Source organism: Diabrotica undecimpunctata, chromosome 5, assembly GCF_040954645.1.
Source record: "Diabrotica undecimpunctata isolate CICGRU chromosome 5, icDiaUnde3, whole genome shotgun sequence".
Lineage (NCBI taxonomy): Eukaryota > Metazoa > Arthropoda > Insecta > Coleoptera > Chrysomelidae > Diabrotica > Diabrotica undecimpunctata.
Window position 1 is genome coordinate 82,493,808 of NC_092807.1, and position 72,089 is coordinate 82,565,896.

The window sequence follows — 72,089 nt, forward strand, 5'->3', positions numbered from 1 at the left end:
CTTCCACTGTTCCTAAATACTTTATATACTATTTTTTAAATCATTTAAACTTTTCGCCTTATTGTTTCCCAATTTCCAAATTTAAACCTTTTAGTTGCTTTCACCTTTATTAACCTTGTTTTTCGTATTCAACGCACATTCGGACAACAAAATAAATTATTTTTTAGATTATAATAGTGGTCTTAACTTCCTAAATCCCACAATTTCATATATTATTGCAAAATAGGTAAACATAAGAAAACTAAATACAGAAAAATAGTTGAAAATTTAATTTTAAAGATACATATTTTAAACATTTAATTTAAGGTTCTCAAATATGTCCCAACTATGTAATAATTTCACCAATATTTTCCATTACAGTGCTTCATCACATATGTTTCTTCTTATTGATGAGATTACTTTGGAAATAGTATTTGTAATAATAGCTTCGCATGTTGATGGACGAGAACTGTTTACACAAGAATCAAATGCTCCCAGTTGTCTAAAAAATATATATATGTTACGTGTATATAAATTACATAAATATATAAATGAAAAGCATTTTAAAAAAAATATATAAAACACGTCGATTTTTAAGTTTAATGTTCTACACTCTCTCTATATTTTATGACATTTTTAGATCGATAAAAATGAGTTGAAAATTATTTATTATCAGTTGCAAAAAAGTAGCCTACTACTAGTTCTTAGTGAAATGTAATTATTTTTATTAACGTTCAATAACAATTAAGTAGTACAATAATTGTATTAATTCGTGAATGTTATGTATTAACGCTTAGAATTAATTTAAAGTAGAAATTAATTTTAGTGTAACGTAAATAATTGAAATACTCATGATGATTAGCTATGGAGACAAATCGCGAACTCAGATGGAAGTGTGTAATTTATTTAATCATAAATATTCAGAAAGACTCATATTGTAGTCAACAGTAAATAAGATTGAAAAGAAATTTCGAGCAACTGGTACGGTTGAAAATACACGCAAATCAGTTCCCTCTGTAAATGATACAACATTAGATGTTCCACTTGCTTTTGAAGAAGATTTACTTTTAAGATTTAATAAACTGCTGTAATTTATTTTGTAGAGGTAGGCAAATTATACAGTCTGTCTTTTAATAAAAGTTAACAAAAATCTTTTGTTAAGGTACCTGATGTACATATCTCATATTTCTGTATCTTTCTCTGCTTAGTTGTTTCCAGTAGTCGTTTGGTTTTGTTGTATCTGCCATAGTTTCTGCATTTCATAGCATACAAGAGTTTTTAGCTGTCTTGTAATTTTTAGCATTTGCTTAGATTTGCGCTTTGTTTTGGCATACTTTCTAGCTTAAAAATCTGTTTTCTTTTGTGAAGCATAAATCATAAAATATTGGACCCTTTTATTAAAATAATAGATCAATCGCTACAGATTGTATTAATTTTTAATGTAAATGTTAAATATTTTATTAGTCGCTTGCAAGCTTCTTTTGTATATTTTATTATTATAATAATAACAGTGCGATAAACTTGTACTCATTTAATTTAAATCTGTTAGTTGTTTTCCTTTGTAATATATTTTCCTCACATGCCTGTAAAGAAAAGCATTTGATTAATGCGTCCCTCTAGTATTGACATATGGAGCAGAAACACTTTAACAATATCTTAGAGTGCCAAATTAAACCTCATACGGAAAAGAGTGGAGTGATCCATGTTAAGAATAACTCTGCGAGACAAAATGAAAAACGAAGAGGTCACGAGAAGAACCAAAGTGACTGACGTCATCGAAAGGATAGCCAGACTAAAATGGAGATGGGCAGCACACATAGTTAGAACGACGGATGAGCGATGGACAAAGAGGTTATTGGAATGGAGACAGGGAAGACAAAAGGAGGACAAGGGAAGACAAGAGAAACGTCGATCGTGTACCTACACAATGAGATGACGATTTATAATGACAAAAAAAAACTCGATGGCCACCATTACCCTACACGTGTTTCTGTTTTTTAACTCTCATCGGGAACACTTGTAGCTGTTCAAACTAAAATTAAATGCAATCTATTTTTACAGTTTTAATAAAATAACGCGGCTGAGTACGCTAGCAGCGACCCCGATAGCGAAATAGGTGAACTACAAATCCAACACTTTCTAAAAGCTATTGAACTATGGTAATAATACATTTTGAGTTAGACAATACATTATACAATTCACCGTTAAAGCACTATTTACATGGACGATATGAAATAAAAATTTAAATTTAATTTTAACGTCTTTTGTCTGCGCAAAGAGTGCAAACGATAGAGTTTTCAACCGTCAACTGTAGATGTATTGTCGAAAGAACAGTGTATTTCTAGCATCGTCCAATAGCTTTTAGTAAATTTTGAATAGGAAAAAAAGAAGAAAAAATACTCTGTTTATATATAAAACATATATAAATATTCATAGCCTAAAATGAAGATAGTCTGTAGAGACTGGTTCACATATTTAGCATAAAGCAAAAGAATTTAATATAATAATTTAATTTTGGAAAAGTAAAATAATACTAATTAGTAAAGAATCAACCAGTTGTAAAATGGAAGTTGATAACATCAGTACTAAACAAGTAATGTAAATAAAATACCAAAATACCTTGGAATTACACTGTCCAGCTATAGAGACCTGGACAAAAAAGTGAGAGATCAATAGTACAAGAAGCAAATAGACTGGCAAGATGTCTAAATAACAACATATGGCGAAATGCCCATTAACACTAAGACGAAGTCAAGAATTTATAAAGCCAGTGTAAGACTTCTCTGTATCTGTATCTGTAGAGTAGGGAGGGCGAGTTAAGTTCCATAGCACTTAGGCCACAATTGACCCATTGTGCATCCTTCCAGGGAGCTGTCACCCTTAGCTCATTGTCCATCCTGCCAATTCTAGGAAGGTGGACAAGTCACCAGGAGACATCTCTCTTATGTGGGCAGGTGTGAGCCAGGACTCGCCGAACGCGTACTCTCGTATTAACGATAACTCTGGGCATTCACATAGGACATGCTCTACAGTTTCGTCTTCGACACTTCCTACATAGAGGTGTGTCTGATAGCCCCAGTGTATGGAGGTGTTTGCTTAGTTGACAATGACCAGTTAAAAAACCAACTGCCAAACGTAGGTTTTTCCTAGTCATTCCCAAGTACTTCTTAGATGTTGACTCTTCAAGGTTACTTAGTGTTACCCTGGCAAGTTTACATCCTTTCCCTTCTTCCCATCTTTTTACGGTTTGCGCATGGGAGTGACATTTGACAATTTCCGCGATTGTTGTAGTTGACCAACCAAAAAGATCCCCAGGTCCTAAGAATCTTAGGCCTGCCGCCTTCCTAGCTAATTGGTCAGCAATGCGGTTGCCTTTATTCCTGTTGTGTCCTTTAACCCACCTCAGGATGATGGTATTACCATCCGAAGCTTGGGTTAGTGACTTGTGACACTCCATTACTAAACCTGATGTGACACGTGGTCCATTCAAGGTTAGTAGCGCTTGTCTGCTATCTGTGCAGATGATTATAGTTTTACCTGCTATACCTTTTTGGGTTTTCTGTTTTGCGGCTATGGAGATACCAGTCAGTTCTGTCTGAACTACGCTGGCATTTTTGCCCATACCCCACTTTATTCTCAGGTTCAGTGATCTGGAGTATACCCCGCAGCCTGAGCCTTCTTTAATTTTGGAGCCATCGGTGTATATGTAATAGGCATTTGCCACGTTTGTCTCCATATACTGTTCTGTTTCAATTTTGTAGGGTTTGTTAAAGACAAACTTTGGTTCAATCGAGTCGCAGCCTGCCTGTAGAAGTGGTAACGCATCCAACGTTTCTCGCCATAAACGAGTTCTCAATTGTCCCATTCCTACATCAAGGTTTTCACCAGCTAAGCGCAGTCGCATCATTGTCACTAGCGCCACCTCTTTGACATATATATCTAGAGGCGTGATGCCAATGATCAACTCCATTGCAGCAGTTGGTGTTGTTTTCATGGCACCTGTTATATTTATGCAAGTCATCCGCTGAATATGGTTTAGTTTGTTAATCGCTGTTGCCTGTAGCACTTTTGGTACCCAAGCAATAGCTCCGTAAGTTAGCATTGGCCTAATGACAGCGGTGTAGACCCAGGCGATCACCCTGGGCGTGAGGCCCCAGGTGCGTCCGACCGTTCGTCGACACTGCTCATGGGCAATGCTCTTTTAGGTCTACCATCTAAGTGTGAGTTCCACCAGTTCTACCAGTGTAAGACTTATAATGGCATATGCCTCAGAAACAAGACCCGACACAACCAAAACACAAAGGCTACTAGAAATGGCAGAGATTAGAGTACTGAGAAGAATTGCAGGAAATACACTGCAAGATCAAAAGAAAAGTAAATATATTAGAAGGAAATGTAATATAAAGTGTTTAAAAGAATGGACACTACATAGAAGAAAAAATGGATTAACTACATAGGCAGGATGGGGGACACCCGTGTCGCCAAAATAGCAAGAGATAAGTCACCAATTGATAGAAGAAGTATTGGACGATCGTGCAAAAGATGGAGTGAGCACCTTCCATAGAGGTATTATTCCACCAATCAACAGGAGAATTGCTTATTAAGAGGAAGAAGAAGACGAAAAAGAAGTTTTGGATTTGCTGTGTTAGACTCACGTACTTCGCTCTCGAAGAGAAGTCTTCTCACTTCTTTTTGCGTAATATGTGTATATATTTTATTTATATATTATTATTTATATACGAGTATATTATATATTTATATATATATATATATATATATATATATATATATATATATATATATATATATATATTGTTACGATTCATTTTATCCGCCAAAGATAAAATTAAAATACTAAATAGACCATCTAAATAAATTTTCAAGATATCCTGGAGAGTTGTTATGCTATGTAAAAATACAAAATAATATTGGTTTGCTCTTAATATTTCAAAGTATAAAATATTATAAGTCAAATAATTCACCTAATAAACTATAAAAGATATTTCGAAGAAATGAAAGTCCATTATCTTTGGATTACCTGGAGTAAACAAAATTTAAAGATATGCATAAATTATTTTCTTTGTAAAATATATTCGAGTGACGGAGCTTAAGTGAAATGAACAATACGACCGGGTTTTCCAAATGGACTTGTACAGTAAATACGACAATAGGGTAGAATTTAGAAATTATATTTCTCCGTTAGTTCTTAAGAATTTGTAGAAACGATTAGCATGTCAATAGTTTTTAGGAAAGTTATAATTGTGGTTAAGGTTGTTGTTTATTATCTAAATGGTAGATGGGGATAAATATGACGAACTTTGATTGACAAAGAGTGGAAAAAGTGGGAGATTTATGTAGGAAGGAGAGTTTAGCTAGATTTTAGACGAAAAAGAGATAATGGGTGGTTTTCCAAGGGTGCAAGGCGAACAGTCGTTGTTCTTTGGCGGTTCCCAAGTGATAGTAAGCATTAGAAGTGAATGTTTGTGAGTTTTCGTGGACTAAGTGTATCCTGACGGAAGCTGATCCAGTAAAATATTGTAAGTCATACTTTTCTACTTATATATTCCAAGAGTCACTGTTCAGGCCGGAACGAGAGATTCAGTTTATCGAGAGGAGAAGAGGCTAGCATCTTTTGAACGATACGTGCATCTGAAGGAGATCATTGAAGACGAGAGGCTCGCAATAATTTGTTGTAAGATTGCTGATTAACTAGGGAACTGCTAAGAATAGATAGTGTAGGCTACAAGGAACAAGGATTTGGACAACTCATCATCAGAGAGATAGTTTTTTTTTACCATTCGTTAGTTTTTCCTTTATCAACAAAGTTTGTTTTTAATTGCTTCAGAAAAGATAGAAATATTTATCAGGAGATATAGAACAACAATTTTGATTTGAAATTTTAATTTATATAGTAACTATATAACATTAATTTTTGAAGGTTCACGTACGTAGAACAAAATTTTGATAATCCATATATGAGATATTTTTTGTTTAAGATATTTGAGTGTGAATTTTATTTCAATATATAATTTGTATAATATATGTTTATTATTCCGGTATCCCTTAGACCTTACCTATCATATGTAAAGCATAGATATTGAAGCACGAATATAACCCTGAGATAAGAGAATTAAATAGTGTGATAAAATCATAATTGCAACATTTAAATAAGTTTAATTAATTAATTAATTAGCTAATTAATTGCTTGGCGCACCTCTGACTTTTAATATCACATTAACTAGCTTCCAAACCGTGGGGCTTGAAAATATCGCAGCTTTACGTATGATGGTAGGAAAAGAGATTCAGAATAAGTAAAGGTGATCCAGAGATAAAAAAAATATATAACATTGAGGGAATTTGAATTTGAAAGTATTTTGACAATTTTTTTCCAATGGATAAAAATTTTATTTATTGATTGATCGTAGTTAGTTGATATTTACTGCTATTGAATTGTTTGATTTTTATCTTCTTTACCAATCGTACATTTGAAAGTTATTTTGAATTATTTGAATTTTACTGATTGCGTATTTGATGGAGATATTTGGGGAGAAATATTTGTCGTGTTCCGCAACATATAGAGTGTTGTAAAATTTTACCTTTGGCGGGGACAAAAACAGTAACGTAAAGAAACAATATGTCGACAACAAGGAGTCAAAGCAAAATGCAAGAAAGGAAGGAGGATAATGGAGAAGAGGAAACAATTGTTGAAGAAGGATCTGATAATAAAGGAAATGCTACAATAATGGAGGAAAGAAAAGAAACAGGGCTGTTAGAAAAATTATTAGCAATGATGCAAATACAGACACAAAAAATAGATGAAACAAAACAATCAATAGAACTAAACAACAGGAATTTAGAGCAGCGTCTGGAAAACTATGAACAAAAATTAGAAGGAAATGATAGGAAAATGGAAAAGCGTTTGGACAAATATGAAAATGATGTAAAAGCCTGTTAAAAAAAGTCAGACAAGAAACAGAGAGGAAACTAGAGATGCAGAGAGAAGAAATAGAAACTAAAATGAAAGATATTAAGACTGTACAGAAAAAGGAATTAGAACAGTAAGAAGAAAAATTTGAAATGGCGCTACAAGAAGACAGGAAAGAAGTAGAAAGGAGATTAAAGTAAAATGAAAAAACATATTGCAGAAATAAAACAACAAACAGGAGGAGAGAGAAAAGAAATTATCGTCCAATTGCAACATGTTAGATATTTTGACGATTGCAAAGAAACAATTAGAAACCACCTGAAAGAAGAAACAGCGTTATGGTATGAATGCAAAGAAGATGAGTTTGAAAATTGGACAGATTTCGAAAATAAATTTGTCAATTATTTCTGGGTTAAAAATAAACAGAGGGAAATCAACCAAGAGCTACAGAATGGAAAATATCACGAGAAAATGGGAATATCTGAAGAAAGATATGCTTTGCATATATAACAATTTAAAATATCTAGATTACAAATACTCTACCGAACAACTGGTTGAAATGATAAGCAGACATTTCGAAGAAACATTGGAGAATCACGTGATTTTGAGAAACTATCAAGATATTGATAGTTTGTGCCAATTCCTTTAATTAAAAGAAGCGAAAAGAAGAGAAATGAGAAAAAGAAGACAACATGACCAATATAATGGACCGGAAAGAAGGTATCAATCAAATTATGACCAGAGAAACCGACATCCCCGATCTACAAATGAATATAGGCCAAGAGAATACCACAATTACACTAGACAACAAAATTATGATAATAGGAATGACACACAAAATAGAACATATGAAAATCACAACAGAAACAGAGCTGCACAAAATCCTCCAAATAGGAATACGAACGAACAAAGGGATGGTAGAAATAATCAGAGAAAAAATAGAAGGGAGATAAATCATGTAGCAATAGAAAACGAGGGAGAAGATGTATGAAACGAATCCAGACAGGATCCACTAAACAAAAGTAAAAAACTCTCTGGTATATTTTGTCACCCTAGAGAGTTTATACAGTTGGCGGGAAACGCAAGACAAAATTCTAATTCCAATCTAATATTTTTAGATGCATTTATAAAACATACAGCGATTAAAATTTTGATTGATTCTGGATCGAAGATATCGTTAATCAATAAAAAACTAGTAAAAGAATTAAATTTGGAGAGATTTGTGTATAAGATTCCTAGGGCTGCTTTAGTGGGTGCAAACAATAAAAAATTGGCGACAGTAAACGAAGGTTTGGGAGTACGGATTAGAGTGGGAGACCAATTCCATATTATGCAATGTGTGGTGATCAAAGATTTAAATCATGATATGTTTGCGGGAATTGATGAATTAAGTGAAGAACATATCACCAATAATTTTTCGGAAAATAAACTGGAAATCAGAGCAGAACCAGACAACACAGAAGAAGAAAAGGGAACAGATAGGAAAAAAAATTTTGAAAGAATAAACGAACAGGAAAAACATAAAGAAATCAATATGACCGTAGAGGATAAACCGAAAGGACAAGAAAAAAATCAGTCAGAAGAGAAAAAGAAAAGGAAAAAAAAGAAGAGTTTAAAAAGAAGGCAGAAAAACAAGGTGGAGACGAGAGAAAAACAGGAAATAGAAGGTACAGAAGAATTGGTGGCAAAAGACGATAAAACAGAAAGGAGGCAGAAAGAAAAGGAAGTACCATTACCAAATGGAAATTGAAGATAGAGAAAAACCAGAAGAAGAAATAAAGGACGAGGACAAAGAAGAAATGGCAATTATGGACGAGAGTCCAGAATTTTGTGAAGAAATATTATGGACAGTGAACACATGTGAACAAAATGAGGATGAAAGAAAAATAAAATGTAAAGAAAACACGGAAAAGGACAAGCAACATGAGAATCGGACAACTGATGATTTAAACAAAGAACAAACGGTAGAAATGAATTTGACAACGATGCAAGGACTGAGAAAGAAGAAAAAACAGAAATCAAAATTAAAAAATGCAATAGAGAATTCCGCAAAAGAAGAGATGAGCTCAGCCGAAGAAGAAAAAGAAAAATCAGGTTTGATAAAAGAAAAGGGAAAAGATATAATTGAAACGGGAGTGTTTAAAGAAGAAGTATGCGAGATGGAGAAAACGGAATTAATTTACGAGTTGGAAGCTGTAAAATTTGAAAAGAAAAATTTGCAGAAGTTGCTGGAAATGAAAACTAATGACAAAAAAGGACTTATGGATCGCCTGAATAAATTTACATTTATAGAAGAAAGTTTAAACATGACAATTGACAGATTGTTAAGACTTTTAGGAGAACAAAAACAAAAAATTGTGATCAAGCTTTGATGTAGAAAACTTGCAGAAACAAGGATCTGATTCATCTGCGCATACCAAAAAAAAATATCGGTTACAAAAACTCACAAAAAACATACAGGAAAGCTTTTTCAGGATCAGCTAAACTGGATTCGATAGCGAATGAAATTAAAGAGATCTTAAATCAGATCAGTTTGCAGTACGATCCTAAAATCGGGTCAAAGTATCAAAGCGAATTTGGCAGTAGTATTAAAGGGGTGAGGAAGCTGCTCGAGAAAGATATGGCTTTAAGACAAGAACAGGCTTCCCAGAAAATTGAATCTTTACAAAAAATAAATGAAGTTGGTAAGGATAAAATGATAACAAGAGAAATTTTTTTGTTTGAGAGAAAATATTTTTTCACTTATAAAAAAAAAAATATTTGTATCTCAAACAAGGCGGGGATGTTATGATTCATTTTATCCGCCAAAGATAAAATTAAAATTACTAAATAGACCATCTAAATAAATTTTCAAGATATCCTGGAGAGTTGTTATGCTATGTAAAAATACAAAATAATATTGGTTTGCTCTTAATATTTCAAAGTATAAAATAGTCAAATAGTCAAATAATTCACCGTCGCCATCGACGGTATAAATCAATTGTCCTCTGTTCCCAGTAGCAGTAATACATTGGTTATTGGTTAGTGATCTGTGTAGTAGTGTCTAAGGGCTTGGGAGACTGAGACCTGGGAAGCCCTAAAGAAAACATCAAAGAGGATGTCGAAAGCTCGACGCAATAACAATCGACGCGGTTCAACGCGGAAGACTGTTGAGTTTAATATTAATTCTTGTAATAGTATTAATCTTAGCTCTAGGTTTAATCGTATTAACCGAAGAAATCTTTCGGAAAACTTTATATATATAAACCAAGGTGTATTGGATATTCTTATTTATATTTTAAACTTACTTGCAGTAACTCCTAAGTTTTGGAATATCGAAGATATCAAAAGAAGTTGCATCGATATTGCCAGTTTTTTTACCACATGTGGTAAATGCCTCGCTTAAATTTTTTTCACATTCAGTTACACCTTTGGTTTGGTTGGCTATATCTGAAAAAAAAACAAAGTTAGGTATTTATAATATTTTAATTAAAACATTAAATTAAAATCTTTATGATCTGTCTATATAACTAAAACCTATGATATTATAGCAGCAAGTAGAAAACTGCAACAATAAAATGAGCTGTTCGAGCTTTATACATTATAGATATATGGACACAAAAATATAGAAACATTCTAACTTACACAAAAGCTTTTTATTGATTATCCTTAGTCAATAAGTATTCCATAATCCGACATATTTTAAGAAAAGAAAAGAAGATATTTTTGGTTATCCCTGCTCCTTAATAAAATAACTACCGTTAATACCCCACAAAATACACTTGAGATAATTAACCATCCTTAAGCAACATACACATTGGCGGGACATATGCCGGCAATAAAGCTCTCAACCAGAGTAACCGCAGTAATATATTCAATGTTCTTATAATTACCAATTCCCCAATTCGATTAATACCATTAACCAACTTGACAAAGTACATAAATTATCTCTCAATTAAAAAAAACAGTCAACATACACCACAGCAATCATACTGTACAATTTATATGGGTTCCTTAACATATTCGCCTTTACAAGAATGAAGCAACGGATAACATATCCTAACAAGCAAGAACCAGTGAAATCGTACGGGAACTGAGAAATGTACTGCTAAATAATTTAAAATCATTTATTAAAGTAAAGGTCAAAAATCAAAATTTCAAAACTTCGTGGAAACATCTTTAAAACTTTAAAAATGTCAAATTTCCAAAAGTTGTTGCCACCCAACTTCATCGAGGACATACTTGATTTACCCACAGGCACACAATTGGTTACATTAATTTCCCTCTATATGAAAACTGTAATGTTCTACTCCGTGTTAGGCATGCTCTTGAAAAGTTTTCAAGATACCAGTTAGAAAAATAGACCAACCACATCAAGAACTAAAATCTTGGAAAAAAGTTTAAAGTTTGGTAAAGTTCCTTATTAATATATTAAATAAAATTAAACAATTATAAGTAAATTATCTTATGTACACTTATTCTACAAAAATGAAACAAGGAAATACTACAACCACGATTAAAGATTTGTAAAAACACTAACGTGAAATTCTACATGATAAAAACTCAGTTCTTAACAGATGAGCACAAGATTTCAGCGAACATCTAAATATAAACGATATTAAAGGATATTACAATATAGAAAATCAACAAAACCTACAAAGATAACTACACAGTGAAGACCCGACAAGAGAAGAAGTGTCAAATGCCATCTTAAATGATCTTAAGTGATAATGAAATTTTTGCAGCAATCCATAAACTAATAGTACTTATATGGCAGATTAAATTGGTACCAGAATAGTGGCTAAAGGGAAAACTATGTCTCTTGTATAAAAAGGGTAATTAACTGAAGTGTAAGAACTATAAAGGCATTACTCTGTTAGCACCTGCATATAAAATATTTGGCAATATATTGTTTGAAAGAATTAAACATTTTACGAAGGATATTGTTGGTCAATATCAATGCAAATTCTATTCTAGAAAATGCAGATTCTAGAAAAGTCACTAGAATATACCTAGATACACACCATCTCTTCCTCGACTTTAAAGCAGCCTATGACAGCGTGGAAAGAACTGCATTATATAATTTAATAACAGAATTTAGAAACCCACCTAAGTTAGTTAGGTTGAGTCAACTAACAATGTAAAACGTAAGCTCAAGCGTTAGAATTGAAGGAGAAAACTTTACGTTCTTTAAGATTAATAATGGTCTAAGATATGGGGACGCACTGGCGTGTCTCATCTGTAATATTGCCATGGAAAAGGCAATCAGACAATTCAATATTAGAATGAATAGAACTATGTCGAATAGATCGACGCAAATTCTCGCATACACGAAGAGATTACCATTTTCAAAACTAGAGGGCACAAGAAGCAGAGGACGACAACGAAGGAGATAGATTGATGATGTGGAAGAAGAACTACAGATTCTAAGGGTCAGAAGATAAAGGGAAGTTGAACAGGCCAAGATCCACAATGGATTGTCGAGCCACTTATGATGATGATCTTATGTACACTGATATGTATATATGTCGCTAATGACCTCAAAGGTTAAGTGTTGGTAAATTCTTACTGCTAATTTGTTCATCCACTATTATTAACCAGATCCTGCTACATTTATATTAATGTGTTTGCAAACCAATTTTGCTTTATTTAGTCAGATAAAGGTTTTTTCTTAGATATTACTCTTTTTTCTGTCAGTATCTTACATGATTATTGATTTATCTTCTTTAGTAGACTCTGTGCCTATTATTCCAGGCACCTTTAAATATCTGGGATCTGTCGAATTTTCTTTTTTTTATACATTATTCATGCTTATTTACACTAAAACTAAGTTGTCCTGAAGTTTCTTTCAAGTAAAATTTGTTGCATGCACGAGGTATTTTATAAATAAAAGAGATGGAAAGACTCAATGTGCATATTGTAGGAATATTAAATATAATATAAATAAATATATTAAGAATATAATTTCCCACTGTTATACAATGATTCTAATTCAATTAGTTGAAAGTCCTATAAAAAAAAATATAAATCAAATGCAGGCGCCTACCGCAAATTTACAGAAAAAGAATTAAATATCATTAAGCAAATAGCAGTAAACAATGGATACAACGAACAAAAAATTAATAAAATTTTAGAAAGAGGCAAAAAACATCAGTTTAATTAGTAACAGAATTATAATGGGCCCTCAAGAATTGCCGCACTGGGATAACTACATACAAGTCCCATTTTGAATGATAATCGTCCAATAGAAAAAAAGTGACAGTACAAGCACAATTTTTAAAGATTCACCCATACTTGAATCAGAAACGGAATATACCAGTATATATCTTAAAAATGACAAAACACCTGGCCTCGGCAACACACAGGTTGTTTGGTAACAAATGGGCCATAGCTTAATCTTAGATTCCTGGAATTAAAATAGATTGATTTAAGCTAACTCACCGTAGTACGAAAGTTGATAATAACCAAAATATAGAATGTAAATGTTAAACTTTATTTATTTTTAAATATTTCCTGATAGGCATGGCATAGCAACACAAAATTTGATAAGTGGGGTTTTTTGGGACGAAAAACCTAAATTCCTAACCAAAAATTATATATTAGCGCTCCTAACGCTCATTTAATACGTTTAATTTTTTATCCCCCACTCTACGTACCTTTTTGAATTAAAAATTTTATTCTTTTAATATTTTTATTTAAAAAAGATCACCTTGTAATAAATTAATTTGCCTACCAGATTGGGTATCACTTATAGGAGGTTGAAAGTGGGGACTGAACAATTCTTGGGCTGGAGATAGGGTAAGCACACAAACCTAAACATTTGCAAACGGCCACTCTTGTTTTGGTTGGAGAGCTGGTAGTAAGTAAGTGAATACAGGAGGGACTGGAAGGGGTAACCATAAAGAAAGAAATAAAAAAAATACTTACATAGATTTCCTGGGCAAACAAACACAAGAAGGTTCCTAAACTATTTGAATTTGGACGCCGGTTAAAAGAACCCTCTTGCTGGATAGAAAGAAAAGCTTTTCTTCTCTAAAAAATATTAAAGGGTGAAAATCTTTTTAAAGGAAATAATTCTACAACCCCTGGTTTAGAAAGAAACATTACATATTTATTATTACTCCACATCAACAGTTATTACAAATAATATTAACAAAATTTATTAACAAACCTTACAGGTTGGACGACAGTTGTAACGATTTTACAACTAGCTGTAACTATTAAATTAATTATTATAGTCGGTTCGCTATTTCCAGTCCGAACTGTTTAGTGAATTATTTAGTAATTATTTTTTTGTTAAGTTAGTTACTTTTTAACATAATAGACGTGGCTGGATTTTACTATACAACCAAGAATACGTACTCATAGCTAATATTTTTAGTAAACAAATTTAAATAAAATAGAACTTTACAAATTACCGACAATCAATATTTATTTATTTGACCATATAATGTATTGATAACAAATAATACACTTATTCAGTGTACAAAATAAAAATATTTGGAGGAAATAAATTCCACAAAATTAAGCAGTCTCCAGTCAATCATAAAAGGTCTTACGGCATACTTACATTGTTGTTGACGTTTTACTATATTGTAATCAACATAAACTTTGGTTTTATTATCTCACAAAATAAGTATACTTCCCTACGCAAAGAGAATTTAGCAAAGCAAATACATGATAGTATGACAAACAAAGCAAATATAAGTAATTTTCAATAATTGATTAAGTTATACTACGTATTCATGTCCTGCAGAACAATAGAACAGAACTTTTTATTAAAATAAACAGCGTGATTAATACAAATATTTACTAGAATATGTTAAATTAAAACTGAAATATATATTTTTAAATATATACTACCCAAAATTTTATGGGTTTATGGGGAATATTTATATAGAACCACTGTCAATCACTAGAACAGGAGAATTTTACTGTCATCATTGCATGTGGCTGTCTTTTTAAAGATACATCACATGCTATGATTTTTCTAACGGATATTCTCAATTTAAACTTGATTTCATTTAATCAAATGAACTATATTACAATAAATTTGTCCAAAGAACGCAACTCTGCAAAATTGGCAATATCATTTTAAAGTCGTCTACTTTAAAATATATAATATATGTCTGAATTGTCAATATGAATGAGTCAGATAAAATCAAATTATTAGAAGAATATTTCACCAGATAAGTAAGATTATTTTGTATTTTGGGAATGCTATTATAATCGACGTAAAATGCCTCAACTCAGCAGATGTAGGTAGCGACCATAACCTGGTATTATGTAAAATAAGAATAATCCTGAAATACTTCCCACCCAAGAGAGCGGCACCAACACAAACAAAAATTAAAGTCGAAGGACTAAACACAGTATCCACGGAATATTTATACAGAAAAATAATATTAGAGAAGATCGCTGGGAATGAAATATTAGAAAACGATAACATCGAGGAAAGCAGGGAAAAACTCAAAAATAACACAATCAACGCAGCAACAGTATCACTTGGAGAGAGGAAAGTAACGAACACTAACATATCAAAAAAGAAAACACCATAGTTTAAAGAGGAAATGAAGACAAAATGTGAAGAAAAGAAGAAACCTTTCTCAATAGAGAACACAACAAACACAACAGGCATACAACCACTATAAATAAATCAGAAATGAAACGAATACTTTGGTGAGACAAATAAAAAAGGAACATTGGTAGAGTTTCTCAAAATAGATGGAACACGACTTCTACGAAACACAAAATAAAATATGGAGAATGATCAGAGGATAAAGAAAAGAGATAAACGAACTAATAAAAACGAAACACATTTAGAAGGAAACATGGGTAGACTAATTTCGATCCCTATTTGCTAAAGGTAACGCTAATGAACCACCAACACCAGCAGTAGATGTTGGAAGGAAGGAAGTAAGGAAGTCCACAAAGAAAGAAATAAGGATTGAGAAGGAAGAGGTAAAGGAAGCAATAAGGAATTTAAAAAATAGAAAATCACCAGCAAAAGACAGAATACCGAACGAACTCCTAAAGTACGGAGGACCAGATCTGACCAAACAACTATTAAAACTAATCCAGAAAATAATAGAACAAAACAGAATTCCTCAAGAATGGAGATCAAGCATCTTAATACCTCTCTTCAAAAAGGGACACAAATCGGACCCGGAAAATTACAGAGGAATTAATTTATTAAACAGAACACTAAAATTAACAACCAAAGTGATAACAAATAAATTGAATGAAAATATAACACTATCAGAAGAAAAATAAGGTTTTAGGTCGGGAAGATCATTCACCAACGCTATATTTATAATAAGGCAAGTTCAAGAGAATTCATTGGAATACAAAAAACCGGCATATCTATGTTTCGTGGAACTTACAAAGTCATTTGACCGGGTCAAATTAAAAGACGTTGTCCACTTATGCTATGCAGACGACTCTCTTAAAGTGGAGATGATTTACAACGTATGCTGCAACAATTTAATGTAACCGCCAGAAAATTTAACATGTTAATTTCAGTAATAGAACAAGTGATTTTAGTTTAAATATCTAGGCATTTAGTTTAAACATCTAGGAGTTTAAATATCTAGGCATTACATTACCTAGCTACGGAAAGATCGGAACCGAAGTTGAAAATCAAGTGAATAGAGCAAACAAAGCCGCAGGCTGCCTGAATAAAACAATATGGAGAAATAAAAATATCGGGAAAGAAACGGAAGGCAGAATTTACAAAAACGTCATCAGACCAATAATGACGTACGCGGCAGAAACAAGACCTGAGACAGAGAGGACAAAAAGGATGTTAGAAACAGCAGAGATGAAAACACTTAGAAAAATTGAGGGTAAGACACTACGGGACAGAGCTGGAAGTACAGACAAGCGACATTGATGCAAGGTGGAGAACATCAAGAACTGGGTAACAAATAGAAGAGTAGAATGAAACGATCATATAAGCCGAATGAAAACAAATAGAGTAGCAAAGACGGCAAGAGACGGTTCCCCAATAGGAAGACGATCGGTCGAACACCACCAAAAACATTGAAAAACAGACATAGTCATGTCTATATAAAAAGAAGTAGAGGAAGAAGAAGAAGAAGAAGGATTTTTAAAGTAGAAATTAAAACGTCAATAAACTTATTTTAAACTAAAATTGTGGCTTATTCCCATTAAAATAGTAATTAAATCAATTTATGATCATCAGAAGGCAGAAACGCGAGCAAGCACACCTTCTGATAGACGATCAAAAAATTGAAAAAGTTTCGAAAGTTAAGTATCACTTCACTAACCCACTAAGTATCAAGAAAGTAAGATTGTGACGAGGAAATTAAAATAAGAGTAAATATGGCTAAGGTAGCTTTTGTTAAATTCAATAAATAACGAATTCGGTAAGAGGTGCCTCTAAATCTTAGACTTTGTTCAGTTAAGTGTTCCGTGTGGCCAATAATATTGTATGGTGCAGGGACATGATCAACAAAAGTTAAATCAATAAATAGAATTGTAGCATGAAAAACGTGGATTTTAAAAAGACTACTTAAAATATCGTTGATGACGGAGTTAATGGGGAGGTGTTGCGACGGGCTGAAATAGGCCGAAAACGGCGAAGTGTGCAAACAGCGCAAGGTTTCTTATTTGAGACAGGTTTTCCATGGATCAAAGTACTTCCTCTTAAAACTTATTTTCATAGGCCAGACTGAGGGTAGAAGAGGCTGAAAAGAAAATAATATTCCTGGCTTACAAAAAAACGAAACTGAAGATTCTAAAATCATATTCTGGCTAGTTGAGAAGGGAAGCCTTCGAAAAGTTTATTTAATAAATTTGAAAATATTTAAAAAAACAGCAACTAAAACCGTTGCTAAGTGTATTACACAACACGTAGAAAAATGTTGTTTTGGGATTGGTCCACATACCTATGGAAGATTTTTAATGGGCCATTTGACCCAGCATGAATCACATATAAAAAATACTACAATATTATAAAGTATGTCGCCAATTCTTATCGATACAGGTGAGTCACAGGTGAGATTAACTTACTCCTTAAGGGGAGAGAGACTTTGTGGCCAAACATATTTGTACGGCATTTCTAACTTAGGTAGGTAATATAAAAACATTGGTAATAGGAGCAATGAAAATTTTTTATTTTCCGAAAACTTTTTCCACATTTTCGGTAATTTGACACGACATTCATACAGAAAGTTTTGGATCAGTATGTAGATTAATTTTTTTTGTTACAATAAACGCTGTATATTTTGGCTGAAACAGGGGTGAGAAATCTAAGGCGCAACCCTTAATTTAAACCGTTATGTTTTGAGCATCGATATGAATTAGAAGCATAGCTTCTAAAGTGGTTATTACATATTGTAGTATTGAAATATATATGATTCATGTTGGATAAAATGACTCCCGAAAAATGTCCCAGAGGCTTGTAGTCCAGATGGTTTTCTGTTTGGTTTTTATTCGTTTTTGAAAGTAGTAGTTTTCTTTTTCAATATTGATATGATTGATTCTTCTTTTCTACGTATATTTATTAGGTTATTTTACACAGAATTTTCTTAAATTCTTTTATAAATACATCTGCCAATGATGGAGATAATAAAGAGCCGTTGGCTAATTCAAAGTGTTGTTTATGACAATTTGTGTCTAAAAAAAATATTGTCAATACATAATACTAATAGTTTTATTATAGCTGATACATTCGATTACGTTTTAGGTGCCAATGTATCGTCTTTGTCTAGTTTGATTTTTATTAATTTTAGGTTAAGTTTGATTTGGTTTTTCCAGGAGCACATTAGTGAATGGGTTACTGATGTCAAAACTTACTAGCATTTTGTTAGAATGGTAATCTATTTCTGCTAGTTTTTGGTAAAGGCGTTTTGAGTTTTTTTCAAACGTATTTGTATTGTGTGCCAATGGTTGTATTATATCTAGTACAATCCTGGACAGGTTGCTACAATATGAACTTCGTCTTCTTTTTTATGTGCCATCTTCTCTAAGAAGGTTGGCAACCATCATGGCAATTCGCACTTTCGATGCCGCTGCTCTAAAGAGGTCAGCAGAAGTGCAGTTAAACCAAGCTCTCAAATTGTTTAACCAGGAGATGCGTCTTTTTCCGCGACTCCTTTTACCCTGTATTCTTCCTTGTATTATTAATTGCAGCAAGTTATAACTCTCGCCCCTCATGACATGTCGCAGATATTGCAGATCTTTTCTCATTATTTTTAACACCTCGACATTCGTGACTCTATCTACGCAACTTATTCTTTCTGTAGGCTCATAACTCAAAGGCTTCTAATCTGTCCGAAATATCTTTCTTTAATGTCCAAGCCTCCAACCCATAAAATAATACGGAGAACACGTAGCATGTCAGAAGTCTTTCAGATTTTTAAAGAAATTGAAATGTCCCTGCTGCAGAGTACTTTTTTCAGTTTGTTGAAAGAATTTCTTGCCTATCCTATTCTTGCCTTAATCTTTTCTGTGTACTCATTATTTTCGATAATTATTGTACCCAGATATTTATATTTTTTAACATTTTTAATTTGTTCTCCATGTATTGATATGTTTTCTTGGCGCTGTTGGGCTTTTTTAATTACCATAAATTGTGTCTTTTTTGCATTTAGGGAGAGTCCGTTTTCTTCACTGACTTCTACCACTCTGTCAACCATTTGTTGTAAATCCTCAAGACATTCCGCTAATAAAATAGTGTCGTTGGCAAACCGTATATTATTGATTGGTCGGCCATTTACTTTTATTCCCATATTTAGTTCTTCTAGTGCTTCCTGGAATATTTCCTCTGAATAAAAATTGAACAAAGTAGGAGACAGGACACAGCCCTGCCTGACGCCCCTCTCAATCTGTATTTCATTTGAAAAGACGTTGTTCTCTTTTACCACAGTGATCTGATTGTAATAGATAGCGCTAATGATCCTAATGTTTCTCATATCTAAGTTTTTCTTTTCAAGTAATTCGATATTACGGTTATGTCTGACCTTATTGAAGGCTTTGTTGTAATCAAAGAAACACATATATACTGGCGGATTAACATCCATGCACCTTTACTTAATATGAAATGCTGCTGCAAATTACTCTTAGGGTTACGTTGGGTTTATGGATTTTTGGGACATCGTATAGATACAGTGTACTGCTGTAATGGGGGTTAATATCTTTCTTTGGTAGTCTTTCCGATATTTCTTAAATTTAGATGTTTCTTATGTTTTGTTTTGCAAGAGTTTAAATGTGACCTATTCCATTTTTGTGTATAATTCAATTATGACTTATTATTGAGATTTCTCCTGGTATTGAATTTTGTTTATGATTGCGGTTACATTGTCCTTACTATTGTCTGCTGATAAAATTATTATGGACTTTTCTTTTTTTAAAGATTCTCTTTACTTACATTTTCTATTGGTTTTGTCTAGTTCTCTTTTAAATACATATAACTTCTTATTCTTCTTTTTCATATATTGAAAGTTGCTAAAAGAATTTTTAAACAGCGCTAATTGTATCCAATTTTGGTAATGATAGGCAAGTTACAGTAAAATTAACACCTATTTGCACTTAGACAACGATTTTTAAACAAGAGTTTGCATTGAATAAAACATAGTGTAAAAATAAAAAAAAATACACAAAAAATGATCCAGATATATAGATATTGTGTTCTTCTTTGGCCTTATGGACAACAAGCAGTGAATACATTTTTATTGAACATTAAGTGTTAATAAAAATCAATCAAATTCCAAAATAATGGAAAAGAAAACCAATAACCCACTATAATTTATGGATCTCTTAATTGCAAAGGAGAATATGGACTATATAACTAAATCTACCAAAAACCAACCCACTCCAATCGATATTTAAATTATCACTTAAACATTACATATATTAAAAAGGTAATCATTAAATCACTATATGATAGCCCAAAACCTGCTTCAACATATAGGCATTATAGTAATAAAATGACCTACTAACAACGATTTTAACAAAAACTAGTTATCCATTGTCTTTCTAAAATAATAAATACCACAATGTTAAAAAAAAAGGAAACAACAAAACTCCAAAAACGATCCGGAAATGCACACAAGTAGGGATTAAAAAAACAATACCGTAAATAAAATACTTCAGAAAAATTAAAAATGATAGGGAATGAATAATACAACACGCTGCAACAAATACAATGAGATTTATTTAATTGCAGAAATTTTAAGATCAGGAAACATAAAACTTTAAGAACACTAAGTGTTGGGATAAATAAACATGAATCATATATAAAACACAAACACGTTGACAGATTACAGATATTTAAAAATTCCTGAAACCGTAAACTGAGGAAAATGACAGCAGCAATCAGCATCTTACTAAATAAAGAAAAATGTGTAACAACCACATCTAAAGAATGTTGCAAGGAACCAATACTAAAAGAAGTAGTTCATAAAGATCTGGTTGATAAGCACAGAAAAAAAGATATTATGAATACGGGAATACATGCTTGGCGGAGAAAGGTGATGGATAGGGAATAAAAGTAGAAGAATAAACAACAAGAACACAATTTAATAATAACACTTGGTTACAACGATACCTTTCACATTTACACTCAAAATATGACTAATGTCAATAAGATCAAGGTCAAATAAGTCATTTATCAAATTAATATTACCAGCCACAGCCAATTATGAACAATTACAGGTTAAAATCGTTCATAATTTTGTTTTAGAATTTTTTAAAACGATTTTCGGACTGGAAATGGAAGTGTCAAATTATCTTACAATTATTTCTGGCCTATTTTAATGTACATTATATTTTATTTAAACATACCACCAGAAAAGAGTTCTGGAAGCTTTTCAAGATATTTCAAATTATATACGGGGGTGGCCACTTAAAAGTGTCCACCCTTATATTTAATAATATTCATTAGATTTTAAGTGAATGTAGACTCTTTTGAGTGGCCAACTCTATTATAATATTTTCATATGATAATTAATGTTTCTTAAACTATTTATTTATACTTACATTCAATAAGACCAGGCTGGCACATTTGTTTAGAAATTTCTTTATCAATTTGCTTCCATACCTTCAATCCTTCCCATTGGGTGGAATTTAAACATTCTTTAATATCATTATTGCCCACATCGATGCAATCATCAAAGTGAGGTTTTGCTGAGCAACGCAACCTTAATAACTCTCCTGGCGGCATCAATGGGAAAATTAAAATTTGGTTTAATTCATAGGCATGTATTGATTTATTTAAGCATCTTTCATAAACCTCATTATTGTTATTCTAAAAAGTTAATCGATTAAATTACTGGATTAATAATTTTTAATATATTATAAAAGGTGCAAACAGAAATTTAAGCATAATTATACGACATGAAAGTTAACTTTTGTTTGATACTCTACAAGTTCATGAGAGATTTTAAATCAGTCGTTCGACTTAGGTATGGTTCTAAAGATATTTTCTTATGGCGTTTTAAAGTAATTACTATTTTAATGGGCATAAGCCACAATTAAAGTTTAAAATAAGTTTATTGACGTTTCAATTTTCAGTACGTAAATCTTTCTCAATTTTCTACGGCATTTATAACTTAGGTAGCTAATATAAAAATAATGACCTGCGACATAATACCGTACAAAAATATTGGACCAAGAGCAGGGAAATTTTTTTTTATTTTCGGAAAACTTGTTCCCCATTTTCTGTAATTTGACAGAGTACAGAATTCATACACAAAGTTTTCAATCGGTACAGAGATTAATTTTTTCCAACGCCGTACATTTTGGCTGGACAAGGGTGAGAAATCTAACTCGCAACCCTTAATTTGAACTCTCATGTTTTGTGTACCGATAAGATCTGGCGGCATAGTATCTAAAGTTGTTATTATCTATTGTAGTATTAATTTATATGACATTTATTATGGGTCAAATGACCCATTAAAAATGTCTCATGGGCTTGTAGTCTATGACTCCTGTGCAAATCACGATAGTTGGGTAGTTAGTGTATATATATATATATATATATATATATATATATATATATATATATATATATATATATATGTATATATATATATATATACATATATATACATATATATATATATATATATATATATATATATAAATATATATATATATATATATATATATGTATATATATATAAATATATATATATATATATATATATATATATATATATATACATAATGAATCAGAAGTATTTGCTGGCAGCGTAAGGAAGTAAACGTTAAATATTGGGTTTGCAGCAATAAAAAATGAAACGTGTACTCTTTTAAATCTTTATTCCAAGCTTTCGGACATTGTTTATGTCCTTCATCAGGGAGCTACAAATGTGATAAATAAATTGTTGGCGTTGGTATAATTAATTAAAAATTCACTACTTACAAACTTAATGAGGTTGTATCAACGAAGATGTATTATAATGTTGATCAAATTTATCACAGTCTCTCATCTTTTTTTAATATACAAAACCTATTTTTATGTTTAAAAATTTAAAAAATTACTGTACATCCAAAAACACTTAATTATTCTAAATGCATAAATGACATTATAGATAAAAACCAAATGATAGAACATATAGTGAAATCTAAATATCTTAGAATAGCTGTATCGAGCGAGGATGAGGTTGTTGATGAGGAAAAAAAAGACCTATCGCTGGAGAAGTGAGAAAGCAATTTTATTGACAAAAGCAAAGAGCACTTTAATTACATTAAATGAAATATGCATTACAACTTATCATTTTGTCAGAATAATTTGACATTACAATCATATTTTGTTTTTGAAACCATACGGTTGATTTATTGCTAATTCATTTTACAAATTGATGATTAAAATAATTTGAATAAGAAATTTTAATACTTCATAGTAATTAATTCTTTTGCAAAATTGCTAAAAATATAGGTTACTGTAATTGTAAGGTAAGATCAATGACGTATACTATATATTTATTATATGTCATTGGGTAAGATAAACATGCACTTACTATAAAAATAAAATGTCGTTTAACAAATGTTAACGCTTTACCAAAATTAAATAAAATTAAATCCTAATGAGAATAAATAAAATTAAATAAATATAAGTAGAATTAAATAAAATATGATTAAATATGATAAAATATGATTTATAGAATTAAATTAAATTAAATAACAATTAAATAAAATTAAGTAAAATTAAATAAAATTAAGTAAAACTAAATAAAATTAAGTAAAATTAAATAAAATTAAATAAAATTAAGTAAAAGCTAAACTTATAAAAAGGCTATACCGTTTCTACTTAATTTCTCATGTAAAATCCCATAAGAAAATGCTAAGGTTCATTCCGAATTTTCTTAGCGTTTTGTGGTGGAGGTAGAATAGTTCGCTGGATCGTGACGTATATGATATACATCATTGGAAAACGGAGCGGTAGCGAATATTTTGAGATAGAAAAACAAACATTGCGACATTGATAAGAGGGCATTGCATCATATCTTCATTGTTATTGGTCCGATTGGACCGTGTGATACGTTAAATGAAATTAAAGAAATCAGGAATATATTAAGATAGAAAAACAAATAAGGCGACTACCAACAGAGCACTTGGCTTATGCAGACACTATCCAGTATCTTTATAATTTATGAACAAACCGTTACATACGAGATGGCATAGGGCACTTTGGATAAAAAATTAAATTTAAAAAATTAACTAAAAGAAAAATTTTAATCTATTAATTTAAAGAAGGCCAAGTGTAAAATAAACAACTGAACGAATCCCAACATGCGACATAGCAAATAAAAGGGGAGGAAATAACGAATATATTAAGTAAGAAAAAACAAACAAGGCGACTACAAAAAGGGTACTACATAGTACATTGCAATAGTGCAGGTTATGATGCATCCAAGGACTGGGCAGTATTGGCGGAGTATACCGGCACGGAGCACCAACTCATCTGCTTTTCGATTGGCAAGACGGGGGACGTTGGGGGTAGACCCAAACTTTGCCTGTCGAGATGCCGGAGATATCAGGTGGATTGGGGTGTATATGATGAGAGTATTAGATGGGAGGTACATGGGGCTCGACGTCTTACAACTTCGGTGGAAGGCCTCTAGCAGGTTATGAAAGACGCGATGCATATGAGTAAAATTGGGACTCAGCGTATGGGTAGAATGCCTTATTGGTAGTGTGTCGAGATAGAGCAACTGAGAAGAGAGTGCGTGGCCCTTCACCGGCACTTGACAAGGGCGAGAATACGTCGGAGCGCGGAATAGGTGGAACGTGTAGATACGTCTTACCGTGCGAGGAAGAAGGAGTTGAATAGGAGGCTCCGAGCAGAGAAGAAAATGCACTGGAGGGTACTGTATGACAAGCTGGACCAGGACATCTGGGGTGAAGCGTATAAGATCGCAATGAAGCATTTCGACGCCTGTGCTCCGTATGACATGCCATTGGACCAGAAGCTGGAGATAGTCACCGAACTGCTTCCACAAGGACGGTGGCATGGTGTGCGGAGAGACGTCGAGGCTGAGTGTGGGATTCCCTTTACTTTGGATAAACTAGCTGTGGCGGTGAGTTCCCTTAAATCTGGTAGGGCTCCCGGTCTAGATGGTGTCCCGCTTGAGGCAACTATACGTCTGGGCCATTTGGAGCCCACGTGGCTGCTGGAGCACATGAATGCTCTTCTTGCCGCGCAGTCTTTTCCAGATCCCTGGAAAATCTTGAGGCTCGTGCTCCTGCCTAAATTCAAGGCAGGAAAAAATCGTCATATTTTCCTTCTTCCTTGTATCAAAAAGCTGTATGAGAGAATGCTACGTTCGCGTATCGAGGAGGTGATTGTGATGTCTCGAGGCCTGTCTCCGAAACAATATAGTTTCTGCCAGGGTAAAAGTACAGTGGATGCGGTGACCGATGTGCTCCGGGCGGCACGGGGAATTGGGGCTGATCATCGATGGGTCGTCCTGATTCTCTTTGACGTCCGAAATGCTTTTAATACATTGCAGTGGGGTCACGTAATGGTTTCTTTGGAAGCAAGGAACTGTCCTGGGTATCTGAGGAATGTGTTCGCTGATTATCTTTCCGAGAGGAAGATTGTGGTGGAAAATGGTGTGATGGTGGATGTAACGGCTGGGGTCCCGCAGGGCTCCGTCCTTGGTCCGACGTTGTAGAACCTAGCATACGACGGGATCTTAAACTGCGAATATGAGGAGGGTGTGACCCCCTTCGCATTCGGGGACGATCTTGCTATGCTGGTGGCGGCACGGGAGAGGGAGAAACTCTGGCTTCGGATTACGCGTGCGTGTGTCCTAGTTGAGGATTGGATGAGTGAGCATGATCTTTCTCTCGCGGAGGATAAGACGAAGGCTGTAGTACTCAGAGGCTACAGAAAGAGAGATAGAGTGGAATTTGAGTGCGCGGGAGCGAGAGTGGTGCCCAAAAAGTACGTTAAGTATCTGGGAGTTACTCTCCACCAGGGTGTGAGTTGGGGGGAACATTTGTGCAGTCTGTCGTCCTCTACGCGGCCCCAGTCTGGAGTAAGGAGGTAGAAATACCAACTTACAAGAGGCTCATGGTACGCGTGGACAGAACTAGTCTGCTGCGGGTAGCATGTGCCTACAGAACTGTGTCAGCTGCCGCTCTGTGGGTTATCACCGGCTGTGTTCCTTTACATGTGCTGGTAGGTGAAAGGGCAAGGATTCGCAGTCGTAGGGGGCGAAACATTGGAAAGCGAGAAATGAATGAGATAAGACTGGCCGAGAGATTAGTCTCAATTGGTCAGTGGCAACAGGAGTGGGAGGCAACACGTAATGTGGCTGAGTGGACAAAGTCACTAATCCCGAACCTTCGAAGCTGGGTGGACTGTGGGCATAGGCAGCTGGATTATTATCTAACGCAAATGCTCACAGGCCATGGCTGCTTCCGCAGCTACCTTTTCAGGTTTAGGAGGGCTCAGTCCGATCAGTGCCTTTACTGTGGTTTTTCGGATGCTGTGACACACACGATATTGGAGTGTGAACGTTGGGCGGATAAAAGAGAGAAGTTTTTAAGAGAGTGTAACTGGATAATGTTTGATTCCGTGAGAGAAATGGTGGAGAAAATGATGACGGATGAGTGGTGGTGGACACGGATCCACAAATTTATCAGGGAGCTGCTCTCTTCAAAAGAACGAGAGGAGAGGGAACTCGCAACAGAATTCTAAAACAAGCGAGTAGCACCTTGGTGGGGTTCGGACTGTCGCAGGCCGAAATAAGAGCAAATGAGAGACAGACGACGCGAGAGAGATGGCAGCCTCGCTAAGGCAGGGGTTGAAAGTCCTTGGTGGTTCATGTGGGTGTAGTTTCCTTGATGAATGTGTCGGAGAAATAATGGGAATCGGGCGATAGCAGGGCATCAGGAGAGATGTTTGCCTTAACCGGCCCTTCCATCCCGATGTCTGGTGTGACAGAGGAGAGGTTTTTAGTTGGACGCCGACCGTTTCGGAGTGGTGACGGGACGAGATGTCAAAGGTCGAAATTCCTTGGGCATCTCGCCCTGGCACAGCTTCGCTAGGGTATTAGGAACCCAACACTACCTGTGTGAGTCACAGGTGTCTGTATGCAGATTTTCCTTCTTCTCTTTAAAGATGTAAAAAACGAAAAAGGAAAAAAAGGTATAATGCATCACACTGTTAACCTTTTAAATAGAATTCTATGGACTGATAAAGCTCGTTTCTATAAAAACCAGGATCGTAAATCACCATAACTACCATTATTCGTCAGTGGAAACTCCATACTGGTTAAAAAAACCCGCTTTCAAAGTAGATGGGGAATTAATGTTTCTTATAAGGTATTTAATGGGTATTTTATAGGGCTGTATTTTTTGAAAGAATATTTAAATATACAGAAGTATCATAATTTTCTGGACAATACTCTAGCTTTGTTACTGAAGAATATTTTGTTACTCAAAATAGGAGTTATGGTATGACAACAAGATGTTACACCATCACATAACAGCGGTATTGTAATAAATTACCTTAATATCATATTGTCGATGGTCTTCAAGGTTAACGATGTTCGATGTGTTGTTAACGGTAGATTTTTTGTGTAAAGTAATTTAGAAGAACATGTTTATATTTAAGAACCTACAAATGTAAAGTAAATCATTAAAAAAATGAAATTAGACAAAAATCTACTCAGATTACGTCAGAGACTGTTACGTTACGTTAGACTGTTCCACGGTGTTGTTGAAGCAGAAGCAGGTTAGGTTGAACCCCCTCTTTAAAATTATTTCACATTTTAAATGTTATTGGGTATTATACTGCTCATTGTTATACATCATTGAATTTGGGTTAAAATCCTTTCAATTGAGGTAACTCTAACTACCCTGATCCATTTAATTTTTACTTTGATATCGTTACAATGCCTTTGATACCGTTACATGTTTTAGGTATAGACATATATTGTTTAACACTATATAGAACCATTCAATACTCATTTTATTTTATACTCATTTCATAAAATTAAAAAAGAGTGTCTACGTATATAAACATAAATAGCACTTACCGGAAATTTTTTTTAATGCATTCGTCCTCCCAAGCTTCATAGCTTAGAAAATAGTAGTGAACAATACCTACAAAATATTAGTTTTATTTTAAAATTTCGTTGATCTTAAATGCAATAATACTGACAAAACATCATAAACAGCTTCTTGTAAAAATTCATTTGACATTAGATATTGAATCTATTGACCAAACCACAGAAAACAGCTAAAGTGAAACATGCTATTTTGTTGTGGCAAATATCATTTTTCACTCTAACTAAATATAATATACATTAGTTTAAGTGAAATGCATTGGTTCCTTAAAACGCTTCAATGCAGGGATCTCAAAAAATATTACAATATTGTAAATTAACCACAATATTAGGCTGTTCAAAAGTTGCAATCATTGCAATATGTCAATTCATTCTTTTTTTCAAACCATTTAGTATCGACGTGTCGCAGTATTTTTTTACAGTGGAAAAAATCAAGTATCGTGATACAGATACAGATTCAGAGAGTGAATTTTTATTTTTGAAAGATTTAAAAGCAAATGGCATTTATGAGCGAATGTTAAAAGTCTCATCTCCCTTCAATTAGTACAAAAACAAAATGAGTTGCTGAATTTAAACGTAGTCGTACAAGCCTTGAACACGAACCACGTCAAAGACGTCCAAAAACAGCAACAACATCAATAAATCATAGAAAAAATACAGGATATCGTATTGGAAAATCATAGAGTGACTGAAAGGGATTAAGGAGACGCCCTAGGTATTTCATTTGGCAGTGTTAGCAATATTTTAACTAAAGTATTTGGTTTCAGGAAGTTCTCTTCATAATCTCGTTGGAATAAGTCTATTTATGTTCAGGGAGACTATACTGAGGTGGAGGAAAAAGAACTTCATACCTAAAAGATTTGATAATGTAATATAACATATCAGTAATCAAGAGAATTTATTTGATTATATGACAAATAAAAAAACTGTAATTTAATCGATACATTAAAAAGATGATACAAATATATGCTACAACTATATAGGAAAAAGGAGACTTAAATTAATTTGTGAATCATATAAATGGAGGAGGTTTCACAAAAAGTAGATCAATATTTCATTAATTATTCCATAATGTACCTAACAATAACTGTATAATAGTTATGAGCAAAATCTTGAAATGCCCAAGTGAAAAAGGTTTAATGATTTAAAAGGGTTGTTATCATCGAAACGATTTTTGTAATAAACTATTCCTGGCTTCCTAGTGTAACGAAGTCATGTAACATATCTCCAGGAAAAACAATTGCCTTAAACATCCTTTTTTCGAAGTTATAATAGGTCGTTAGGACGTTGCTCAAATTGAAAAAAAATTATTTAATTCAACAACTTCAAAATAGTTTTTTTGCCAATTGAATACCCCAATTGTTACCAATGATAGGGATGTCATATGGAGATTTGCGTTCGATTGTTATCCAATAATTCCGTAATCTATATCACATTTAAAATGTGTGTATCCACTGTTCAAAATCTTCTCTATAGTCATCAAGTTTAAATTTTCTTACATGGCTACCAGAAATATGGCAGCCACATATCAATTTCTGTTCTGCCCTTCATGTTTATTCGAGTTTAATGTTAATTATGATAGTTGAGTTTTGACATTTTACAAGACCTCTACTACACTCATAACGAGTAAGGTTGGTCCATATTTGTCTTTTGTAAAAGCAACTAAAGATAACATAGAATTTGGTAGATATTTCTGAAAGTCAAACATATAGCATCGCTTACTTTCATTGACTAATCAAAATTTTCATCTTTTTATAAATTTTATTTTATAAAATATCCTGAAAGCCATTATATTGCTGACGATAAAGATCATATGTATATTATACTTGGGGTCAAATATAAAGGTAGTTACTTTAAGTATTTTCTTCGAGTTTTATGCGTCTGGTATAAGGGAAAGTGATAAAATATAATATTTAAAAAAATGTATTTAAAAATTCCTTTATAAAAGGTATATATTAAAACACCCTATCGGGCTACATCACAGAATCTTTTCGGAATTAATATTCCATCATCAGTGCTATCTGGATGTACATGTTTTGAGCCACTAAATAATTCAAATAATTTTGTAAAAACCCGTTAAACGTTGTTAAATTGAATTTTATTCACATTATTTGATCTTATATACTAGGATGTTAAAGTTATAATAGAAATTGATAACATGGCAACGTAAGACTCCACTGCAGGTTGCCAGTCCCGAGACAGTCTCTCCGGTGATGTAGCTCGATAGGGTGTTTTAATATATACCTTTTATAAAGTAATCTTTGAATAAATTTTTTGTTATACATGTCATACAGACAGCTACAGGAACTTAGTTTTCTTGTTGATTATAATCTTTTAAGTTAATGAAGATTATTAATGAACTATGTTAAGAAGCTGCTGCGGCTGCCTACTACAATCATTAGTTATTATGGACGTACTAGTATTCTAAATGCAGAGAACCTTGGTAACAAACATTTAAGTTAAGCCAAGACGGCTTCATAACATAAGCGCGATAAATGCGGACCCTTCATCCATTAATGACAAAGTTGAAGATATGAGTCTTCAAAGAAATTAGTTTGTCAGAATATGTGGTTCGTTATCTTGACGCCAATGGCTGCACAGTGTCTACCCATCTAACGACAACTGCTGGATGTTCCTAGGATTTGAAGCTTCTATTTCCATCCCCAAGCGACCAATATTCCTAAAAATTCAAGTCCAAGTCTCTTAGGTTAAGTTTCTCTTAGACAAAAACCTAAACAAAATCAGCTATTTAATTTCTGTTCCCTTACCTATTATAATACTTTTTCTTGTAATATTCTCATTTTTTTCTCTTTTAGAATTCAGCCTTTTTTAGATGAGCTATTCTTTTAACTTTAATATATATCTGATATTATGTCCGGTATGTAATCCATTAATTACTCTGTCGTCATTTAAATTAAGAGCTTTATACTCATGGTTTTGAGAAGTACCTATAAGTGCAAGAAATTGGAAAAAGGCCTCAAGTAATAACCTGGATCAAATATTTTACCTGGATTAGCTGTAATGAATCTAACACCGGCTACCTCATCTTGATTATTTATTTATCGTATGGCTCTTGACACATACATACGTTGTATATTAGGATGTCCTTTGACCCGCCATCATATTATCTTGACGAGCACCTGTGATGTGTCTGATGGTCTGTATTTGTCCACAGCCATAAAGTGGGTATGGCCGTTTACCCCATTATTGCATTTTGTAGTTACATCTACCATGTTGAGTTCCATTTATGGTCAGCACATATGATGTGCTGCATGCCAAATCCAACCTTGGTGGCTTTGGATGAAATAAGACATATTTCAACTTTACTGTTTATTTTATTGTCGGGTCTCTGATACCGCCAACAAATATTCTCATTATGTTGTTTAAATGTACATCTATTTTTTGTACAGGTGGGCATTTAAACCAGAGTAAGGAACAGTATTATTCTGACGAAAAGACCCTGTCTGTGGCCCAAAGCAGATGACAGCATAGTAGTACTGATGCTCTCAATGTTTGGGCGCACAGCTTCTAGATGATGTTGTGTCTGAATTTCAGTATTTTCGCTGACTTTGTTAAATGCTCTTTGCAGGATAAAGTTATATCGAAAGTCATCCCTAGGTACTTTGTGGTTTTAGTGTAGTCTAGTGTGATTAGTGTCTGTTAATAATTAATTATTAGTAGGCTAGTGTAATTATTTAATGTTAATTCATGTTTTATTCTGCTATCTATCTATTCTGCTGTTTTTAAGTCTGCTATTGCCGGTTCCCATTACTACTTGGATTGATCATTCGCTTAGTATACTGTGAATTATTTGAGCGGTGGACTTGGACGTAATTTTTCGAAAAACGTTTCAAACTAAACCTCTCTCGAAAGTGTATCGTAGGCCATTGTTAGATCTGTAAACGCGACTCATAGAATATGACTTATACTTTTTTTTCCAGTATATCGGGAACAGTAGTAGGATTAAGTTTACATACATAACATACATAACATATTTTGACCAAATACTGACTTTCCTAAGCAGCCTATATATATATATATATATATATATATATATATATATATATATATATATATATATATATATATATATATATATATATATATATATATATATATATATATATATATATATAAAGTGCACTCGTAAGTGAATGGGATATTTTGGGTCAATTTGGAGATAAAAAAGACAAGAGTTGTGCTACTTTATCTATTTATTGAAGACGTTTCGCCCACTGTTTAATGGGCATCATCAGTTCATCTAAAAGAGTGTTATTAGCGATACATCTAATATTATGAAAAACGTATTTGAAAGCTCGAATGTCAGAACTGACAATCAGCTGGTGAGATTGAAGGAAAAGTTTTGTAGATGCCAACATAAATGTTATGATATAATAAAAGAAGTTGAAGAAGAAACTAATAATTTAAAAGTAGAATACGGAAAAATCAATTTTGTAGTATTAGTGCATGGTAAATTTGGCTTAAGTTGATGATATCAGTTCTCTTTTTTAATGCATTAGGTTGTTTCAAAATATGACACATTTCCATAAACGGTCTCTTATTAAGGTTACGTTCACTACAGAGAATTCTAACATCATCAAAATTCACAGTATGTTTGGTGTTGATTTCATGTTGTGCAAGGGCACAAGTATGTTTAGAAAGTTTAATGTCACTACGATGTGAAGTAAGGCGTCCTTTAAGGGAACGGCCAGTCTGACCAATATAACATGCATCACATTCAGAACCGGGTATGTGATAGACTACATTCACTTGTTCCAAAAAGGAAAGAGGTGTTTTAATTTTAGAAAACAAGTTCCTGACAGTCTTAGCATTATTGATAGCAATCTTAACCGGGATATTGTTCTGTTTGTACAATTTAATAAGCTTTTCAGTAACATATGGGAAATAGGGTAGTAAAGAGTAATGGGTGGTGGAAGTTGCAATGTTAGGAGAAAGTAGAGTACTGTTGTTCATAATATTATTGGAAATCATTCTAAGTTGATCACCATTAGGCAAATCATCAATAGAAGACCCAAAACTTGTTGAAAAAAGGTATTTATTTATGAGAGATGTAGGGTTAGAATTGTCAGATAGTATACTTCTGAGTAACAAAAGAGAATCCCTTTTATTATCAGGATGTGTTAACCTATGTAGCCTACAGCTAAGTGCTTTTATAAGATTTATTTTGTATTTGAACGGATGGCAAGAGTGATAGTTAAGAAACCTATTACTAGCCATAGGTTTCCTGTACCAACTTGTAGTTAGTGTATTGTCATTATTTCTAAAGACACGCATGTCTAAGAAAGGAATACTATTGTTAGAAGGATCCTCAAGTTCATAAGTAAACTGTAAGTGAGGATCAAAATCATTAAAAATCGATAAGGTAGACTCTACTTTGTCAAGGGGTAAGGCTAACAAAAGGTCATCAACATATCGTTTAACAAAAGGGATATGGAAATCTATAAGACCCAAACATTCAGATATCAAGTCATCAAGGACAAAGTTAACAAGGATGGGAGATATGGATGAACCCATTGGTGTACCAAAAATTTGTAAGTAATATTTATCATTGAAAACCAAAAAATTAGTGTCAAACACCAATTGCAAAAGATATGCAAACACGCCCCAGGAAACGGGGGAGTTTGGTTGGATAGTGTTCCAATGATTCCTTAAAGAAGTGAGAACACTAGAAAAACGAAGGTTGGTGAAAAGTGATACTACATCAAAGCTCACCAAAATGTAATTAAGTGGTAGTTTAAAATTGTTAATAAATGCACTAAATTGAAAAGAATCAAAAATATTATAAGAATTGTGATAATCATAGGATTTAGATAGAATATCAGTTAGAAATTTGGCAATATGTATATTTGGTGAATTGATAGAAGAAACAATAGGTCTTATACTAAGAGTTGGTTTATGTATTTTGGGTAAACAGTAAAATCTCGGTGAATAACCATCATAGTTATGCAGAGATTTAGCTATGGTTTGGTTTATGACCTTAATATCCTTCAAATGCGTAATAAACTTTTATTCGTTTATTCTATTAGTAAACTTAGAGCAAGGGTTAGGGGGAAGGAGTTGATAATAACGACTATCGTCCAACAAGGACTGGCTGAGAGATATATATTGATCTCTATCCATGAGAACTGTGGCATTACCCTTATCGCTAGTGAGGACCAAAAGGTTTGGGTGATGTTTTTAAAAAAGATACTCTTTCCCTATATACACTATCAATGATCGATATGGAATGCTTAGGACGTTTGGTATAATTCAATAAAATGGTATTGGAAGAAGACCTAAGGGATAAAAGGTCTGAGTCATCTATATATGACAAAATATTCTCAACATCAGCAAGAATCCTATTAACGGAATAATCCCTGAAAGACGGTTGAAGGCCAAATTTTGGTCCCAAAGATAAAAGTTTAAGAATGTCTTGAAGAACATCAACATTGGAAAGATTTTTAATCCATTTTGGATTGAAAGGAATTTTGTGAAACTCCGGGGTATCTAAATTATCTAACTTTTTTGAAGGCGTAATATTGATTTCTGGTAATAGAAATTGAATTTTCTGTGTAAAGAAGTCTCAAAAGTGTCAAGTAAAGGGACACGAAGAACCTGGTCTAAGAACTCAGTGATATTTTTAATTTGATTAGTAATGAATTTAATGTCTAAATGAACCCTCGAAATATGAAAATTAAGCAATCGTGCCCTCACCTGGCTGTTAAGTGATTGACTCAGGTGTTGGATAGTGGGACTAATGGTCCCCGTGGTAGAAGAAAGAATTGTAGACGTACAATCAATGATAAATCTGGGAATCTTTCGTGTTCTCCTAAATTCTAATAAGAAAGTTCTTTTTGCTTCCGCTGTAGCTAACTTTTCAACTAAATTTGTCCATCTCTTGAGTTTCTTCACTGTAGTTTCTCCATAGATGCGCTTAGTCTTAGCATAGAATCCCTCTGTACATAAAGACATCTTTAAGGAATATGACCGTTTAATTTAATATAAAAAAGTGCACTCGTAAGTGAATGGGATATTTTCGGTCAATTTGGAGATAAAAATGAAAAGAGTTGTGCTACGTTATCTATTTATTGAAGACGTTTCGCCCACTGTTCAATGTGCATCATCAGTTCATCTAAAAGAGTGTTATTAGCGATACATCTAATACGAAAAACAATTAAGTAAATGATTTTACCTTTAAAAGATCTGTAGCATTAAGATGTTATTATTGTGAAGAAACATCAAAAATTAATCTAATAAATAAATCAGCAAAAATACAGAAACACAGAACGCTGGAAGATTCCCAATTTAAGTAATTTTATATTAATTTATATTTTTTTTGTATTAAATTAAACGGTCATATTCCTTAAAGATGTCTTCATGTACAGAGGGATTCTATGCTAAAACTAAGCGCATCTATGGAGAAACTACAGTGAAGAAACTGAAGAAATGGACAAATTTAGTTGAAAAGTTAACTACAGCGGAAGCAAAAAGAACTTTCTTATTAAAATGTAGGAGAACACGGAAGATTCCCAGATTTATCATTGATTGTACGTCTACAATTCTTTCTTCTACCACGGGGACCATTAGTCCCACTATCCAACACCTAAGTCAATCACTTAACAGGCAGGTGAGGGCACGATTTCTGAATTTTCATATTTCGAGGGTTCATTCAGACATTAAATTCATTACTAATCAAATTAAAAATATCACTGAGTTCTTAGACCAGGTTCTTCCTGTCCCTTTACTTGACACTTTTGAGACTTCTTTACACAGAAAATTCAATTTCTATTACCAGAAATCAATATTACGCCTTCAAAAGAAGTTAGATAATTTAGATACCCCGGAGTTTCACAAAATTCCTTTCAATCCAAAATGGATTAAAAATCTTTCCAATGTTGATGTTCCTCAAGACATTCTTAAACTTTTATCTTTAGGACCAAAATTTGGCCTTCAACCGTCTTTCAGGGATTATTCCGTTAATAGGATTCTTGCTGATGTTAAGAATATTTTGTCATATACAGATCACTCAGACCTTTTATCCCTTAGGTCTTCTTCCAATAACATTTTATTGAATTATACCAAACGTTCTAAGCATTCTATATCGATCATTGATAGTGTATATAGTTAAACAGTATCTTTTTTGAAAAAATCACTCAAACCTTTTGGTCCTCACTATAAGGGTAATGCCACAGTTCTCATGGATAGAGATCAATACATATCTCTCAGCCAGTCCCTGTTGGACGATAGTGGTTATTATCAACTCCTTCCCTCTAACCCTTGCTTTAAGTTTACTGATGATTATTCACCGAGATTTTACTGTTTACCTAAAATACATAAACCAACTCTTTGTATGAGACCTACTGTTTCTTCTATCAATTCACCAAATATACATATTGCTAAATTTCTAACTGATATTCTATCTAAATCCTATGATTATCACAATTCTTATAATATTTTTGATTTTTGATGATGTTTCTTCACAATAATAACATCTTAATGCTACAGATCTTTTAAAGGTAAGATCATTTACTTAATTGTTTTTCATATAAGATGTATCGCTAATAACACTCTTTTAGATGAACTGATGATGCCCATTGAACAGTGGGCGAAACGTCTTCAATAAATAGATAAAGTAGCACAACTCTTGTCTTTTTTATCTCCAAATTGACCGAAAATATCCCACTCACTTACTAGTGCACTTATATATATATATATATATATATATATATATATATATATATATATATATATATATATATATATATATATATATATATATATATATATATATATATATATATATATATATATATATATTATATAAATATATATATATATATATATATATAAATATATATATATATATATATATATATATATATATATATATATATATATATATATATATATATTTATATATATACAGGGTGGTCCTTAAGTAATTGTACAAAAAGAAACAGTAGATTCTACACTTTAAAATATTACGATTTAAGCCAAGTAGCTTTAATAAAATGTTGATATTAAGAAAGATACAGGGGGTTAAAGTGCAAATTTAAAATTTTATTTTTCGCTATAACTTTCATGTTTGTAAACATTTATGTATAAAAATTTACAAGTGGGTACTTTAAAATATAAGAAATTATAATTTGATACACACTTTAATGTAACTGATAGAGGGCGCCACATATGCCACATATGTGGCATAAATTTACACTTAACTTTTTTTCTCTTTAAGCCACCTGTATTTGGGACAAAAAATATTAAAGTTACATTAGTTTAGCAAAAAAAATGTATACCTGTTAATAACTTCAAAACTCAACAGTTTTCGGGATAATCGCATTTTACAAATCAGCTGCATAAGTCTGATTTAAGGCAATTACTCCAGAAAACGAAGGAAAAATGGACAAAAACAATAATACTTCTGAATTTTGGTATAAAATACCTTTAACTTAAGTTAACAGTTAATGTAAACGTAATATTAAATAAAATAAATAAATCAGCAGGATAATTAACAATAGGAATTGACAAAATAACAGAATAATACGATTTTACATCAAATATTTTACGTTTTATGTTAAATTAAAGTCATAATCAAAACATTTTGTTTACAAACCAAATTAAGAAATAGTTAAACTAAATAACATAACTTTTTGTCAAAGTACGTGTTCGATATGTCCACCATTTTATTTAATTCATTTGTCGATATATTCCGTAAAAGATCGTCTCATATTAAATAGCATCATTGGTTCTAAAGAAACTGCTGCAGTATTTATTTCTTCCCATAGTTGGTTGCGAATATTTATGGGATTCTATAGACACGTTGTTTTAATGCGCCCCATACACCAAAATCAAGCGGATTAAATTCTGGGCTACTTGGTGGCTGTAATATATAATGGATGAATATATTCTTTTGGATACATATCAAAATCTTATGGTATATTATGGAACTAAATCTTATTTGTCGCAGAGGGTAAATAATGTATTAAACTGTGATGTATCTCGTCCATTGGTTACTTGTATACACACAGAATAACCTATCCATGACATTACTTATTTATATGATTACGTTACAGTTTACGAGTAACTATAACTACATCTCGTACAAATGGACTATTATGATTTACGAATGAACTAATATTATGCTGAACTAAATTGCCTGTGCGTTTACTATATTTATAACAATATCGGTTATTACGCCAACGATGATGTTTTTGTAAAAAAGCTGAGTCTTTAAGGTTAGATTTGTAGCAAAATTATTATGAAACAAGACACATACGTGTTATTCAATACCTGTGCACTAGTTTCTATTTGTCCTAATATAAATGGGTAAACAATTTACGGAATGAATAATAAGTATTCTTTTCGGATTTTTTATGAATTAAATAATTAGATCAATATCTCAACACATTGCCAAGGAATATGACTACCACGACCAATCCAACGTTCAGAAAAGTTGTATTTAAGTATGTTCTAACTGCTTTCTCTCTAGAATGTGGTAGTGTATCATTTTGCATAAATCACATGTTTTGGGACAGTATCGAAACTTAAGAAGCGATAGAAAAATGAAATTGTAAACATGATGACGGCCAACATCTGAATACGGACACGGCACCTAAAGAAGAAGATGTATAACAAAGCATTTTGCTATGTTGCATTATCATCTTTGAGTTATTTTAATAAGAATAAACTGTGAATTATGCTTATCTATAGGCATTCAGTGCTTTACCGCACAAATATTAAACTAAGAATTATTATGCAGCTGACTTATAAAATGCGATTATCTCGAAAACGGTTGAATTTAGAGGTTACTAACAAGTATACTTTTTCTGTGTAAACATAATGTATCTTTAATATTTTTTAACACAAATAGAGGTAACTTAAAGAGCAAAAAAGTTAAGCGCAAATTTATGCCACACATGTGGCGTATGTGGCGCCCTCTATCAGTTACATTAAAGTATATATAAAATTATAATTTATCCTACTCAAAAGCATTCAATTGTAAATTTTTGTATAAAAATATTTACAAACGTAAAAGTTATAGCAAAAAATTAAATTTTAAATTTTCACTTTAACACCCTGTATCTTTCTTAATATCAACATTTTATTTAAGCAAGTTGGCTTAAGTCGTAATATTTTAAAGTGCAGAATCTACGGTTTCTGTTTGTACAATTACTTAAGGACCACCCTGTATATATATATATATATATATATATATATATATATATATATATATATATATATATATATATATATTTATATAATATATATATATATATATATATATATATATATATATATATATTTATATAATATATATATATATATATATATATATATATATATATATATATATATATTTATATATATATATATATATATATATATATATATATATATATATATATATATATATATATATATATTGATACGATTAGGGTTTATAGAAAATAATTTATAAGTTATATACTACATAATATTAGATATAAAAAAGTATTTGATTATTTTAAATAAGTTATATACTAGAGAAATTTATAAAAATATATTTATGTGAGGGCATTTTTAATAAATTAGCATATAATAATTGTAAAAAGTTGTATTTTAATATTGTAAATATATATAAGTGAGCCATGTGACTAGGCAACCAACTATACAAACTCTGTCTCCAATTTGACATTTTAGGAAATAATTGGGAATATAAAGTGGGGTTATTATAATAATATTGTTTGAAATGTGTATTTTATTAAATTAGAGTGTTAGTTACTAATTTAATTATATATTCTGATCTGAAAAGCCTAAATGTAAACAAAATTATTAATAGAAAAGAATGGAATTCTCTGGATCTCCGGAGATGGCCATGTTTGCGAAATGGTTTGTTCCAGAAAATTCAGACATGTATTAAATAGAACTGAATAGAACATGATATCTTACCAGATGGTTCTAGAAATCCAAAAACATATAAATACCCGTGATTTGGATTCAAGATGGCAGTTTTAGACAGTTTTTAGAAGTTTTTAGTCAGAAGTCAAGCAGTTTATTATGAAAGTTAGTTAGAGTCAGTGAATCAAGTACAAATAGTCCAATAGTTTAATATAGTGAGTTAAATGAAGATTAAAAATTATGCATATAATTTAATGCACATTTATAATTATACACAAATAATTATTGAAGATAAAAAAAGGTATATTGGAAGAAATTAAATTATATTATGGTTGGAGATTAGTATAAATCAACTTATAATAATTGGATATTGGTATATTGAATGAAGAATAAATATAAATGCTGTTTGCTGGTTTGGTTGGTGGTGTATAAATGCTGGTGAAGAAAACTATATCTTAAATTGGTAGAAGCTGATAATTGAAAAAAGTAATTTCACAAAAAACAAGGATAACCGAAGTACGAAGACTTTCAGTGGTGATTAGAATATATATAGTGGAAAACAGTTCATTTAGGCATTCAGTGAAAGAAAGGTACAACATTTTGTTAATATAATTTAGTTAGTGTCTGTAGCGTTATAACTGCTACATTGCCTGCTTTCTTTCTTATGTTAATATATTTCGTTAATTCTATTCTCCAATTTCCATATCTTCTGTCATAATTCATATTCTTCTATATCCTCCATTGTATCTCTTATTTTTCTATATATTTTCTCAGATATAGATTGTATCAGAATTATGTCGTTACTTAATTGATTCATTATTCTCTTTTCATTTTTACTGGTATTTGGTATAAAAACCAGTTGGCGTCCAAATCTATCTTCTTTACACATATATATATTTCAGTATCTACCTTTCCTATTTTCTTAATAATCATCATTTTTATCTTTTACTCAAGTTTCTAAAGAATGAATTTTATTTTCATCTCTATTTCTGTTACTTTGGAACGAGAGGTGCCATCTTTATTCTCTGTTTAGTTTAATGCTAGTGACAAAGACTCCTTTTTGTTGACATTTCCCCCTTCCCGTTCGATACAAAAGTCGATATAATGGCTTTTATTTCTAAAAATGTCGATTTTCTTCATGACTTTTGTAAAAGTATAAATAACCAATTGTGTCGTCTCCTGAATTAGGAGGTAAGAGTTTAATATATTTTATCGGTTTCCTGATTCTACCTGTTGTATAAAAATCTTTTTATAATTTTAACTTTGAAAAGTCTAATCTCATTATTTATGATTATCATATGTAAGTAGGTACATATTTTTGTGGATATTTCTTGTGTTTTTTTTTTATTTCTTATAATAAAAAATTAGCGATAAGAAATATATAGTTTCTTTGATATACATAGTATGTAAAAGTTTTACGAATATTTTTACAGTTTTAAATATTGAATTTAAATCCTTAATAATATCTTTTGATTTTAATAATAATTAACTTTTGACAAACTACCATTTCTATATAGAAATGTTTCTAAATTCTAAATTATCTAACTTTTCAATAAATATATCTTGTCATTTTTACCGAATCCGCTTTGTAATTAATATTAGAATATTTCAGTAGTAAAAAGTAATTACCATTTGCTTAAAAATATTATATATCCTTACTTTTACTTATTTGCTACATAAATAAGAATTGTTTCTCGACTTGCTTGGGTGAATAATGATAAAATTTTGTTAAATTTGATTGGTCACCTATTCATCCCCCAAGCAAGGTCTCTCATTTTGGTTTCACCATTTTCTGAAGCAAGGTGTGTTTTTCTTCATTTTAGTCAACCTCCGGGATACATTTCTCAGGTGCGGGTCAATTTATATTAACATCCAGAAGACCAACCGGCCTGAGAATGGCACTATCATTCCAATAGGAGAGTTGACTCCAGGAGAAGAAAATCCACAACTCACAACATGGCTTGCTAACAACCATAGCAGAAAAGACCAGGATAAAACCTAGGATTTGGTGACAAGCATTTTTCCTTACTATAATGTAACACTGTAGCAAGAAGTCAAATAATTTTTATTTAAATTCAATATATTTAAACATGTATTTTTCTCTCATTTTTTTTAATATTTTAATAAACATGTGTTAATTTAACTGTGTATTGTTTCTTCTTTTTACTTGTTTGCGTGTGTTGCTCCAGAGTAGGCCATATTCACGTCCTGAGTGAGCTAGCCAGGGAGTGTTTCGTATAACGTCTAATGTAGCAATTTTGCAATTGATACATTAGGGGTTATGACGTTAAAAATTGGTCCCAACGGGAAACGATTTGTCACTCCAACGTTGTTAGTGATGTTAGTCGGATTGTAGCAGCAAACTAAGGTTTGCGGTTACAAGTTGACAACAGCAGCTCAACGTTGAGATGTTACAAATTGAGCCTCGAAGGATTACAAATTGGCACCCAATGAATGTTCGTTGGAACGTTACAAATTGGTGCCTAACGTTACAAATTGGCGCCCAACGTAAAATACTCTGAGTAATGCATACATTCTTGTATTTAGTCCATAAATATGCATATGCAATATGCCGAGAATTCATTCTCATTATCTTCTTATCTTTAATAAACAATGTAATTATTTCCAGACCATACTGTCTATTGAAGTTTAGTCATAATAAGTTTCTCTGATTTAGTTCACAATGATTGCCCTCATCAATGCATAACTACAATGAATTTTCTTTTTCTTGAGTGTTATATTTTAATGAAATTTTTTTTATTGCATTTACAAGGTAGATTTAACCTTATGCATACTACTATTTAGAAATCTGGTGTAGGGTTGTGTCTCTTTGAAATGACAATGGAAAGGTTTTGTTTTTTATACCCTCTTGTATAACTTTGCTCTGTACAATTTTTCTGTATAGATTACTTTATTATTCTAACAGGTGCATAACGTTTGGATTTAAATCAAAGTATATTTATGACTAATTTTTCTTCTTCAGTTCAACTGAGTATAATTTTGTGCAGTTTTCTTTTCATCTTGTGTAAATTTTATACTTAATAGATGTCTAGATTGGTCTTACTAAATTTTTACTTATTTCTTTTATATTTTGATGTTTACCTTATCTTTCTTAACTGCTTATAATGTTCTACTCATACTATCTCATGCAATATATGCAACTAAAATCTAGATTAGTATTATGATAACTAATATTTGGATTTATATACCTACTGCATTACTGATGATTATGATATCTTATCTTTTATAACTTAATGATTATATGCATATCTAGTGATATTGCTAATATCATAATTACTTTGGTTTAAAATTAGCTTCCCTTAAGAACTAACATTCTTGAAAGAATGTCTTTCTAACGATGTTTATCTCCATGAGTGATAGATACATCGTCCCCATATTAGTTGTTTTTGTATGATATTTATGTAATTACATATATATGGGACCGAACTGTGGTGGAGATGTACATTTATACCACTGGATCTTCCTTTAATGGTAAGGTTGTCTTTAGGGTATGGCGTCGGGGGGTTCATAGTACACAGGACTGTCGTCTCTGAGGAGCGCTTTCGAGGTTTAACCATGGATTATGAGCTACTGCGTTCATACCAACATGATTTCAATCGGCCCAGTGTATAATCGATGTACAGTACCAAAGATTGCGGATAACCCTTAACGTAGCTTTTCTCCCTCTTGGTCTACGACCAATTTTAGTGTGACGAATACTATAATTCGTTGGGATAAAATATTTCCCTGAGTATTAACTCTAAAGCCCTGTTACATGCTGCTACAATGTATAGCACATAAATATTTGCCTCATAATTTTAGTGTGACGAATACTATAATTCGTTGGGATAAAATATTATCCTGAGTATTAACTCTAAAGCCTTGTAAGGAATTGCTATAAGGTATAGCATAGGATTATTTACCTTACAATTTTAGTGTGACGAATACTATAATTCGTTGGGGATGAAATAATACCCAGAGTGCTCACTCTAAAGTCATTTAGTGTATATAGTATTACAATACTGTAATACATAGTTTATAATTATGTAGTTAAAATTTTAGTTTAACGGATACTATAATTCGTTGGGTGATAGTCATTTATTTTTTTTGACTTAGGTTAATATAAGTATATTAATTTTTATATCTTATCACAAGTTAACCATTTTCACTTTATTTTGTTTAAATAATAGTACCTAAACTTACAAGTTATTATACCTATATCTAGGTATCTAGATAACTTTATTATTTGGTAAAGATTACCTTTATTATTATTTTGATGATCATAACATATAATGAGTTTAGTGATGAGAAAAATTTCTCAAGGTACTTTAGAAATTTTTCTACTGGGTGGTGGAAGTGTGTAGCGTTATAACTGCTACATTGCCTGCTTTCTTTCTTATGTTAATATATTTCGTTAATTCTATTCTCCAATTTCCATATCTTCTGTCATAATTCATATTCTTCTATATCCTCCATTGTATCTCTTATTTTTCTATATATTTTCTCAGATATAGATTGTATCAGAATTATGTCGTTACTTAATTGATTCATTATTCTCTTTTCATTTTTACTGGTATTTGGTATAAAAACCAGTTGGCGTCCAAATCTATCTTCTTTACACATATATATATTTCAGTATCTACCTTTCCTATTTTCTTAATAATCATCATTTTTATCTTTTACTCAAGTTTCTAAAGAATGAATTTTATTTTCATCTCTATTTCTGTTACTTTGGAACGAGAGGTGCCATCTTTATTCTCTGTTTAGTTTAATGCTAGTGACAAAGACTCCTTTTTGTTGACATTTCCCCCTTCCCGTTCGATACAAAAGTCGATATAATGGCTTTTATTTCTAAAAATGTCGATTTTCTTCATGACTTTTGTAAAAGTATAAATAACCAATTGTGTCGTCTCCTGAATTAGGAGGTAAGAGTTTAATATATTTTATCGGTTTCCTGATTCTACCTGTTGTATAAAAATCTTTTTATAATTTTAACTTTGAAAAGTCTAATCTCATTATTTATGATTATCATATGTAAGTAGGTACATATTTTTGTGGATATTTCTTGTGTTTTTTTTTTATTTCTTATAATAAAAAATTAGCGATAAGAAATATATAGTTTCTTTGATATACATAGTATGTAAAAGTTTTACGAATATTTTTACAGTTTTAAATATTGAATTTAAATCCTTAATAATATCTTTTGATTTTAATAATAATTAACTTTTGACAAACTACCATTTCTATATAGAAATGTTTCTAAATTCTAAATTATCTAACTTTTCAATAAATATATCTTGTCATTTTTACCGAATCCGCTTTGTAATTAATATTAGAATATTTCAGTAGTAAAAAGTAATTACCATTTGCTTAAAAATATTATATATCCTTACTTTTACTTATTTGCTACATAAATAAGAATTGTTTCTCGACTTGCTTGGGTGAATAATGATAAAATTTTGTTAAATTTGATTGGTCACCTATTCATCCCCCAAGCAAGGTCTCTCATTTTGGTTTCACCATTTTCTGAAGCAAGGTGTGTTTTTCTTCATTTTAGTCAACCTCCGGGATACATTTCTCAGGTGCGGGTCAATTTATATTAACATCCAGAAGACCAACCGGCCTGAGAATGGCACTATCATTCCAATAGGAGAGTTGACTCCAGGAGAAGAAAATCCACAACTCACAACATGGCTTGCTAACAACCATAGCAGAAAAGACCAGGATAAAACCTAGGATTTGGTGACAAGCATTTTTCCTTACTATAATGTAACACTGTAGCAAGAAGTCAAATAATTTTTATTTAAATTCAATATATTTAAACATGTATTTTTCTCTCATTTTTTTTAATATTTTAATAAACATGTGTTAATTTAACTGTGTATTGTTTCTTCTTTTTACTTGTTTGCGTGTGTTGCTCCAGAGTAGGCCATATTCACGTCCTGAGTGAGCTAGCCAGGGAGTGTTTCGTATAACGTCTAATGTAGCAATTTTGCAATTGATACATTAGGGGTTATGACGTTAAAAATTGGTCCCAACGGGAAACGATTTGTCACTCCAACGTTGTTAGTGATGTTAGTCGGATTGTAGCAGCAAACTAAGGTTTGCGGTTACAAGTTGACAACAGCAGCTCAACGTTGAGATGTTACAAATTGAGCCTCGAAGGATTACAAATTGGCACCCAATGAATGTTCGTTGGAACGTTACAAATTGGTGCCTAACGTTACATGTCATAACAATTTCAATTTTGAAGATAGTTTTGTTTAAATTTTAGATTGTCTATAGAATTTAATTAGTTTTATAAGAATATCAATTTAAAGATAGTTTATTTTAAATTTACATTGACTAGGTTAGATATATATATGTGTTCCATAATAGTTATAATAAAGATAATTTAAAAAAGTACTTACAAGCTAATTCTTTGAGAACCGCGATAAAAACCCTATATTATTAAAAATACTCATTGCTCATCATTCAAACAAAAAACACATCATAACAATTTGGCACCCAACGCGGTGGCTCTCTATTTAAAAGAATTAGTTTGGGAAGATAAGTGCTCTCATATAATTAAATTAATTATCAGTAGAAAGAAAAAGTATAGATTTTAATTTTAATTATATTTGAACAAGTAAAGTCTCAAAATGTCTCAAGGAAAGAAAGGTACAAAAAGCAAAAAGAATGAAGAAGATGTGGAAGTAGAAACACAACCTATACAAGAGGAGAGTTTAGTTCAAGTTCCACAAGATACTGCAGAAATGAATCCAGAAAGAGAGGAAAATGTCAATATGGCAGCTTTGATGTCATTAATGATGCAGATGAACAAGACAATAGAAGAGAATTCAAAAGAAATCAAAGAAGACATAAAAAAATTGGAAGAGAATTCAAAAGAAGTCAAAGAAGACATGAAAAAAATGGAACAGAAATTGGAAGAGAATTATAGAAAATTAGAAAAGAAAATAGAAGATAATAATAATAAAATTGTAAAACAAATGGAAAAACAAATGGATAAAAAACTTGAAGCTGCAGAGAAAAAAGTTGCAAATGAAATAAAAAGTATACGGAATGACTACAAGAAAAGGATAGACAATGAGAGGACAGAAGTAAAGAGGATTATTCAAGATAATAAAATAGATATAGAACAGAAAATAGAGTTACAGAAATGTAACTTAGAAGTAAAAATTAACGAAGACAGGAGAAACACAGAAGAAAAATTAGACGATATACAACAAAATATCCAAATAAATAGTAATCAAATAAGAAATGTGGAACAGAGAATAGATGATATTTCACAAATGAGAGACATAGGGAGACCTTACTTAAATTTAACAAATGAGACTGGGATTAAATTCTCTGGTAATATAAAAAATTTGCATCCTAGAGTATACATAAATAGTTTAAAACATAAATTAAGATTTGTGAATAATATTAATGATATTAAAGATTATATTAGAATGACATTAAATGACAATGCAGCAACTTGGTTTGCTAGTATTGAGAATGATTTAGATAATTTTCAAACATTTGAAAATAAATTTTTAAATTATTATTGGGGTGAACTAGAGCAAGCCAATGTTAGAGAAATTCTATATTTTGGAAAGTATAATCACAATTTAAAATCAAATATGGTAGATTATGCATTAAAACTGATAACAGTTGCAAAATATTTAGAACCACCACTTAGAGAGGATGAAACAGTCTTAAATGTATCTAGACATTTTGATGCTGATGTTGTCCAAACAGTAACTGTACAAAATATTCAAACAATAGATAGTTTTATTAATTTTATTCAAAGAATACAAAGAGGCAATATGACAAGTAATAATAACAACAGAAAAAACAATAATAACTTTCAATATAATAAAAATGATATTCAACAATATAGACAATCATATAACATTAATACTAGGTATGGTAATAATTTACAAAATTTTAATAATAATAACAGTAATCCAAATAGACAGAACTTTAATAATAATACTAGTTATAATAGACAAAATTTTAATAATAATACTAATTATAATAGACAACATTTTAATGACAGTACTAATAATAATAGACAAGATTTTAATAATAGAAGAAATACAGAGCGACCTAACTATAACAGACAGGTAAATTGTGTTCGAAGGAATAGAAGCTGCGAAGACAGGGAACAAAATAGTACAAGGCAGGAAAATGTGAGTAGAAGTCATAGTAGGGAAAGACATAGGACATCAGATCCAAGTGGTCAGATACAATCTGACAATTCTAATAATCAAAATTTTGTGCAGTAAACTTTCTGAATTACAAGTTAGGCCATTGCTATTATGAAAAACCTTCTGAATTTATTTCTTTAGATGAAGAGAAAATTATTGAATCTATTAATTTAATTTATATAAATGCTTTGGCCAAAAATAAAATGATTAAAATTATGATAGATACTGGTTCAGAAAGTACTTTAGTCTCGGAGAATTTTATTTTTAATACATTAAAACTATCAGATATAATAAAGAGTCCAAAAATTAAAATTATTGGTGCAAATAATAAGAAGTTGGGTGAAATTGATAAACTAGCCAATTTTAAAATTAATATTCTTAATAAAGAAATTAATATGCAAGGATTTATTGTCAAGGATTTATGTGTTGATATATTAATGGGAAATGATGAATTGGAAAAGAAGAAAGTAAAGATAGATTTTGAAGAAAAAATGGTAACTTTGGAAGGGCAAATAATTAAATTTATGCAGAAAGATGAGGTAGAAGAAGGAATAAGAGTTGATAGGATATTATTAAAAGAAAATAATGATGTTTATGAAGAAGAAATGTATTTTGATGATAGGGAAATGTCCCAGAAGAATGTAAAGAATAATTATTGTAGTGAATATTTAAGGAATGGAAATTTTAAGCAGATGGATGCCTACGAGGCGGAGTGCGTAAAATTGGAAGCAAGGAATAATGAGTACATAATGAAGAATAATTTTATTTGTAAAGAAGAAGATATAATGAAAGTTTTAAATTGCCCTGAAGAATATAAATCAATAGTCATTTCCATATTGCAGCAACACAGGGGACTTGTCAATAAAGAAAATAGAATTGCACAAAATTATATCCATAGTATAAAAGTTAAAGAAGAAAAAGATTTTAAAACAAAATCATACCCAATACCATATAAATACAGAGAAGAAGTAAACAAAACAATTAATAATATGTTAGAAGATGGGATCATTGAGAAGGCAGACACACGTTTTATTAACCCCATAGTAGTAGTACGAAAAAGATCAGGTGAAATCAGGTTATGTTTGGATGCAAGGAATATTAACAAGATTACTGAAAAGCAATTTGAAGCACCAATGAGTATAGATGGAATATTAGGAAGAATTACAGGAATGTCATTTTTCACTAAAATCGATTTACAGCATAGTTTCTGGTTAATACCTCTAGAAAGAAAAAGTAGACAGTATACAGGATTTCAGATAGATGGAGTAGTATATCAATTCAAAGTAGTACCATTTGGACTTCAATCATCTTGCAGTGCTCTATGTAGATGTCTTCATGATATTTTGGATCAATATGAACATTTTGTAATTCACTACATTGATGATATCTTAATTTTTTCTAAAACGGCTGAAGATCATGAGAAACACCTAAAAATTATAATAAATAGATTAGACAAAGTGGGACTAAAAATAAATCAAGAAAAATGTACATTTTTTCAAAAAGAAGTCATATATCTAGGTTATAAACTTAACACTAAGGGAATCGAAATGGATCCAGAACGGACACAAGTCATTCAGGAATATAAAACACTACACAATTTAAGAACTTTAAGAGGATTTATTGGAATAATTAATTATTATAAAAGGATGATACCAGATCTAAGTATAAAAGAAATTCCATTACTTGAACTACTGAGAAAAGGTGTAAAATGGAGATGGGATCAGAGAAGAGAACTAGCATTCCAAGAAATTAAAAACATTTTTCTGTCAAATTTGAAAATATACTATCCTGACTATACACAGCCATTCATACTAAGAACAGATGCATCAATAGAGAGATTATCAGGGGTATTATTACAAATACATGATGGGGTCGAATACCCAATACAATTCATTTCAAGAATTACAAAGCCACATGAAAAGGGTTACTCAGTTTCAGAATTAGAACTAGCAAGTATAATACACTGTGTCACAAAATTAAGATTTTATTTGTTGGGTAATGAATTTACAATAGAAACAGATCACCAAGCTTTAACGTCTATATTAAATAACAAATATGGAAACAGTAGAATACATCGGTGGAGTCTAATACTTAGTGAATACTGCTTTGAAATCAAATACATTTCTGGAAAATCCAATATAGTGGCAGATGCTTTATCAAGGTTAGAAAATACATCACAAAAAGGGCAGCGAACAATAAAAATTGGATTAAATCAATTAGTAGAAAGTACTGGATTATATTCTAAAGAAGAAATTATAAGAGATCAGATCAATTTGAGTGAAAAACAAAAAGTCCTTAAGAAAGATGGAGTTTATTATAAAATAATAAATGGCATAGAAGTATATGTAATAACTAGAACTTTAGCAAAGAAAATATTGAAAAATTTACATAACAATTATATGCATATTGGTTCAAGAAAGCTATGGATGCTATTTAGGGACAATTATTTTGCAAAGAATGACATAAGTATAGCAAAAGAAATTACTACCCAATGCCCAATATGTCAACTAAACAAAGAAAAGAATTTAAAAAAAAACTTACTGATAGATCCATTTCATAGATAGATGGTAGATTTCTTTGTTGTGAATAAATTTGACATCATACTTGTTGAATTTTGTATATATGGAAATTAATTTGTACCCTAAAAATCATAATTTGGGGTTAGATACTATAATTGCTATAAAAATGTCTTTCTAATATAATAAAGTGGAAAAACTTACCAATTTATATTGATGCAGTTATTTTGAATGGAAATAATTCCTAGATTTTGTCTATAAATAAACAGAACACCATATCTATTATATTTTTAATTAAGGTTATATTTTATTCTCTGATATCGCATCCATTGCTCCATTTGACATGACAGTTTGACCATAGAATAGCCGAACTGTGCTCCGTTGTTCTCTGTTTTGACATAGACAGCGAACAGGGATGTATTTAACACATTTTAAATAAAAAAAAATTGATTTATTAAATTTAATAAGGTATGAGAAAATTAATATTTAAAAAAATAATAAGTAAATCATTTATTTTAAATATTATTTTGGGGTATTGATACGATTAGGGTTTATAGAAAATAATTTATAAGTTATATACTACATAATATTAGATATAAAAAAGTATTTGATTATTTTAAATAAGTTATATACTAGAGAAATTTATAAAAATATATTTATGTGAGGGCATTTTTAATAAATTAGCATATAATAATTGTAAAAAGTTGTATTTTAATATTGTAAATATATATAAGTGAGCCATGTGACTAGGCAACCAACTATACAAACTCTGTCTCCATTTGACATTTTAGGAAATAATTGGGAATATAAAGTGGGGTTATTATAATAATATTGTTTGAAATGTGTATTTTATTAAATTAGAGTGTTAGTTACTAATTTAATTATATATTCTGATCTGAAAAGCCTAAATGTAAACAAAATTATTAATAGAAAAGAATGGAATTCTCTGGATCTCCGGAGATGGCCATGTTTGCGAAATGGTTTGTTCCAGAAAATTCAGACATGTATTAAATAGAACTGAATAGAACATGATATCTTACCAGATGGTTCTAGAAATCCAAAAACATATAAATACCCGTGATTTGGATTCAAGATGGCAGTTTTAGACAGTTTTTAGAAGTTTTTAGTCAGAAGTCAAGCAGTTATTATGAAAGTTAGTTAGAGTCAGTGAATCAAGTACAAATAGTCCAATAGTTTAATATAGTGAGTTAAATGAAGATTAAAAATTATGCATATAATTTAATGCACATTTATAATTATACACAAATAATTATTGAAGATAAAAAAAGGTATATTGGAAGAAATTAAATTATATTATGGTTGGAGATTAGTATAAATCAACTTATAATAATTGGATATTGGTATATTGAATGAAGAATAAATATAAATGCTGTTTGCTGGTTTGGTTGTGGTGTATAAATGCTGGTGAAGAAAACTATATCTTAAATTGGTAGAAGCTGATAATTGAAAAAAGTAATTTCACAAAAAACAAGGATAACCGAAGTACGAAGACTTTCAGTGGTGATTAGAATATATATAGTGGAAAACAGTTCATTTAGGCATTCAGTGAAAGAAAGGTACAACATTTTGTTAATATAATTTAGTTAGTGTCATAACAATTTTAATTTTGAAGATAGTTTTGTTTAAATTTTAGATTGTCTATAGAATTTAATTAGTTTTATAAGAATATCAATTTAAAGATAGTTTATTTTAAATTTACATTGACTAGGTTAGATATATATGTGTGTTCCATAATAGTTATAATAAAGATAATTTAAAAAAGTACTTACAAGCTAATTCTTTGAGAACCGCGATAAAAACCCTATATTATTAAAAATACTCATTGCTCATCATTCAAACAAAAAACACATCATAACAATATATATATATATATATTTATATAATATATATATATATATTTATATAATATATATATATATATATATATATATATATATATATATATATATATATATATATATATACAGGTTGAACGAATTTAAAACGGAACATACAATTTAATATATGTCTGTTTGAACTGCATTTGAAATAGTGGACCAATATAAAACTTGGACAAAAATAAATCCATACCCGGTGATAGACATTGTATAAAATATCGTTCAACTATCTGTCTCCTTTTAGGACGCACCATAGTCTTTAGCACCGCCCAAAGTCAATGTTGCCAAATCGCCGTGTAATAATCCGATTTGCGGATCTTTTTGAGAGTTATATCTTCTTCGTATCTTTAAATAAATATTTGCCTATATTTTTCATTGTATTTACCAATCTACTATAACAGACTAATAACAAAAATAAACTTAATGGTTTGTAGTTATTTCCTTTCTTTTCTTTAAATATTTGGTTATTATGGTTAACACCTTATTTGAAAAACATCAAGAGGAATGAGATTGGCAACACCGCTCAAAATATTCATCTGTTTGACGGCATAATAACTGCTTGTTTAGTCTAGTTTTCACAGTGATTCTAGGCTGTAAGTCCGTAGCGTGAAAATAAAATATTTTCGTAAAAATATTAAAATGTATAAAATTGAAGAAAAACTACAAATTTTAACTTGGCATTTTGGAGGTCGCTCGATTCGAGATATAGTTAATTTATTCGTTGTTTCTTTTGCGAATAGGCCGGTTCCTTCGATTTCCACAGTTGAGAGAATAATTCAAAAATTTCGCAAATGTGGATGTATTCAAAACTGCCACAAGTGTAACAATCTTGGTGAACCACCTGTTCGTCAAAAGAGTGAACAACGTATAAATAATGAAGTTGATGTTTGTTTTGTTGTTGAGGCCAGCCAGCCGTGTTCAAGCAGGGAAATTGCTGAACAAGTAAACTTAAGTAAAAACACTGTTCGAGGTATTTTAAAAAGAAATGGATATCGTTGCTATAAAGTTCAAACAACTCAAGAACTTTTTCCCGAGGACAATACTAGACGAATGGTATTCTGTGAAGGGATGATGGAAAAGCAAAATGCTGACGAAAATTTTTTAAAGAACATTTTATTTACTGACGAATCGACATTTTCTCTTCACAGGAAACACAATCCATCCATTGTTCGATATTGGTCTCGGGAAAATAAACATCTAAGTATTCCTGTGCGCACACAATACCCACAAAAACTTATTGTTTGGACGGGTATTTTGGGCGATTATGTAATAGGTCCTTTTTTTATTGAGGGCAACCTGAACGGCACAAAATACCTCGAACTGCTACAAAATCAAATCGTTCCGGCTATTCAGCAACTTCCTAATATGAATTTTGGAGATATTTGGTACCAGCAGGACGGATGTCCCAGTCATAATACAAGGGCAGTTACCGAATATCTCCAAAGGACATTTCCAAACTGGTTAATTGCGACAAACGGTACAATCAAGTGGCCTCCAAGATCAGCAGATTTCTCCGCAAATGATTTCTTTTTTTGGGGGTTTCTTAAATCAAAGATTTATCGGCATAATTTTGAACGTGCCGAAAATTTAATGGAGTTAAGGGCGAAAATTATCCAACATTGTGCCGACGTTACGCCGAATCAACTCAGAAATACAAGAGCTTCTTTGTATGATAGATTCACCTATTGTTCGGATGTTCAAGGTGGATTATTTGAACCTTTACTCCATTAAATTATGTGCCTAAATAGGTTTTCTTAGTTGTTTTTAGAATTTTATCTTTTAAGTTTCTTTTAGAAATTAAGTTTTGTTTCTCTTAAGATTTACTAAGTTTTAAGATTCTTTTAGAGTTTATATTTTGTTTTTTTACGAATTTATTTTTTATTTTCCAAACCGTTACGGCAAAAAGCAATTACAAACCTATTTTATTAAGAAGAATTATTTGTAAATCGATTTTACAAATAATTTTTCGAGCATAAAACGTGATAGGTGCGTAAAAATATGCGTTTCATTTAAATTGTTCGACATGCTCCTTCCGTGGATCATTGATTACTGGCTGAGCTCACTGAGCTGAGAGCCGAGTGTGACACGGAGTCAGTGTTGCCGATGTCACGATATGAAATTATGTTACAGCTGCTAAAATTATCAGATTTTGCCAAAAATTATGTTAAAATTTTTGCAAAATTATGTTAAAATTTTTGCAAAAATTATGTTAAAAATTTTTATCTTGGTAGTTTCTAAAGGTAATAAAAATACATTAAAAAAAATTATTTTATTCAACTTAACTTGTTAATTAAAAAAAAAAAACATGAACAAAATATATTTAATATCAAATTGTTACTATAATAAAACTAATTTACTTAATTATTATACAAATTTATATAATTTAGGATTCTTGTATAATAAAAACAACAGCTAACTTAACTAGAAATTAATATAATATGAATATTTGTAAAAAAAACAAACTTTTTTATATTTCAACAGGCCATTTTGTGCCTTCTTAAGTATACAGTTGAGTCCACGGATCTTTAGCCGTGCGTCATTAATACCTGGCGAGATAAAACACATACTTTTTATCTAGCATCATTGTCTTCCACGCATGAAACTAAGGATAAACCAGCTACCGCCTGTTATTAAGTAAAGACACATGTTATTTTTACGAACGCTCTACAGTCAGTACATCGAACAGAGATAGGTACAAAAAAGACGCTTGGACGTTTTCAGATTGTAAGTACAATTTTTGACGTTTCTGGTTTGTTTACGTTTGTGGCTGTCAGTTTGTTGACTATTTTGCTATTTTTTGTCCTGTTTTTACATTTTGGAATTATTTATATTACACAAACAGTTATTTTCACAACTAACTTTATATTGCAGTTGAAAATTTTATGGTAAGTGTATTTTATTTTGCCCTTAATTTTCCTTAAAGTTAACCTTATTTACACAGATTGTCATAACCACTTTCTGTCACTTGCTGTTGCGTTGAGTAAATTTCCGACTGATTTCGTATGCTTTAAATCATGACACACGGGTAAAGATAAATTGACTCAATTGAAATATGTCGTTATTGAATTCGTTATTGATCGAATTTCATGGCATGTGATTTCTCTCATCAAACGTGACAAAAATAAATAAATAACGAACATTTTCGTCCGGTTGGCAACACTGCTGAAATAAAGACAATAGTAGCTTTCAATTTTTATACGTGATGGGCGGGGCAACCTATTTGGGTGGAGTTTTGACTTGTTCTTGAATGCGTTCAGAATCCAGCAGCCCGCTGAAGTATTGTATTTTTATAATATAATTATTTGACAACCTCTTGTTGGCCAACCACCTAGAGCGGAGTTGAGCCAAAATACATTGATTTCCTATGTTCCGTTTTAAATTCGTTCAATCTGTATATAAATATATATATATATATATATATATATATATATATATATATATATATATATATATGACTTACCAAAACGTAAAACGAAACACAGACATTAATGAACTGACAAATAAAAGTTGATATCTGATATCTCATGGTTTACTGTCATTAGTATAGAATTATTTTTATATGAGCGTATCATTGATGTTTTCGACAGAGGTAAAATGGAGATATGTTATGACTATAAGAGCTTTTTATGGTGTTATATTTATTATTATTTAAATCAGATTGAAATATACTTTATTTAGGTTTAGTGTATCTTTTTTGTCATTTTTTGCGTTGGTATTTTTTTGTATTTCTATCAATTCGTATATCTCCCTCTTCTTTTTGTTTTGTTCTGTTTTTAAAACTTTGATGTTTTCAAAATCAAATTTATGCTTTTTCTCATTTCATGTTGTGTGAGCGCAGTGACGTTGTTCTTGTAATATTTGTGAGAGCAAATTCTGGATTGAAGCAGTTGACTAGTTTGACCGATATAGACACCTTCACAGTTAATACAAGGTATCTAGTAAACAACATGTGATTTTTTAAATTTTGGAGTTTGTGTCTTTAGTTTTGTGAAATATTTATTTAAAAGGTTGTTGCCTTTGTGGGCCACTGTTATTTTATGTTTGGCTAAAAGATTTGTTAATTGTTCGGATAAACCTTTTATATATGGAAGAGTTGTGTAATTAGTTTTGATGCTGTTGGGTTTGTTGTTATTTGTGTTGTTATAAAATTTATTAAGTCTTGATTTGAACATAGTTTCGATTAGGTGTTAGGCATATGCATTCTTTAAAAGGGCATCTTTTGCTTTTTTTATTGCAGTTGGTCTGTATTTTTGATTTGTTAGTTGTATAGATTTATCTGCAAGACTTATAATTACGGACTTCTTATGGGAAAATGGATGATGAGAATTGTAGTAAGATATCGTGAAGACCATGTTTCTTTTGTCCTCTACGTCCTCTATTGTTTCCAGCATTTAATCACCTTTCGAAAATCTTTCAAAGTTCTTGAAAAACATTATCTCTAATGTCACAAATAAAAATCCTTATTATATTAAAGATTCCAATGACCTTACTTCTACAATACCTAACCTTAGTAAATTAAACAAAATTTGTTTAATTTACTAATGTTTGTATTTTGAGAATGATTTCCGAAGTGGAAATTGAAACGTCAATAAACGTATTTTAACCTTTAATTGTGGCTTATTCCCATTTAAATAGTAATTAATTCTGTAGAGTTAACGTTAAACTCAACAAACTCTTTATTTAAGGACGAAATATACCAACAAATTGTAGTTAAGATATCGTGAAGACCATGTTTCTTTTGTCCTCTACGTCCTCTATTGTTTCCTGCATTCAATATCCTTTCGGAAATCTTTTAAAGTTCTTGAAAAACATTATCTCTAATGTCACAAATAAAAATCCATATTATATTAAAGATTCCAATGACCTCATTTCTAAAATTAAAAACATTCACGTACCAGATAACCATAAATTAATATCTTTCGATGTCATTTTACTATACACTAACATCCGATTGCAAGAATTCCAATCTTCTGTAGAGTTAACGTTAAACTCAACATACTCTTTATTTAAGGACGAAATATACCAAAAATGGATGGATGTGCAATGGGTGCAAGTATTTCTAGTGTCATTGCCCAACTGGTTCTGGTAGACTTAGAAGAATCTGTCATGAGTCATTTAATTATTATATTAAAGATTCCAATGACCTTCCAATCAAAACTAATTACACAACTCTTCCATATATAAAAGGTTTATCCCAACAATTAACAAATCTTTTAGCCAAACATAATATACCAGTGGCTTACAAAGGCAACAACCTTTTAAATAAATATTTCACAAAACTAAAGACACAAACTCCAAAACTTAAAAAATTACGTTTACGAGATACCATGTAATAACTGTGAAGGTGTATATATCGGTCAAACTAGTCAACTGCTTCAATCCAGAATTCGCTTTCACAAATATGACAAGAACAACGTCACTACGCTCACAAAACATGAAAGCGAGAAGAAGCATAAATTTGATTTTGAAAACATCAAAGTTTTAAAAACAGAACAAAACAAAAAGAAGAGGGAGATATACGAATCAATAGAAATAAAAAGAAATACCAACGCAATAAATGACAAAAAAGATACACAAAACCTAAATAAAATATATTTCAATCTCATTTAAATAATAATAAATATAACACCATAAAAAGCTCTTAAAGTCATAACATATCTCCATTTTACCTCTTTCGAAAACATCAATGATACGCTCATATAAAAATAACTATATACTAATGACAGTAAATCATGAGATATCAGATATCAACTTTTATTTGTCAGTTAAAGTGTTATTTTTCTCCGAGCAGAAATAATAACAAAAGAAAATAAGTCTGTAGGAAAAATGGAGTACTAAAATAAAATAAATTAAACATAGAGTAGATGTAACATTCAAATTAACTATCCTTATCTCTCATAAGTAAATATATTATTTATAATTTAAAGGTTAAGTTCTAAAATATATATAAAAATGAACATTTTTGAAAATATTTGTTACTTACCGTAAAAGGTTAATAAAAAGAATCGCTGCATAACTACCACTCTATTAAAAACTTAAAAAGAATATGTTGTAGCGTAATTGGGATATTTTGTATTCAGCTTTGTATGACCTCTGTGATCACTATCAGAAGTTTGCACCTAAAATAAACATTTATCTACTAAAATTTTACAAGAGGTCAAATCATGGTCGTTTATAAACGGTTGTTATGTACGATATCTACATACTTTAAGGTATGGGACATATTAATGAATAACATCAATAACATATTGTTCGTTTATTTTATTTTATTTAAGAAGTAACATTACGTTTCAGACGTGAAATAGATATATTTTATTTCATTGGACCAATTCTGATTTTGACGATATTAAACCGAATGATACTCATCATTATCATCAACAGCTATTCCATCTATCGTCGGACGAAAGCCTCCCTTAGGTATGTCCATTCATTTCTGTTTGTTGTTTTTTGCATCCATTCGTGACCAGCCATTCGCTAGAGGTCATCAGTCTAACTGGTTTGAGGTCTGCTTCTACTTCTCTTGTTTGCTCTTGGCGCCATTCAATAATTCTCTTCGTCCAACGGTTGTCTTCCATTCTTCCTATGTGTCCTGACCAGTTTCCATTTAACATGGCAATCTTTTGGATTACATCTTAAACCTTTGTTCGTCTTCTTATTTCTTCATTGAATTTGCGATCGTTAAGCTTAAGTTTAAGCATTCTTCGTTCCATAGCTCTCTGAGTTACTTGAAGTATGTGGATTATGTTGCTGTTAAAAGTCCATGTTTCAGTTTCATATGTTAATACCGGCAGCACATACTGATCGAAAGTTTTTGCCTTTAAAGTATTTGGTTAATTTGGTTTGGTTTTGGTAATGCGATTTTTTGTCCTAAGCATATATATATCTATATATATATATATATGTATATATATATATATATATATATATATATACAATGTGGGTGAGATTAAAATCTCACTGTAAATGAGGATATCGGTCAAGAAGAAAAAAACTATGAAAAAACTATTTCAATCTTTTAATAGAAAACGTTTCGTGCAGTATTTCTGCACTTTTTCAGTTCTACTGATTGTAAAGTCATATAAAGATGTCAAACAATGTCAAATGCATAGGTTTAGGTGTTAAAAAATTTAATAACTACTGTAAAATTACAGTAAAAAACACATTAAAATTTTTTAAATTTTATACAAACTTAAAAAAGTACCAAAAATGTCACAGTATGTTACCAAGAAAACAATATAATATAATACAATACTTCTATTCTATCGCTGATGTACAATACATCGAAACATGAAGCCAGGAGAAAAAGTAACTTGTTTTAATTGGAGCTTAGTAAACAATTTAAAAATATGAAAAAAATTTTATTATAAAAAAAGGAAAGGTAACTTTATTGTTGGAGACACCAAAGCAATTAAAAAAAGGAACTATTTTTGACAGAAAGGCTCAACTATTATGAAGAAAAAAAAACCAAAAATAATATGGGCTTTCTATCTATGGAAATCAGACTTAGTACGAAAAATCAACTAGATAATAAAAATACTCGTTTAGGCAGGACAGAATAGAAAACTCAAATTTTTTTATAATATAAAATAAAGATTAAAAAGGAAGGTTGGAAATATAAGGTACCGATGACCATTGATACGGAATTGTGTTGGGGAACCCAGAATTATTAGTGAATGTTAATGAAATGATATGAATTTATGATATGAATTTATTTAACTCACCATGATTCTTTTGGAGAAGATTTTACATCGGATGCGAAGTGTGAAAATTGCTGAAGTTCTCGTTGAACTGAATATAGGGATTGAGTTTAGAAGTATCAAAGTAGAACCGATGGTAGCTACTTTTGTTTATAGAGGACAAAAACCAAAAATTTAGGCCATGTGTTGGTAGGATTTTGGTGTGCATAAGTAAGGGTAATGAAATATAACATTTAACTAGAAGGATTTTAAGGATTATTTAACAGCAAGGAGTGATAAATGATGCTGAGATTTTCGATGTCAGTACGTCTGTTCATGGAGTTTTTTCCCTTAATATGTGACTCTAGGAAGGATCTCTTATAGAAATTATTCTCAGTTCCTAAAGATTTATTATTCTCAAAGTCGATTTGGTGGTTAAGAGAGATAGAGTGGGTACTGAGAGCACAAGAGTTCTTGTTGCATCTGATGTCACTTATAATATAGATATAATACGCCCTTTGAGGATTCTTTTTGTTTGGCTAATATACTTTAAATGACAGTCTTTACATGGAATCCTTTATACTACATTTGCTTTCTCTCAAATATCTAAAGTTTTTTTAATACGTGAAAAGAGATTTCCAACTGTTTTACAATTTTTGATGCCTATTTTAGTAGATACGGGTTTAAACAATTTAGTAAGTTTCTCTGTAACCTGTGGAAAATAGGGTAACGAGTAATACCTAGGAGAAGACTCAGACGTGAATTCCTCATCAAGGTGGAGTTCATTATTGTCAAGTATGTTATTATGAAAATCTCCCACATTGGTATAAGTCGGGTCAAGTAAGGACCTTGCAGTAGAAAAAAGATATCTGTTAATAAGAAAAGTTGGATAGGAATTCTCAACTAATATAGTTTTGATTAAATGAGTGGCTTCCCTTCTGTAGAAAGGATGTGACAACTTGTGAGTTTTTAAGGCTAATCCATGTACGAGGTTGTGTTTGAATCTTTTAGGATGAAAGGAATAATAATTAGGGAAGCGATTGCTAGCAACGCTTTTTCTAAACCATTTGGTTCTTGTCAAGGTTGTTGTTAACACCTCGTACAATTAACATGTCAAGGAACGGAATTGTGTTATTTACCTCCATCTCGCATGTGAACTGCAAGTGGAGATTGTATTCATTGAAGACAGAAAGGGTGTGAGTAATTTGATCAGTGGGTACGGCCAGGATCAAGTCGTCAACATACCTCTTAACAAAAGGATGTTGTAATCCAAGTGTCTAAGTCTATCTACGATAAGGTCATCCAAGACGAAACCAACCAAAAGGGAAGAACTAGAAGATTCCATAGGGGTACCAAAAATCTGTAGCTAAAATCTATCATTGAACACCAGATAGTTGGTGTCAAACACCAACTCAACGAGTTTCCCATCCAAAGGGACAGTGAGGTTGGATTTGATTCCATTGATTACGTAAAGAGGTAAGTACAATAGGTAAAGGTAAGCTGGTAAAGAGAGACACTACATCAAAACTTACTACTTGGAACCCTAAAGGTAGTTGGAAGTTGCTAATAAAATCACTAAACCTGAAGGAGTCTGAGATATTGATCTCGTTATCATGATTATATGCTGTTGAAAGTATATTGGTCAAAAAAGATACAATTTTGCAATTAGGAGAATTAATGGATGATACTATGGGATGCATGCATAATTGAGGTTTGTGGATTTTAGGCAAACAGTAAAATCTCGGAGAGATGCCATTGTAATTGTTAAGGGATTTGGCTACAACATCCGTGATACGATTTTAACTTTTTAACTTGGAGATGTGGTTATTGCTTCTGGAAGTAAACGTACTAGTGGGATTTCTGGATAACCGTCGATAATATTGTTCATCATTCAAAAGTAAACAAACTTTACTTTGTATAAAAAATTTCGTGAAAAACAATTGCAAAATAGGCATTCGATGGAGCATTTCTAAGAATAACTCAGCTTTCATAAGTGCGATTAACTTTTATAAATACCTAATTTTAAAGTTAATTTCTTCAGCTCTAAAAAATCTTTGCAAAACTATTTTATTTTTATTAATAAAAAAGTTATAATAATTAAACATTAGAAATTTCATTAAAAAATTACGAATTAATTTGTCTATAAGAGATTTAAACAATATTATGACATAAAGTTTGAAAATCTGGCAAATACAAGTTACAGAACAACTCAAAACGAATAGATTGGTAAATGTTTGTATATTTTTGACCAATTATACGGAATTTTTAATAACGTGCTCTGAGGCGGACGGTCAGCTTAAGGCGATTTCGGGCGCGCGCAAACCAATCGCGTAAATCAATTTTTAATTGCGGCAAAAAAAATGTATAAACATTTACAAAATGTTTGTTTTTGAATTGTTCTATAACTTCCATTTGACCTGTTGTCTTTTTAGCATATGACCAATGTTATAAGATAATCAAACTTGGGCGAAATGGATTTAAATGGCAGCTTAATGTTGTTAATTGGGAATATGCCACAATTTTACTTTACTAAATTTATTAATGTTTCGTATTTTAAGTACGATTTCCGAATTAAAAATCTAAACATCAAAATAAGCTTATTTTAAATTACATTGCGCCTTATTCCCAATAAAAATAATAAACTGCATATGATGCCACAATAAAAAATTCTTCATACAAAATTATTTGGCAACGTCTCGTCTCCCGATCTCTCGATCCGTCAAAGCACCGAATCAAAGTAAGGACAGATGTAACGAGTAGAGGTGGTTCGGTAAAGTTTTAATCGTAAACCGATTTTCGTAAACAAGTTACTATAATTGTTTAATAGTAGTTTCAAGTAAGCGAGTACCTACATAAACAAACATAATGGCTATTATCGTTTATACACAATATTTATTGAAGTAAAGGAAACTAATGAAGGATATATTTATTATAACTTGAAAAATAAACTAAACAATACAACCCGATATTAGTAATGGTACTACGTCGGATACTATGGATGTGAGGTTACCGTTTGCAAAAATTTTATAGCAAGATTATTGCAGGCAGCGTACCATAACAATCACTGAACTACCCTTCAAGTTTTTTTTGGCCACTTATTTTATTTGTTATTTCTTTAAAAGGCCGTAAAATTTGGGAAAGTTGAGAACAAATAATGCAGTCTTCATTACTAAGATTTGGTCTAAGTCTGTAATAGCTAATACCAATGTAGAACGGATTGCCTCATCTAACTAGGTCATTATTTTTAACATGTAATAGGTGAAGTTCTACCTAGTTTCCTCGTCTTGGATTGGCCGTTTGGGAACTTTGTTATTTTGTAATTGATACTTTAAAAGCTTTTCTGAAGATAAGGTACTTCTTTTGAAATGTGTTTTTTGCCAAATTGTCGAAAAAAAGACTTTTTATTTTATCTATTTCTACACGACAGCATTTAAGTGCGTCATCTACAAATAAATTTAACGTATGAGCAAAACAATTTAAATGTTTTCATTCCAAAACATCTTTAATAGCTTAGACCATATCTGAGGCATTATCAGTTACTGCAAAATTTACTTTTCGTTTTAGATCTCACTGATTAATAATTTCACTAATTTCAAAAGCGATGTTTTCTGAATTATGGTTTCCAGAAAAATGGCAGCAGCCTAATAAAACCGTTTTAAATTCTAAATTTTCGGTTAAATATTGTCCTGTTAATGCGATGTAACTCTCAGTTATACCATATGTCCAGAGGTCAGTAGTAATACAGATACTTTCTACTTCTTTAACAACTTGTGATCTAATAATTTGCTCAGTTTTGATACAACATTCCTGAAGTAATGAACCTGACGTAATGAACAAGTTTTTCTTGTTGGCGGTTTATATCCAGAAATCCACCCTGCAAACTTTTTATAGGCTCGTTCTTCAACTATGGAAAACGGATGAAACTAGTCGTTGCATAGGTTTAGTAAATCCATATCTATTTGTTTCTCTTGTTCTAAATTAATATTTTTATCAAATTCAAGAATTCCGCTTTAATCTGTGTCTTCTAAGAATTGCAAGGCAAAACACACGTTGATAAAGATGTTAAGAGAGACATGGGGAATCTAAAAATTGCATTCCACAACATATCTCCTCAACTAAGCAATATTCTTAGCGAATTGGTTTCTAGTACTCGTACAGAGTATATCGAAATAAAAAGGAAAAGACAGTTAAGATTTGATTTCACGTACAGGGCGCTTGCGCATCCGCTTATACGTATTTCGGCCCAATAGGCCTCATTAGAACGGCTTTCGCAAACGTTCTGAACGTGAAATAAATCTTTTCTGTTTTAGGAAGCAACTCTAACATGGCTTCGTATAGACGCAATGTAGCGACATCTGATAATAAAATCGTAGACTAATTTTCGAAACCAAATTCAAGAATTCCGCTTTAATCTGTGCCTTCTAAGAATTGCAAGGCAAAACAGACGTTGATAAAGATGTTAAGAGAGACATGGGGAATCTAAAAATTGCATTCCACAACATATCTCCTCAACTAAGCAATATTCTTAGCGAATTGGTTTCTAGTACTCGTACAGAGTATATCGAAATAAAAAGTAAAAGACAGTTAAGATTTGATTTCACGTACAGGGCGCTTGCGCATCTGCTTATACGTATTTCGGCCCAATAGGCCTCATCAAAACTTCTTTCGCAAACGCTCTGAATGTGAAATAAATCTTTTCTGTCTTAGGAAGCAACTCTAACATGGCTTCGTATAGACGCAATGTAGCGACATCTGATAATAAAATCGTAGACTAATTTTCGAAACCAAATTCAAGAATTTCGCTTTAATCTGTGCCTTCTAAGAATTGCAAGGTAAAACAGACGTTGATAAAGATGTTAAGAGAGGCATGGGAAATCTAAAAATTGCATTTCATAACATATCTCCTCAACATATCTCTCTTAACATATGTGTATATGTATTGAAGTGAAAGCAACTAACGAAAGATATATAGATTATATCAAGAATATAACTTGAAAAATAAATTAAACAGTACAAATAGTAAATAGTACTTACATTTACATTACACATTATTATTAAATCGCAAATAGTCTCAATTGACATTTAAAAACATAGGTTTTTTCACTTTACTTGTTGTTAACCATATTTATTTAAAATTAAACCAGATTTTGAATATGTCTTTACAAGGAATAGATGTTGCTACAATATTACAATATTTTATGAATATAGTGGTTAAGTTAGGATATACATGGCGATGATTTTTCCACCACTGTAATGGATAGTTCCAATCTCCGTTCGAATGTTTTCTGGGTAATATATCATCAGACAAATACATGTCGACTCCTTTTATTGCTCTTGATACAGTGTATTTTTAAATGCGTCATGTTCAATTAATTCATCAAAAATACACCATGGACTTAAGTCATCTTTATCTTTTCTTGTACTGGTTGACTTTCAATAGTATAATCTTCTTTTTCTTTAATTAAAGAAGTAACCAGCTTCTTAACTCTGTGTTTTGTTTTTTAGCTTAATTTTTATCAGAAAATCCCTACATTTTAAATCCTTATTTGTCGTTAACGAATCTACGGTTTCTTACTGGTAAGCCAACTAGTTGATGGTTGACTCAAAAAACCTACATTTTGTGTAAAAGAAAACACAGGAGCAACGAACACTTTACGTCGACGAGGACGATTAGATGATCTGAGAGACTACTACAAAACTAAAAATAACATGCGACTCTTTTGGGACGGTAGACAGTCGGGCGATCGGTTGACGTTGAATATATAATAACTAGAAACATTAGTATTTATGTCTGAATTGTCAATATAGATGAGTCAAATAAAATTAAATTATTAGAAGAATTTTTCACTAAGTAACAATAAAATAACTAGGTAATCTGATTAATGAATGAGTTTCGATTTTCGATTAACCTGCATTTTCGATTTAAAATCTTTATTGATAGTTCGTCAAAGTATTTATTTATTGTAAATATTCAATTATGAAGTCCTTTTCTTAGTTAAAATTATTTATCTAGTATAAGAATAATAACTGTATTTTCAAAAAATGCATATATGTAGAAGATGCAGCTTTTATGCAACACTTTTTGAATATTGCAATGATTAAAATTTCTCCAGATGCATTTCTGTCTGTTCCGACTACTTCTACTACAAGTACTGACATATTGTCACCGCCAACCAAGCGTCAGAAGGTGATGGATATTTCCATTAATAAAAAGATTAGTTTAGAACAAAAGATACAAACAGATATGGATTTACTAAACATATGCAAAGACTCGTTTAATCCGTTTTCTATAGTTGAAGAAAGAAATTTTAAAAAGTTTGCAAGGTGGATTCCTGGATATAAACAGAAAATAAGAAAAACTTTGTCAGGTTCATTACTTCAGGAATGTTATAGCAAAACTGAGAAAATTATTAAAGCACAAGCTGTTAAAAAAGTAGAAAATATCTGCATTACTACTGATCTCTGGACATCTGGAATAACTGAGAGTTACATCGCATTACCAGGACATTATTTAACCAAAAATTTAAAACGGTTTTATTAGGCTGCTGCCATTTTTCTGGAAACCATAATTCAGAAAACATCGCTTTTGAAATTAGTGAAGTTATTAATCAGTTTAGTCTAAAAGGAAAAGTAAATTTTGCAGTAACTGATAATGTCTCAAATATGGTCAAAGCTATTAAAGATGTTTTGGGATGGAAGCATTTAAATTGTTTTACTTTTACGTTAAATTTATTGGTGAAGGACGCACTTAAATGCTATCATGTACAAATAGATAAAATAAAAAAGTTGTTGTTTGCGACATTTCGACAAAAAACACATTTCAAAAAAAGTATCTTATCTTCAGAAAGGCTTTTAAAGTATCAATTACAACCTAACAAAGTTTCCAAACGGTCAATCCTGCCGAATCTTGACCTCCGCTTTCCATGATTAGTAACCGTTTGCAATTGCAGTGTCAATTCTATGGTGATTTTTCTGGGGGTGCTTTCTGCATTCTTATGCCGTTGACTATTATTTGTTGATTCATCCGCCTTCGGGCCGATTTCGGCCTAGTACAATTACTTAAATCGGGTTTAGCAGAAAGATTTAGAGGGATAGAACAGAGTGGCACATTGTCATTATGTACAAGTATGGATTCACGATTTAAAATGCAGGGATTTTCTGATAAAAATGAAGCTAAAAAAACAAAAGAAAGAGTTAAGAAGCTGGATACTTCTATAATTAAAGAAAAAGAAGATTGTACTATTGAAAATCAACTAGTACCAGAAAAAGAAACCGATAAAGATGACTTAAGTGGTGTATTTATAATGAATTCATTGGACATGACTCATCTTAACGCACACCTACATGCTATATAAGAAGTCGACATGTATTTGTCTGATGATATATTACCCAGAAAAAATTCGAACTGAGATTGGAACTGTCTATTACAGTGGTGGAAAAACCATCGCCATGTATATCCTAACTTAACCACTATATTCACAAACTGTTGTAATATTGTAGCCATCTGTTCCTTGTGAACAAATGTTCAAAATCTGGTTTACTTTTAAATAAAAGAAGAACACGGTTAACAACAAGTAAAGTGGAAAAATTTATATTTTTATATGTCAATTTAGACGATTCGCGATTTAATAATAACGTGTAATATAAATGTAAGTACGATTTACTGTTTGTATTGTTTAATTTATTTTTTAAGTTATAATAAATATATCCTTCATTAGTTTCTTTCACTTCAATACATATACACATAATACACATAACGATAATAGCCAATATGTTTGTTCATGTACTCTCTTACTTAAAACTACTATTAAACAATCAACTAGTTGAATGATTTAACGTTACTTGTTTACGAAAAACGGTTCAGTTGCGTTAACGATAAATGCGTCAACGACCCACCTCTACTCGTTAACACAGTAAAAATAAAAGTGTCCTTACTTTGACATCGCGACGTTGCCAAATAATTTTGTATGAAGCTTTTTTATTGTGGCGTCATAATGCAGTTTATTATTTTTATTGGGAATAAGGCCCAATGTGACTTTAAAATAAGCTTATTTTGATGTGTAGATTTTCAATTCGGAAATCGTACTTAAAATACGAAACGTGAATAAATTTTATTTATATAAAACGATTGTCGAAGTGGAAATCAAAATATTAAATTACACTTATTGTAAAGTAAAATTGTGGCATATTCCCAATTAAAAACAGTAAGCTGCCATTTAAATCAATGCGCCCAAATTTGATTATCTTAGAACATTGGTCAAATGCTATAAAGACAACAGGTCAAATAAAATCAATAAGTTTGGCAACGTTGACTTTCTCCCTTTTATTAATTTCCACTAATGCATGTTCGACGATATAAAGGGCGGACCTAATATACCTCTCTCTGTTTAAACAGGTGTTTCTCACTCCATCTCACGTAAGGTCCATACCGACCATAACCTTTTACCTATATATATATATATATATATATATATATATATATATATATATATATATATATATATATATATATATATATATATATATATATATATATATATATATATGTATGTATGTATAATATATATGTATGTATGTATATATATATATATATATATATATAGATATATATATATATATATATATATATATATATATATATATATATATATATCTACGGCATAAAGTGGACTCTGCCCATGTTAAAATTCAGGTTTAAGTGAGCTCCGTGGTCAAGTCGACACCGATATACGGAGCTCACTTGACCATTCCATAATATTGGCTCTGTCGATTCGTCAACATGTAGAGTTTCATAATTTTTAAAAATTTTGTGGAGCCCTTAAGTACCCCTGTATCATGAATGTATATTGCTTAGTTCACGTGTATATCTTATAGGGGTCGTTCAGATCTTTTTCATTGTATACTGGAACCATAGGTATATCGGTTTAAGTAAGCTCTGATAGTTTGGCAACTCTGCCATTAAGCTGTATACTTCTCGCGTATAGTCTGAACGGTTTATATGGACTCCTTATTTTTGTTATCATTCAAACGCATTACATTGTGTAACAGATATGAATACTATTAACTACCTGTTTTTGGTAGGTACGTGCTTTTCTAAAAATAGCTTTATAGATACAAAAGGATTTTGTTACCAAATTGGATTTTTTTCACATGCGGAAATTTCCTAATGTATTTTGTTAACGTGAGTATGTCTTCATACGTTTTATTTAAGAATTCGATAGATAAGAACTTCTTTTATTTTATCCATTGTTTTATGATATCTTTTATACAGATTTTTTATTATTTTATTTCTTGTTTTATCTGTGTACTACAGACAATTCTGGATAGAAAGTTATCTCAAAATAAATATTGAAGTGCTAAAATAAATATTTTTGTGTAAAAATGGATAGTAGTGCACAAAAAAAAAGAAGAATGCTTAATTTATCTAACAACAATTATACCACTTCACCCATATTACATACTTACACCCATATTACATACTGAATGTTTTATCTCCTATTTAGGGGTAATATGTAGTCAATATAAGTGTAGTTAGTGTCAAATTTGCAATGATCAATATAAGTAATAGCTTACTGACTGTACTTTACATGTTTAGTTCAAATAAATAAACCTTGTCCCTTCAAAAAAGAGCGATTGGAATGGCAAAGTCAACTAAGAAAGTGTAATGAATCTTGTATAACCTCAGATTCACACAGGTTAACCGGTGTTTGAAGGCAAGAGTCCTCATTGCAGATTTAAGAAAGATAACTACCATAAGGAAGTTCCTTTCGAGGGTTGAGATGGCGAGAAGCAGCTTATTTTTTTTTGTATGTCTTGCAGATGTGTTGGTCTAGCTAGTTTTTCCTCGATTCTAGTCATAAAATGGGTTGTTATTCGTGGAGTGGATGTTACGAATCTAGACTTTGTTTCTTTTGTTCTCTAGCTACTTATCTTCGGATATTATGTGGATTGATAACTACGATATTGTAGAGCTTATGTATGGATGTGAGTCTATCCGCTGAATTTGGCTGACTAATTTATAGCTAAATCTACGTGTTAAGTATGTATTGATATCACCCATACAAGCAAGGTATATTCGGCAGCAGAAGCATAGAGTTCAAGCGTCTACGTTTTAAGAGTGGAAGGATGTGCTTCCCATTTTTAGCTGACAAGTTCGCGAAGAATATTATTTTTCTGGTTCTAGTTTTCCATTTAGTTTTAAACAAAGTTTTGTGAATTACAAAGTGTGTTTAAGGATTTCATGACACTATTGGTTCAGGTATATGTTCAAATTTGTGAAAGCGTCTCTGTTAGGGACATTGAAGGAGCCCGCCTGACTTTTTCCAGGGTTTGGCTTAAAATTAATTTATAATCTATTTTTATTGTGTTTAAGATATGATATTTAGATTTTTCTCCACTTCAGCAACAAAATTTTTTTGGTTGTGCAACAATAGATGTATCGTCTACAAAATAAAAGTCCTAGTATTTACTGGTATGGGTTGTGTAAATATTATACAGTGTAGGTGCCATTACGGTACCCCAAAGGAGACAGTTCTACTAGGTTCTCCATCTTCATCTTCTATTCTTATCATTGAGTGATACGGAAAATTTTCTGTTGTGTAGGCATACGCGGATAATACAAAATACAAGTGAGTTTATTACCTAAGGGGATATCACATAGATTTTGGAGAAATGTGCTTTAATTTAAGGTGTCGTAAGCAGAATTTAGATTGACAAATACCACTCCTCATGTCTGATATTTTTCATATGCGTCTTCGCTGTGTTGGGCAAGATTTAGTATGTGTAACGAACATGATCTATCCTGTCATATATAGCCACTTTTATCTTTAAATTGAAGCTTTTCTTTTAATATCGGTTTATATTAAGGATCATATGCAGAAGTATTTTGTATAGCTGAAAAAATAAATAGATATATTGGCCGATAGCTTTTGTGGTCGTTGGGGTTTTTCTCAGGTTTAAGCAAGGCCACAACTTTGTCTTTGCTTTGCTTGTCTACACACTTTGTATATTAGCCATTGTTGTATTTTTTTTGTCCAAATTTTATAATTAGTTTTGTGCTTAGATCCTCAGTCAGGAGGAATAATATTGTGTAATATTGTTCATAATATACGTGGATAGTGGATCCAAACTCAACATCGTTGAAAGGTTTCCTCAGCTGACTTGTTTGTCCTCTCTCATTTTATGTTTTTCTTTGCCGGCATTTATTATGTTTATTTCGTTATTTTCAGCGATCAGCTTAATACCAAATACCCTAGATTTAGCCCTCTATTTGCTTCCTGCAGTAGAAATACGTCACATTTGTGTTAAGCGCATATGTCTGATAAGCTTAAGTAAAGTAGAGTGTCTTTATCTGTAGATATGTCCTTAATATTTATAGACATAATTAGAATAGTTGGTCCTAAAAAGGACCGAATTGACAAAAATCATATTGAACGGGTGATTGAAGAATTAACCGATTTAACAATCATTCATTACCCAGAGTACGCTCGATTGCGGTGG

The 72,089-nt window shown here is 31.3% G+C and overlaps 1 protein-coding gene across 1 annotated transcript; it reads right to left on the reverse strand.

The window, feature by feature from the left end:
* Positions 1-254: 254 nt before the first annotated feature.
* On the reverse strand, positions 255-35,403 carry LOC140442330 (uncharacterized). The gene is made up of 4 exons (XM_072533404.1): positions 35,146-35,403; positions 21,887-22,154; positions 10,192-10,333; positions 255-481 (listed from the first exon to the last, which is right to left on the reverse strand). The coding sequence occupies exons 1-4, from the start codon at positions 35,401-35,403 to the stop codon at positions 355-357; spliced, it is 795 nt and encodes a 264-aa protein (XP_072389505.1). The 3' UTR covers positions 255-354.
* Positions 35,404-72,089: the final 36,686 nt, after the last annotated feature.

Coding starts and splice junctions, on each gene's coding strand:
- LOC140442330 (XM_072533404.1), bottom strand. CDS start 35,403: ATGTCTTTATGTACAGAGGGATTCTATGCTAAGACTAAGCGCATCTAT. Junction 22,155..35,145: donor GTCAATCACTTAACAGCCAG/GTGAGGGCACGA, acceptor TTAACTTTTTAG/AATAACAATAATGAGGTTTA. Junction 10,334..21,886: donor CCAGCCTGGTCTTATTGAAT/GTAAGTATAAAT, acceptor TTTTTTTTTCAG/ATATAGCCAACCAAACCAAA.